At 36.3% G+C, this 72,089-nt stretch overlaps 1 long non-coding RNA gene across 2 annotated transcripts; it reads right to left on the bottom strand.

The window, feature by feature from the left end:
* Window positions 1-16,346: 16,346 nt before the first annotated feature.
* LOC125363401 lies at window positions 16,347-32,975 on the bottom strand. 2 transcript variants are annotated; one of them, XR_007213226.1, is made up of 3 exons: window positions 32,780-32,975; window positions 25,506-25,515; window positions 16,347-16,357 (listed from the first exon to the last, which is right to left on the bottom strand). It is a non-coding gene; the product is annotated as an uncharacterized LOC125363401 (long non-coding RNA). The 2 variants fall into 2 exon arrangements; XR_007213225.1 differs by lacking the exon at window positions 16,347-16,357 and adding an exon at window positions 24,763-24,773.
* Window positions 32,976-72,089: the final 39,114 nt, after the last annotated feature.

Genomic DNA, 72,089 nt, shown 5'->3' with positions numbered 1-72,089 from the left:
GTTATTCAGGAGCCTTCAGAGAGCCTCTCTGTTTTTATCAGCCTGGTGGAGAGTGATCTCTGGGGGATGGCACCTGGGACCCAGCAACAGCAGCTCGTCAGGTCCCTGGTGTGGAGAGGAATGACCCCAGAATGTAGACTAGCTTGTGCAGGGATAAAGGACGAACCCATGGACTGTTGGCTTTATGCCTGCTGAGGTCTCTATGCCCAGGGGCATCAGACGCAGTTGCTGGCTGCTTCCCTCACTAATGAGCCTGCCCCTCCCCCCACCAGTAGGGCAAGCAGGGAATGCTGTTACATATGTAGTGGCTGGGGCCACACTAACAGGGTCTGTACTTCTAGTCCTGTAAGATCTGGAACCTGGAGGGGACAGCCCTCAGGCTGGAGGGCTAAGGAGATACCCGAGACTTTGCCCCCGCTGCCAAAAGGGATTTCATTGGCAAAAAGAGTGTAAGTCCAGATTTGATGCTAAGGGGAGGCCTTTAAACGATTAACGGGGCGCCCTCCAGCCCCGTCACCTAAAGGAGGTAATCAGTCCAGGGACAGGCCTAATAAACAGCCTGAGGCAGAGGCCCTCTGGGCAGTCCCAATAGTCCCAGAAATGAGGTCAAAGGCAGAAATTGTTATAGCTGGAAAAAGGTTCTGAGTCTTAATCAATACCAGAGCAGATCAGACTATATTAAAGAAGGAACTAGTGCCTCCATGGTGGGACCTAATCCCCGGACCCCAGACCTCGGGGGTGGGAGGCATAGTTGAGAGTGAGACAACCAGAGACTGGCTTCCCTAGATGATATGAATGGTGGTAAGGGAGTAGTGCATCCTTTAATAATGACAGGCTCACCAGAAAACCTGTTAGGACGGGATATCTTGGGAAAGGTTAAGGCCGCGATCATCACAGGCCAGGGCCTGTCAGGTGGCCCTAGTGGCTGCCAGAAAGCGCCTCCTTCTGAGGCCTCGGGGCAAGCGGCTCCTGATTCCTGTACAGGGCCTCACCCCCAATCCTAAGGGCCACTGTTCCTACTGTCCCTGCCATTCAATGGCTCCCGGGTCCCCCGGTGTGGGTGGAACAGTGGCCACTTCCCTCAAACAAATTAGAAAGCTTAAAGGAAATAGTATTTTAACAACTGTCTCTAGGGCATATTAGACCTTCACTGAGCCCTTGGAACAGCCCAGTATTTGTTGTACAAAAGGCCTCAGGTAAATGGAGGATGGTACAAGACCTAAGAAAAATTAATGAGCGGATAATCCCTGCTGGCACTCCTTTACATGGACTGCCATGGATCCCCTCCATCCCTCAGAATCATAATTTCATTATAATTGACATCAAGGACTGTTTCTTTTCCATTCCCCTTGACCCCCAGGATTGTGAGAAGTTTGCTTTCTCTGTGCCCTCGGTTAACTATCAGGGGACAGACCAGAGGTACGAGTGGGTAGTCCTACCTCAGGGCATGGCAAATAGTCCAGCCTTCTGCCAACATTATGTGTCACAAGTTCTCAACCTCTTCAGAACCAGTCAGATTTTTTTATATGTTTATATGGATGGCATCATCATTAGAGAAGCAGATGTACAAGTGCTGGACTCTGCCTATAGCAAGCTACAAACCCTCCTGCAAGGAGGAGGACTGCATATAGCCAGAGACAAGATTCAGAAATTATACCCCTTTAAGATCTTGGGGGCAGAACTTAAATTAGATTCTGTGCTCCCCTTTAAACCCCAGTTATCCTTCCAGTCATCTTATACTCTGGTAGAGATGCAACGATTGTTGGGTGAGATTAACTGGCTAAGACCCTGGCTTCACCTGCCTACAGAGGAGCTGCTTCCGCTCCATGACACTTTGAAGGGCAAAGCAGCCACTGATGTCATTACAATAACTTCATTGCTTCAAGCAACATTCCAGAAAGTCCAAATGGCCCTAAATATGGCACAGCTGGCATGCTACAAGCCTGAATGTCCTCTTTGCCTCTGGATCCTCCCTGGGTCCGAGCTCTCCTCAGCCGCTATTACGCAGTCAGGCGAGCCCCTTCAATGGGTGCACACATCAGTGGTAGGAGCTCCCAGAGTTTATTCCCAGCTAGACCAGCTAGCTGACTTGGTAATTAAGGGCAGGGATACTTCCCTGAGACATTATGGGCGAGATCCCGATGTGCTAACCATTCCTTACCGGCTGTCAGATTTTGAATGGGTCAGAAGGAATAATGTACGGGTGTCCAGTGCCCTGGAGGGTTTTATGGGAAAAGTAGATTGCCACTATGGCACCTCGAGGTGGGTGACCTCATTTTCCAGGCTACAATGGACCTCTCACGTACTTTTCTCTACCAGGCCTCTTGTCAAGGCTGCCAATGTTTTTACAGATTGGGGGAGAGCGGGGTCTGCCATGGTGGTACGCTCTTCCTCCCCCCCTGCTGGTGGGAAAGAAAACACCCATTACTTTGAAGTAGTTACTGGATCTGCTTAGTTTAAGGAACTTTACGTGGTCGCCCTGGCACTGACCCATGTCAAACAGCCAATGAACTTGTTTTCTGCTAGTTTGTATGTGGTTAACTTGCTACCAAACCTGGTGTTCTCATATATTAAATTAGATGAAAACCCAATCACCCCTCTGATGATCCAAGTCAGGCCTCTGTTAAAAGAGCGGGCTGAGCCTATATTCTTACAGCACCTTCGCGGACACGAAGGACTGCCTGGGGACCTGGCACAAGGTAATCGTATGGCAGAGCAGCTGGCCACAAATGGAACTATTATAGCTATGGTTATTGTACAACCTCAAAACCTTCCAATGGCCCAAGGACTCCATGAGCATACTCACTTAAACTGGAGAGGGTTACATCAGAGATTTCCTTCAATTCCTATAAAAGACTTTAAAAAGATTATAAGGACTTGCAAGTCATGTATGCCCTTTCTGTAAGTCCCTCCCCTGCAATCTCCTGGGGCCAACCCCAGAGGCCTAAAGCCTAATGTTATCTGGCAAACTGATGTAAACCACTATGCTCCTTTTGGAAGGTTAAAATACATATTTATGTCCATAGATAGCCATTCTCATGCCTGCTGGGCCTCTGCACATGCTGGGGAAAGAGCCCGGCATGCTGAAAGCCACTTCTTACAATGTTTTGCTATCCTAGGGCTTCCCCTACAGATGAAGACAGATAATGGACCTTGCTTCACCAGTAAGCCTTTACAGGCCTTTTTCCAAATGTGGAATATTAAACATACCACTGGAATACCATACAACCCAAAGGGTCAGGCCATAATTGAGAGGTATAATAAGACCCTGAAGGATCAATTATTAAAACAAAATGGGGGGGAAGCCCCCATGACCAGCTGAGGACAGCGATGTTTACATTGAATATTTTAAATTTCTCGAAGGACCAACCTCTGTCGGCTTTCCAGAGACACTGGTCAAGCCAAACACCCTACTTAAAGGTGGAAGTCCATTGGAAGGACCCACGTAGAAGAGCATGGCGAGGCCCAGACCCACTTATCAGTGTAGGAAGGGACTTCGCATGCATTTTCCCAACTGGGGAACCAAATCCAATCTGGATACCAGCTAGGGACTTAAAATATTGTTCATCAGAATGACCACCCAAGGGCACCTGCCCTTGAGGGATGTCTCTCCCTGTTTACTCTTCAGGAAAGCAAAGACCATGGTGGATTTTTCCATGGAGAAATGGGAAAGCCTGCCTGTACCAGCAATGGACCCGTTGTCGGCCCTGTTTCTTCCCTGGACCTTGCCTGGCACCCTTTGGAGTAATGTTTGCTGTGGCAGCGTGGCCCACAGCATTGCACAAGAACCAAAGAGAAATTTTTCACACTGTTGTTCCTTCCTTTGCTCCCCACTTTGCTGCTTATCTTAGGGGCCCCCATTGGAGGGAAATAGGAGCTAAAGGATTTGGACAACTTAATGTTTTATGATAAATGTTTACAATAAGCAAGGGATTGGCACCTTGCTGCAATGTTTACTATAAAGTGTACTAACGTCAATCCTTAAGTTACTAGCACCCTGGCTGCCAAATCGCCAGGACCTGAATCTGCCTCTACCTCACCATCGAGGAAAGGGAGAGCCCTTGCTCTATCTTGAGTGACACCAGAATAGACCAGAACTCCTCTATTTTCTATGGACTAAGCCAGATAAGAGACCCTCCATTGCTTTGTGCCTGTGTTGTAATTGTTCATGTGTTACAGTTGCCCATGTTTGCATTTGCCTTGTGTTATGATTGCTTATGCTCATGTCTGCTTTATGCTCCCATTTGCTTTATGTTTACATTGCCCTGTGCTAGATACATTGGTCTCTTATATTGTAAGTGATAAGCCAGAGCTGTCTAGATAACAAGTGGCCTTTGGCCTTTAGCCATTTAGGAACCCCATGAGGCTCGTCACACGCCCATCAGGACCCACTGCTCACTGAGGTCTGCTGGCATGAGAGAAAAAATTAACAGGGCTTTCTTTCAAGTGCCAATCCCATCTCCCCGAGTCCTCTCATCGGGCTGGCCAGCCCAGCAGGCAGGTTAGCCTGAAGTGCAATTGCATTAGCCCAGGACAGGTAAGACCCCCCCCATGGGGGGGCAACCTAAGACATGGCGCACCCTCAAGTAAGGCGCTTCCTGCTGTTCAAAGAAAAAAAAAATAAAAATAGAAGGGGCAGATGTTGGCGTTCAGCTTTGGCCTTGAGGCGGGAAGGACAAAGGAGAGCTAGCCCGAGACGCTGCCCTTCCCCCAACCCTGGGGCAGTGCGGAAACAGGCCACACCTAACTGGGTACAGAATCAGAAGGGCTGCCTTTGCGACCAGCCCCCCCCACTTCTCGCCAGCTAGCACATGTGCTCCCCATTTCGCGGACTTTGCCCATGGGGTGGTGCTATGCAAGTGACGTTAGCTCATGAGGGGGTCTTAAGACAAGCTCGCCAGCCTATTGCCAGCTCTTGGTAGATCACCCCTTTTCTCATCACCATTACTATATTAGCTGTTGGCCACTCCTTTATTAAATCAGATTTGCTCTTGAATCTGTCTCCGAGACTCTGTGTACACCTGGCTTCCTTCATGGGTAAGGAGGGAGGAAAAGGGATCTCGTTCGGCCACATGAACCTGAGGTCTTCCCTAGCCCCCCACTCCACCCTGGCCTTGCCTGCGGGTCAGGTGACCAGGGGAGAGGGTGAGAAAGGGAGCACAGATAATAGAGTAAGCCTAGCATACCCGCCCCAGGGGAGGCGATCCTAACCCGGCAATAATATATTAATATAATTAATATATTAACTATATTATCAATCTAGATCATTATTTACTTTTATCATCTACATCTATCATCTAGCTGTATCTATTATCTATATTACCAGCTATTTGATATCTATTCTATCATTTAACTAAATCTATCTTAATCCAGTCATCACATATCTATAAATCTATTGTCTATCTCTATCATGTATTTGTCTTTATAGTTTATATTAACTCTTATCTAGCTATATCTACTATCTAGATCTATTTATTATCTATATCTGCCTACCACCTAACAATATCTGTCTGTCTATCTATCTATCTATCTATCTATCTATCTATCTATCTATCTATCTATCTTCCAGTCCTGGGACTTGTACTCAGAGCCTGAGTACTGTCCTTGAGCTTTTCCCTCAAAGCTAGCACTTTACTACCCTAGTCACAGCTCCACTTTGGGCTTTTTAGTGGTTAATTGGCAGTAAGAGTCTCACAGACTTTCCTGTCCAGGTTGGCCTTGAGCCACAAATCTCAGATCTCCTGAGTAGCCAGGATTATAGGCATTATGCATCCTCACCTGGCTTTACTGCGTATTTATGTATTGGTCCATAAAGCAGTGAAGAAAACCAAATGTCCCTTCTCTTACTCCTGGAATTTACATTCTAGATAGAAGTAGTAAGCTAAATCAATGAGTAAATTATACAATGTTTGGATGATGGCAAGTGCTATACAAGTGAGGAAAGGGATGGAAGGTGTGTTGGGAGTGGGCTTCCATATTAAAAAGGTTGCCAGAAATGTGACATTTGACTAAAGGCTAGGAAAGAGAAGAAAGCATCTGCATAGATATTGGGGTAACTGGGAGGGATAAGCATGTTTGGTGTATACAAAGGTCTAGAGGTGAAAACATAATATTAAAGAGTTAGAAGAGGTGTTGACGTGTCGGCAGCTCACACCTGTCATGCTATCTACTTAGCAGGCTGAGATCTGAGGATCACTATTCAAAGCCAGCCAGGACGGAATAGTCCTCGAGATTCTTACCTCCACTGAGTCAGCAAAAAGCCAGAAGTGAAGGTATGACTCAAATGGTAGAGGACTAGCCTTGACTGAAAAAGCTAAGGGATAGTGCTGTGGCTAAGTACAAGCCCTAGTACTGTAAAAAAAAAAAAAAAAAAAAAGAATTAGAAAAGAGACAAGTATGGCTGAAGTGGACACAGCAAGGGAAGGAAGAGAAGAAGAAATGGAACAATGGTGTGGAGACAGGAAAACACTTTCAATGTCCTTGATATGTATTTGGAGATGGGAAGCCTTCGGAAGACTGAGTGGGGTGACATGACCTGATTTATTTGTAGTGTACAATTGCTTATGACTTGGTGAATAGATGTCAAATATTTCTTAAAGTAAACAATAACTAGGTATCAACTGTGACATGAGTAGAAATGTGGCCAGTGTTAGAAGAATGAACAATAGGTGACTGTAACAGCACAGCACAGTAAGCAGAGTGACATTGTAAGAGCAGTTAAGTCATCTTATCCAGTTGGGTTGGTACTTTCTTGGGTAGTACCCCATGGTATAGAGGAGTTGGAGTTTGTAAGAGTTTCACTCTTTATTTCTAGGGGTAAAAGTAACTCTAAGAAATGGAATCTCAGCACTTTATAGCAGAAATTTCCAACATGATCTTGAAAGACCATTATTATTGTCAATTGACAAAAAATAGAGTTCACAGCAGTTGGCACCTTGGTAGTGTGAAACAAGAAAGGAAATGGAGTTTGGAGACAAAATTATTGTTCCTGGAAGAAGAATGATAGTATTAGGTATTTGCCTTGTGACCTTATAAAAACTCTCATTTTTAGACTTGCCTGTTGGGTTAAAAACACACCCTGATATTCTTAGCATAGCCTAAATGTCAGTCCATTCTTCACATACATATGAGATGGGTTCAAGTCTTACCACAGGTTTTGTATAAAATGAATGTATTCTTAATATTAAAAAAACTTATTTGATCATTCTTTTCTACCCACATTAGACTCTATTTGTAACATTTTTTAGAATCCTTCAATTACATCTGCTCTGTGAGTAGTCATTTATTTTATATCTACTCTGGATATATGAAATTCTCCTGTTTCTTCTACCTTGTGTCATAAAAAATGTCATCAAAAACAATTATTGTTTATTATATATTTAATATATTAAATATATATTGTTTATTATATATATACATATATATGTGACAAAGTCTGACACCAGTGGCATATGCCTGTAATCCTACCTATTAAGGAGTCTAAGATCTGAGGATCATGGTTCAAAGTCAGTTGGGGCTTTTATCTCCAAGTAACCACCAAAAAAGGCAGAAATAGTGTTGTGACCCAATTGGTAAACTGTTAACCTTGAGAAAGAAAGACAAACGCTTCATGACAGTGCACTGGCTAAAGTTTGCAGGATTTCTCACAGCAAGAATTAGCCATCAGTACCCATGGTCGTCTCTTTCACCTGGAAATGAAGTATTCAGTTTTCCCTCCTTTTCCTGGAGAGCTGGTGATGCCATTAGAATGCCTCACTACCTTTCCACTCTTGGCTTGAATTCTCTGTGTTTTTTTGGCTTTTCCTACCCCCCTTCATGATTTCTAATTCTCTCACCCTTTTCTGTCTTATGTATTTGTTTTCAAAATACAAAGGCTAACTCCTGAGAAACAAAGGATGGGGCAGGGGAGAGCCATGTACTAGAGGACTTTTATATGTCTTTTTCCAGGTTGTTAGTTAGTGACAGACCTTTGCTGATTTAAAAAACTGGTCTTAGGTGGAGCCAAAGAATGATGAGGGGAATTAAACCACATGACTGCTCAACTCCAGGCTGTGATTAGAGGTCTGAAGAATGAGACCTTTGTCATAGGAACTTCAAGCTTTGGAGGATATTAAAGAAAATTTTCAGACCCTTCCATAGTCCAGTTTCAACTTTATTCTGTCATTTTTATCCCCTCAACAAAGCTGTTATTTTATTGTGGAAAAAAATGCAAGGCCAAGTTTCAACTGCTGTTAAATTTATATTTTACTGATCTTTATCCTAAAGTTATCATTATTCTTATATTGCTTATGGATTGTTTGCCTTAGGAAAACAGACTTGTGAAAAACTATGGAGGAGATTCAATTAAAACATGATTTGTGTCACACAAACAACCTACTTGACTCAAGCAGTCCCTACTGTATCAGTCCCTATTGACACAGAATTTTACTTAATATCACTTAATCCTTTTAATGGATAATAGGACCTAATAGTCTATTAAAAATAGGTCTATTTACTTTTTTATCATCTAACATTAGGGCCTATGTGTGTTGCATCTTGTGTCTGAACTATAGTGGCATGTGAGGTCATATCAATATTCATTTCACAGGGGTGATGAAAACTTCTCTAAAATTACGATAACAGAAGAAAAGAGGGGAAAGTTAATTATGAGACTGGGAATACATGATATGATTTGAAATGAAAATCTGTTCCAATTACCTTGAGTTACATTAAGATTTTAGTCCCTAAGTTATACATTCAGATGCCCAAAACATTACTGAATTCTGTAAACAGATTTTTCTTTATGAAGAACGTTTTGATCAAATGCCCAATTATCATTCACAGACATATTAGCCAAATTACATTCCTTAACCCTCCCTAAACAAAATCATACACATAATGAATCCTGAGTAAAATAAGTAATATTTATGTCTTCATGATTCTAAAATTATTTTAATATTCTTCATCCCTAGTGAATACTCTGCATATGAAAGGTAACCTACCAAATGTGCATATATATTTCAAATTAATAAAATGATATCTCAGTGCTTGCCAGTATATTTGCTAATATTTATTAGTAGCTTATTAGTGATTTTATAGGCACCATCTAAAACTGTAGGCCAGCTATTATTTTTCCAGAAAACTGAACACTAGGCATAAATTGTTAAAAATTAAAATATTAAAAAGTTTTAAAGCCAGAATATATAGCCATAAAAATAATAAAGAAAAAAGAAATATAGAAAACTTTCAAACTGAGATCATTTAATTATTGCATGTAACTATTTAGAACATAATTCTAGACTTTTTTATGCTGTCATTGTCCTTTGCTGTACAATTTGTTAATGAGATGTCAGTTGTCACTCTGTCATTCTCTTGAAAATTCTTTTGGCTTTTGTATTTCTTTTGTTTCTAGTGTCATTCCATTTTAAACCAGCTGTGTGATCATGAATTGTCTTGAGACTGCTCATTACTGTTCATAATTATAAGAGAATTTGCAATCAATCAATTTTTAACTGACAAACTTCATAAAGAACCATTTTTGAAGCACAGTAAAATCAAAGGGAAAGTAGCATATTTCTACATAGAAGTCCTAAGAACACTTGAAATCCTGCCGAGTTTGATATCCTGCACATTATGATCAATAAGCTTACACTGACCTATCCATATCACACCAAGCCCCTGGCTTATGTTAGGTTTCCCTTGCTGGCGTTGTTCATTAGGTGACTTCTAATGAATTTATAATGACAAAGTTCAACATTGCAGTATAAAACAGAATTTTCAGTTCCCTAAGAATTATCTTTGCCTGTCATCTCTTCCATCTACTAACCCATAAAACCAACTGATCCTATTTCTGTATCTATACTTTTCCCTTTTCCAGTAAAGGTCATACAGTTGGACCCACATACAAATGTTGTCCCATTTGCTTCTCTTACACTGTAAGAGGTGTTTAAGTTATACTTATGTATTTCCATCTCTATGAATTTAAATTTTCCAACTAAATAATATTCTATTGTATCATGATTTATTCATTCCCCTATGGGAAGCTATGAAAGACAACATAGATACTTCTATTTTTGAAAATTATAAACAGTACTATCATAAAACCAAGATTTGCATGCAGACATCAGTTTTCAACTAATTTAGATAAATTTTACTATGTGTAACAGGTTGTTGTTAATTTCAACATACTGTGTGTTAATATGCCCTTTTCTTTTGCTTTTATTCCCTACTCTGATGTCACTGTGTCTGATTTTGGTACTGTGAATATTGTATATATGTTTTTCAGAACTAGGGAAGGGAACGGGAACATCAAAATGGTGAGACAAAGGGTAAAAAGAAAACCCATGCAACAGTAATACTTACAAAAAAAATGTGCTGTAAACCAACTGTAAAACCTGGGGAGAGGGAAGTGTGGCGGAGAGAAGGTGGGAGAAAAAGAAGGGTGGAGGTAACGAATTTGATTAGAAATGTGCTTAACGTATGAAACTGTTACCCCTCTAAAAATCACTTTCACAATGAAAAAAAATTGTGGCTAAGTGACTAAATGTGGCTTGCTTTGTGGTAAATTGGATAAATCCCTAGAAATGGGATTGTTGGGTCATAGGGAATCTCTATGTTTAGTCTTTTTTTTTTTTAACCTATAATCAGTTTAATAATCATAGTTCTAACATACATATATGTTGCTAAAATTGTTACAAATTACAAATGAAAATACTTGTATATTGTTTTATTTACAATATAAGTATATTTCAACACAGATAATATGTGTTAGCTATGATTTTTAACTATAATTTCATTGTTATTGTTAATGTGTTATAATGTACCCCTTAGAGTCTTTTTAAAATGTTCCTACCCATGCCTGTAAATTCTAATGTTAATCTTAGTCTATCTTGCAGTAGTTTCAAAGTTGCAGGTTTGATGTTGAGGTCTTTGATTTGCTTTGAGTAGATACTAGTATAGAATAATAAACAAGGAACCAATTTTAGTTTTCCCAACACCAGTTATTGAAGAGGATTTTTTTCCCCATCATATATCTTTGGCTCCCTTGTCAAATATTAGATAATCATTAAGTATATGGCTTTATTTCTCAGTCTCCTAGTCTGTTCCATTGATCTTTGAGGCTATTTTTGTGTCAATTCCCAGTTGTCTTTGTTATTACAGCTCAGTAGAAGAGCTTGTGGTCTAGAATCTTGATACTACTTGGTGTCTTTATTTGATCTCCAAGTGTATTTTATCCATAAGTTTGGAGTTATGGTCTGCACAATGTTCAATACCTTCCTTTTGGGGTTGCATAATGTAGCATGTTACAATGGATTGCTGTTTACACGACACAGTTAAGGAGGTTAATGGTTCCTTTCATTTGAGGAACTAAACAAACCCTTATAAAGTATTAATGGGCTAGAAATGATTTCTTCTGAATGGATGGATAGACCAACCAATTGATCAAGCAAAAGTTCCTGTAGCACTAATAATGTAGGCTCAAGCAAATTACTGTTAAAACTTCTATCCATTGTATGAATTCTTCATAAGATAGAAAATTGAGATTTAAAATAAATTATTTGAGAAAGCAGAAGTATCATTCAGGGCTGGGGATATGGCCTAGTGGCAAGAGGTATCATTCAAATAGCAGAGCATTAGTTTGAGGAGAAAAGCCAAGTAATTTTGCAAGACTCTGAGTTCAAGTCCCAGTACAAGCACAAAACAAATTTAAAAAAATATTTGATCAGATCTATTGTTAACTTCTGTTAACAAGGTATCCTGTTTACATGGTGATGTAAATATGTATTTGCATCTATTATAAATTATTATTAGCCTAATTAATAAACTTGTCCAAGAGTGTCAATTTTATAGTATGTAATCCTTGAAAAGGATTATTTCAATTATGATACTCACTGCAACCAAAGGTGCCAAAGAACTAAACTTAAGCTAGGTTTTGAGTCACTTTATTATAATGTTAAACCACTTTCCAAATTATTCGTATTTGTGGTAAGTGTGATGCCTTATAAATCCACCACTCTGGAAACTGAGACACAGGGATCAAAAGTTTGAAACCAACCTGAGCTACAGAACAAGAGCTTGCCTCAAAACAACTATTCAGATTTGTAATAGAATTCTTTAACTCACACAGAGGCTAGAGAGATTTATGCATAGAAACATTTAATTTTACAAGTTAAATGATAATCTATGTTTAGTCTTTTGAGGAACCTCCATATTGCTTTCCAGAGTGGTTGAGTGAGTTTACATTCCCACTAATACTGTAGTAGCATTCTATTTTGGCCACATTCCCGCTATCATTTGTTATTGTTCAATTTCTTAATGATGGCCAGTCAGACCAGAGACATTGAAAATCTCTCCTCATGTGTCTATTGGCCATTCTTCCTTCTGCATTGTTTACTATAGCAAAGATATAGAATCCATCCAGATGCCTCACAGTGTACAAATTGATCAAGAAAAATGTGATTTCTATACACAAAGGAATTCTATGCTTCCATCACAAAGAATGACATCATCCTGTTCATAAGGAAATGGAAAGACTTAAAAAATTATATTAAGTCAAGCAAGATAAAAACATGGCTTCCCTCATGTGTAATAATTAGAATGTTCAAATAAACCTACAAGTAAACCCAATGGATAGTAAAAGACAAAAAATGACACTTGGACATAATAAATTAAACAGGACTCTAAACATTCACACAGTGATACCAAAGAAGAATATTCTTAGCAGAAAATCACAGGCTAGGTGCATATGATTATATAGAAAGATGGTTATAGAAATGAACTCCTAGAAATGGAAACAAGAGGATTTTTTTTGGGGGGGGGTATTTTTGGAGGAGGGAAGGCAGTTTCTGTTCTTCCTTCTTTGCGTCTGCATTTGATTTCCATATCTGTTATCTTGAATGTAAGTTTATCAGACTTGGGAAGGGGGAAAGGAAACACAGAAATGGTAGGACAGAAGGGGAACAAATGCAGCAGTGACCCTCACTAGACCCTCACTATGTTGAAAACGAACTATACAACTTGTGGAGGAGGGTGTTGGAAAAAAAAAAAAAAACTGGGAGAAAAGGAGGGAAGAGGCGCCACTGTTCCAAAAATAATGTGCTCAAAACCTGGCTTATGTAACTGTAATCCGTCTGTTCATCACCTTGACAATATTTTTTAAGTATGTGTCTTAATTTATATTTTTAATTGGGAAAATTCAGTTAATTTTAGAATGGTTTGTTTCCTTGATTTGTTTTTCTTACTTTATCAACAATCAGTTAAACATTCTGCTGTGACTTTCTGTGGGTCATTCAACTTCCCTTGCATTCTGATGCATTGACCTGATTTTACCATTCTTTGGCAATTACCATACACTTGATTACTAGAAATTCATAGTAAATCTTCAAGTTGGGTAATTCAGACCTTAGGATGTGTTTGCTTTCTGATATTTAATTGGATATTTGTGTCTTTTGAATCTTTCTATCAATTTAAAAATTACATTCTTCCCATCCATAACATAGATTGCTTTGAATCTATACATCAAGTTATCAAAAATTACCTACTGACAGCATTCATATTCATTAATACTGGATAGTTTTCCACTTATTTAGTTTTTTTATTTTTATCAGAGTTGTATCGTTTTCTTCACTCAAAAAATATACATATACACATTCACATACACTAAATGTGCATATACATAAACAAATACATATACAGAAAGAGAGATTTACATCTAAATATTTCATGTTGAAGACTACAAATAATGAATTAAAGCTTCAATTCTACCTGTTGATTTCTGGTATGTATGAAATTGATTTGCTTTAGTATGGTAAGATCATATTCTGTAAAGATATTGTAATTGTTTAAATTATCCTTGACAATTCATACAGCTTTTTGGCATTTACATGTAGATAAGCATATAATCTATTCTAAAGCATTTACATTTCTTCCTTAGTCAATATGATTATATTTGACTTATTTTTCATTTCATTAAATAATATAGTACTTGTATACAATGTATAAAAATAATTGTGAAAGATCAACTTTTCAATTTTTAGTCATAGTAGAAATACTTTTGAGTGTTATAATACTAATGTTAAGAATTATATATATTGTAAGGGTTTTGTAGAAGTTCAGCTTCATGAAACACACTCTATTCCTAATATGCTGAGAATAATTTTTAACCTCACCAGGTATATATTTTCTCATAGGCACTGCTATATAAGTTAAGAGCATCAAGACATTCCATGTTGTACTTGGAAAAAAAGGAATATGTCATTCAACATTTGAATTAATTGGTAGAAGAATACGAAATGCAATACATTTAAAAGAAAGTTTATTATTTATACAGTAGTTTATTTTCTGTCTAATTTGACTTTGCTTACCTTGTATTTATGTGTGAAGAACACCATTCTCTGTATGGCTCATACTACATTCCTTTTCAAATATTTGTTTAAAATGTACATGCTTGGGGAAAATTTTTATTTGATAGATTGTACAAATGAAAATGTTGAGCTACTTTATTTTCTTATTTCAATGAATATTTTTAAATCCCTGTCTTAAATTACCTGTGCTTAAAAAGTATATCGTTACCAGAAGTATTTACACAGCCTATACAGTTGGCAATAGCAATGTTACATAATAAATAGTATAGGGGCTTCAGAAGGAAACATTCACCTTTAAAACCTGAATCTGTCATTTAAAATTGGGCCATGCTAAATTAAATATGTAGATTTTGTATACTTCAGATATATTTTTGAAATATGTAAAATCAATCTATCTCGTGGATTTGCCTGAATACAATGAATAGAATATTTAAAAGATCTTATTAGTTTCTCTGAAACCACTGAAGACAAAGTTCATTCTTTACTTGAACTTTTAATTATATATTCCACCCTTTCTTTTCATATAGAAATGCTCAAGAGTGAAAGTTTAACATGACTAGATTATTCCCCTTATGTATAATTGATGGCCTCTCTGTCTTGGACTGCTACATTGTCTTGTAGACAATAGATAAAAAAAGAATGGCTACTCCTCTTTTAAGGATCAGATCAGAAGTGCTGATGAAGCAATCATCCACCATCCTTCAGCCATGTCAAATGTATTATCTTTCCTGTGCCATCTATAACAATCCCAGCATTTGTAATATTCTTGTTTGTATTAAAATTATAGGTTATATGTCTATACCTTTCAGCATATCGAATTACTAAAAGATTGGGCATCATGGAGAATAATTGAGTAAGGTGTAATCTTAAACATGAAAATTAATTATAATTTTCTTTCTTTGACCTCCCATGAAATCATCAAATAAAAGGTTTGATATTTATTTCTATTCTATATAGGTAATGATAGATGATAAAGTTTTTGGAACTATACTTCACACAAAAAGAATTTTAAATATCATAAGTTATTACTCCTTAGTGTTCAATAGTCTCACAGGAGAAAAAAATAACCTAGTGGTTAAGAAGTAAGACTTCAGAGTTATCAGGATTTTATTCCTAGCACATTCACTTTTTGAGTGTAAAGTCTCCTTATTTTTAAACAATAATAATAATCAGTTTGCACCCTACCAATGCTATGGAAATTTAATGAGATTAATTAAAAAACTATGATAGAATTAAAAAATAAGGTAAATAATTATTTGAATATTAACTAACATATGCTAATATTCCATACTTTCATATTTTAATGCATGAACCAGTTCAGCGAGTCATGTTACAATGCAAAATTGAAAGGAAGAAAGGAAGGAAGGAAGTAAATATGTTTTTTAAAAAGTATACCTAAAATCTTATTTCTAAAATGAAGTGTGGAAGAAAATGCACATATTTACAATAGAATGTTTTAATCATCTAAGGTATATCTTTCCCATTATGCAAGAGTTTTTTTTTTTTTAACCTATTTCTGGTAAGTCCTAAATTATATATGATGATGTAATGCTTACTAAGAGGGAAGCATTATTATTACTATCATTACTACTTATTACGATTATATTATTACAATATTATTACTTTCATTGCTAATAAGTGAAAGAAAACACATCAGTGTCTCTATTGTATTAGTCAATGTTAATGCATAATCTGACGATTATGAATAGAAAGCATGGTTGTATAGAATAAAAATATGGGAATTTATAATGACTTGATTTATTTTGTTGGTGCATTCCAAAGCTTTTGTTGTAATGATAATAGAGAAATAAACAACAAAGAGAAAATTGGCTCAATATAAAACATTCTGTGAAATCTATACTACTTGCCAAATTTGCCCTTGAAAAAGGCCTTGGGTTGTTATTTTTGTTTTAATGTAAATAGAATATGTGTGTTGTTTAAAGGATGAAACAGCTCAGTGAATAACAACAAATTAGAATTTGTAAAGGATACCTGGGGTTTTAGACAGAATAACACTAATTGTTATCTATTTTCAACAGCCTCCCACAGATTAGTACTGCACCTACTACTCTTTCTATGTTGTGTTCTTGTGCTGTTGTCGCTTTGAATATAACAACTTTACCACATGAACTTTTTTTGGTTGTGAACTCCAATCATTCTTCTTTTCTTTATAATATTATCCATGTTTATTTTACTGCTTGGAATAGGCATTCATCTATCACTAAGACTAATGAGTGTCAATCCAAGTTTGGAGGAGCCAATTCCCAACTTTCCTTATTTTGTGTGATCTTGCATATAGGCTTGCCATATGTACCAGTTTTAACACTGAGGTACACTATTCTTCTCCTAGATTCTTCCAAGATATTTTAAATTTAAATTTTATTTTATTGTAACAGTAGTACATAAAGACGTTACAGTTACATAAGTAAGGTAATGAGTACATTTCTTGTCACACATTGTTAGTCCCTTCCTCATTTTTTGCCACTTTACCTCCCTCTCATCCAAGTTTTTTAATATGAATCTGTGTTGAATTTTGTCAGTTTTTTCCTGCATCTTCAAAGGTTTATATGATTTTCATTTTTATTCTTTTCACATTCCATGTTATGTTTATTGGTTTGCATATGTTGAACCATTCTTGCATTGCTGCAATGAATCCAACACGATTGTGTGATATCATCATTTGGGTACTTTTTTTTTTTAATTCCTTGTGTCCAATTGGAAATGTCTTCTGGAGATAGATCCATTTCTAGTGTTAGGGGAGTTCCATGAGGACTGGCTGTCCACCAGGTGAAGAATTTGGCCTTTATAGTGCTAGTATTTGTTCTAACTTCCAGCAAGAGCAATGTTACCCCTTTTAGCTAGACCTCCTGACCTCCTGAGTAGCTAAGATTGTAAGTGTGTGAACCACTGGACACCTAGATTAACCCTGCTTTGAGCCTCTAGGGTTTATGAGATTGTATTTTCCCCCAATTTGTTCCTGGAGGCCTCATCCATCCCTCTATCCAGCTCCTCTAGCCTGCTTCATTAGCCTGTCCCTCAGCAGAGATAGCAAATTGAGCAGAGAATCTTCTTGTCTGAGGTCCATCATTCTTTTAGGAAGAACTACCAGAGGCCAAAGAGGGAGATTTTGGGGTGCAATCAGCTTCTGTGAGCTCAGAAATAGTGAAGATTAGTGAAATACAGCCCTAGTGCTTTGGGAGAAGGTCTTTGGTAAAGAAACAAAGCCAGAGATCCATTTTGGTACAATTTTAAAAAATCAGTTTGCCAGTGTTTTCTGGTAGTTGATAATGCTATGTAACAAATGAGGGTGTTCACACAATTTCAAATAGATATTTTACATTTTTCTATGTTCTGTTATTTGTTCCAATCATAAAATATTAGGAATTTGTAATGGCTACCATTGAGATTCCTCACATGGGAAAGAATACAATGATAATAGATAGTGCAATTGAAAAGTAAAGCGATTTGGATCTCCAATCATTCTATCACATGGCTTTCTAAGCTTATTTTACCCACATGAAAATAAGAAATATTACTATCATATGTGTTTTATAGGTGATGTACAATTTGTTTTTAGTTATGTCAGTATTGACAAGAATTTCCTCCTATCTTCAATCTCTTTGCAATTATAGATCGGTAATTTGGAAGGTTAGCTTAGAAATTGAGCATCTCTGGTTAGAAAATGAAGAAGGGATATTAATGGGACATTGAAAAGCAGTGATAGGGGACTTCCAGGAAGACGGCAGGGGCGCAGCAGAGCCCTAGCTGAGCTCCCTCCAACATCGCAATTTTCCCACCCCAGAGAAACTTTTACCCCTAGAAAAACAGCCCAAATAAGTTATAACAGTACAGGGATACCAGCCAGGAAGGAAAAGTCGACTTTGCTGGTCTGAAAACACAGATCTGAGCTCCAGGAGGCATGCTGCAACTCCAGGAGGCATCCAACCGCCACGCCAGTGTGGGCACTGGCACAGCGCCCCACACTCCGTGCAGATCAACGGAGACCAGGGAGAAATCCTCCAGATGGCAGCATATAGACATGGATCGCAGGCTGAGCATGGATGGGCTGAAATTGCAGAGAAAGCGTGATTACCCCACGAAAGACATTCTCATTCACGCCCACAGAGTGGCTCCTTTCCCTATCCCCAGAGCAAACCACCATCTTTGACACTGGCATAAGGTCAGACCAGACTGGAGCTAAAGCCCATGTGGGGCAAACGAGGACAAAGCGGCCATCTTTGAGAAGGGCAAGAGGGACCAATCAATGAGAGCCAGCTCCGCCCAGGAGAATGACCCTTGCCCTGGCGAGGGGCTTGTCCTGGGCCTCAGCTCAGCTAGAGGTGCCTGCCCTGCCCACCAGAATTCCTAAATTAAAAGCGAAAGCAATGAGCAGCTATTGGCTGCACAGAACAGCCACATGGGAGAACAAATTTCCTGAGATAGCTAAACAGTCCCATTTAGAAGCCCAATTCCCAGCCCAAAACGGAGCTGAATTTCATACCCAGCTCTGCCCAGAAGGCTTCTCTGCCCAGGAGGGAGGAACCTCTCCCAGGCAAGCAACCCTGAGCTGAGTAAACCAGGCCAGGGGCGCCCCACCCTGCTGAGTCCACAGCCTATTCTGAGCCAGGCATTAAAGGCAGCAGCCACACAGCAGATGGAGGAGCCACAGTTCCCAAGACTGTTCATGTCCGCCACCTACAGAGGACGCCCAAGGCCTACCTGTAAGCTGTGCGAACCACAGAGACCCAGGACTTCACAAAAAGGGACAAAGGGTCAGAGCAGATCCACCCCCTGCAAACTGAAAGAAAGTCAAACCAGCCAAGCAGCAGAACAGACTGCAGACCATCGCAAGGAAACCAGAGACTGTAGAAAGCCCACCCAAACAAGAAAGCCTTTTTTTGTCTCAAAAGTTTTTTTAAGCTTTCATTTTTATTTTTCTATTTTTCTTATATTTTCATTTCTGAAACATCATTGGTTTGTTTTTGTTTTCCATTTTCATCTGGGTTCTATCAAGATTTTGTTGTTGTTGTTGTTTTTCATTTGTTTTTCTTTTTCTGTTTTTATTTTCTTTTTATTTTTTAAATAACTTTTTTCTCTTAATTGCATCTGTGTTCTAGTATTCTTTCTTTATTTCTCTCTTTGCATTCTCTTTCTTTAAAAATTACTTTCCTATGAATAACACCTCCACTCTTTACTGCTAATTCTCCATTGTCTATCATTGTCTATCATTTTAAACTCGTTGTTTCTACTGAGTCTACTCTCCTCCACATTTTCAAGTCACTGAAACAAAAGCAAATCATCACTCCCCCCATATATTTTACTCTAGTTTCTTTACTAAATCTAACACCCTTCTGACTTACTTCTAGGTCCTCCAGATCCCATTGACTCCTGGTTATTGGATAGAGGGTATCCCTGCTTAATCCGAGTGAAACAAATGTGTTCATAGAGAAAGCTAGTCCAAAAAGAATTTAATATAAGAAATAGAATTAGTCATAGGTAAAAATAAGTAACTACTGAATACAAGGCTAAGGATTGGGTGTTATATTGAAATTGTATTCTTTAGGAACACCAAATCTAATTGTATACACAAGTATAAAAGATACCTGTATATAATTTTGAACTCCTAAGATTTATACCACAGTCCTTGGTAAGGTTTGTTTTGGGTCTTAAATGGTGCTCACAGGAGCTTGTAGATTGGCATTCCCAATCCAAATGGGCAGAAGAAACACAAGAAAGATGGCAAACAATGGAGTCTTACCTCCCACTCAAAATAAGCAGGAAGCGGAACAGTCAATCAAAGACATAGAAGAGAATCCCAAAAATGCTCTACAAAGTCTACTAATAAACATAATAAATGAAAAGTTTGAATCTCTTCAGTCAACTATTCTAGAGTGTGAGGAGGCAAAGCAAAAATTAATGGAGAATTTCATGGCCTCCACAAATAGAAAGATAAATGAACTTCAAGAGTCAAATGAAAAGATAGCTACCCAGCTAAAGATTTGTAAGACAACACTCAAAGCCAAACAACTGAAGTTAATGAAGTAAAGAAGTCAATACAGGACCTAAGATATGACATGGAAATCATCAGGAAAGACCAGGCAGAAGGAAAAGAGATTTGAAATCAAGAAGCTAGCCTACAGTCTCGACTAACTGAAGCAGAGGATTGAATCTCAGGAGCTGAAGATTCCCTACAATCTGTGGAGAAAAATCAAAAATTAATACAAACCCAATCCAATCGACAAAACAGATCGTTCCAGGAGATTCAAGATACAATCAGAAAGCACAATTTAAGGATAATACGTATTGAGAAAAACCTGGAGAAGGAAGTTAATGGAATCTATTTAACAGAATATTAGCTGAAAACTTCCCAAATATCCAGAAGGAAAGGCCTATACAGATACAAGAAGCATTTAGAACCCCAAACCAACCAGACTAGAATAGGACACCCCACCGACACATTGTGATCAAAACAGGATCAATAGAGTCCAAGGAAAGAATCCATAAAGCTGTTAGGGAGAGGAAAATAATCACATATAAAGTAAAAGCAATCAGAATTACCCCAGACTTCACAGCAGAGACCATGAAAGCAATGAGAGCCTGGAATGAGGTATGCCAAACCCTAAATAAAATTAACTACCAACCAAGAATTGTGTACCCAGCAAAACTCTCATTCATAGCCGAAGGTCAAATAAAAGTCTTCCACAGTAAAGAAAAACTGAATCAATATATCTCCACCAAACCAGCTTTACAAAAAATCCTCAAAGATGTTCTATACAGAGAAAATAATCAAGATTCCAATGCAGACAGAGAAATGAACCCTAAATAGTAAACCAGAATAACAGATCAACAAATGGAAAGACTCAGCCTTTAACAAGACAGGGATAATGAAAGGAAGAAATGATCCTCTCTCCATCCTAACTCCAAACATTAATGGACTTAATTCGCAAATCAAACCACATAGGCTCATAAGTTGGATCAAAAATCGAGACCCATCTTTCTGCTGCCTGCAAGAGACTCATCTATCCAGCAAAAGTAAACATCTTCCAAAAGTGAAAGGCTAGAATCAAATCTATCAAGCAAATGGCCCCCATAAGCAGGACAGAGTTGCAATCCTAGTAGTAGACAAAATTGACTTCAAATAAAAAGGTAAGAAGAGACAAAGAGAGTTACTACATACTAATAAAAGGATCTGTCCTACAGGAAGATATATCCATCCTAAATATCTACACACCAATTACAAGAGCACCCAACTTCATCAAACAAACACTACTGTCTCTAAAAACACACATAGACCCCAATACATTGATAGTTGGGGACTTTAATACTCCACTATCACCTCTGGACAGATCAACATGCCAAAAACTGAACAAAGAAACCACAAAACTAAATAATTTCATAGACCAACTAGACTTAATCTACATCTACAGAATATACCACATTCTTCCTAGCGGCACATGAAACATTCTCCAAAATAGATCACATCTTAGGGTACAAAGAAAACCTGTACAAATTCAGAAGCATCAAAACCATTCTGTGCATTCTCTCAGGCCACAATGGAATAAAATTAGAGCGCAACTGAAACAGCCACCGCAGAAAATCCTACAGTTCATGGAGACTAATCAACACACTGCTGAACCATGAGAAGGTCATTGAAGAAATTAAATCGGAAACTCAAATGTTTATGTAATTCAACCAAGATGAGGACACAAAGTACCAGCTCCTTTGGGACACAGCAAAGGCAGTACTCAGAGGAAAATTTATATCTCTGAATGCATATACCAACAAAATGGAGAAACAGCAACTCAATAATTTAAGGAAGCACCTTAATTTCCTTGAAAAAGAACAACAAGCCAAACCCCAAGTCAATAGAGGAAAGCAAATAATTAAAATCAAATCAGAACTAAATCAATTAGAGACGAAAAAAGCCATCGCAAGAATCAACAAAACAAAGAGTTGGTTCTTTGAAAAAATCATCAAGATAGACAGACCCCTGACAAATCGGACCAAAAAATGAAGGCAGCACATGCAAATAAACAAGATAAGAGATGAAACAGGCAACATCACCACAGAAACAACCAAAATTCAGACCATAATGAGACTATTTTGCAAACCTTTATGCCAACAAATTCGAGAACTTGGAAGAAATGGATGATTTCCTAGAAAAAATTCATATCCCCAAACTCAACCATGAAGACTTAAACCTTCTAAACAGACCCATATCCAGTAATGAAATAGAAAAGGCAATAAGTGATCTGCAAGCCAAGAAAAGCCCAGGTCCAGATGGATTCACAGCAGAATTCTACAAGGCCTTCAAAACAGAACTCACACAAATATTTCTCAAACTCTTCAATGAAATTGAAAGAGAACGTTCACTACCAGACACATTCTTGAAGCCACTATAACCCTTATCCCCAAACCAGGCAGGGACTCATAACGGAAAGAGGACTATAGACTGATTTCCCTCATGAATATAGACTCAAAAATTCTCAGCAAAATTCTGGCCAATTGACTTCAACAGGTAATCAAAAAAATCATTCATAATGTTCAAAGTGGATTAATCCCTGGAATGCAAACTTGGTTCAATATATGCAATTCAACTAATGTAATCCACCACATCACCGGAGCAAGGTAAAGAACCACATGGTTATATCACTCGATGCGGAGAAAGCATTTGATAAACTGCAGCACCCATTTATGCTAAAAGCCCTGGAAAAAACTGGGATTCCAGGGATCATTCCTGAATATAATCAAGGCAGTTTATGACAAAACCAACAGCAAGCATAACTCCAAATGGTGAAAAACTAAAGCCATTCCCCTTTAAATCAGGAACAAGACAGGGATGTACACTCTCTCCCCTTCTCTTCAACAAAGTACTAGAATTCCTAGCCAAAGCAATTAGTCAAGAAGAAAATATAAAGGGGATCCAAATAGGAAAAGATGAAGTGAAACTCTCTCTCTTTGCAGATGACATGATCCTATACCTAAAGAACCCCATAGACTCTACCCCAAGCTATTAAAGCTGATCCAAAACTATGGCAAAGTTGCAGGATATAAAATAAACCCTCAAAAATCAACGGCCTTTCTCTATGCTAACGACCCGAAGAACGAAGCTGAAATCAGGAAAGCAACTTCTTTTTCAATAGCCTCAAAACACATAAAATACCTAGGAATAGCCTTAACCAAAGAAATGAAAGACCTCTACGATGAGAACTTTAAAAACATGAAAAATGAAATTAAGGCAGAACTAAGGAAATGGAAAAACCTCCCATGCTTCTGGATTGGGAGGATTAATATAATCAAAATGGCAATATTGGCAAAGGCTGTCTACAAATTCAATGCAATACCCATTAATATCCCAACACCATTTTTTAATGAAATAGAGGAAGCAATCCAGAAATTCATATGGAACAATAAAAGACCTAAATAGCAAAAACAATCCAAACAGAAAGAACAGTGCTGGAGGAATTACAATACCCAAGTTCAAGCTGTATTACAAAGCTATAGTAATAAAAACAGCTTGGTATTGGCACCGCAACAGGCCTGAAGACCAATGGAACAGAATTGAAGACCCAGAAATGAACCCACAGAACTACACCTACTTAATCATTGAAAAAGGAGCTAACACAATAGTCTGGAAGAAAGACAGCCTCTTTAGCAAATGGTGCTGGCAAAACTGGTTCAACACCTGCAACAAACTAAAACTAGATCCTTATATATCACCCTGCACCAAAATCAATTCTAAATGGATTAAAGACTTCAAAATCAAAACAGGAACCCTGAAAACACTAAAGGAGGAGTAGGAGAAACACTTGGGCTCCTTGGCACAGGACGGAACTTCCTTACCAAAGACCCAGAAAGGCTACAAATCAAAGAAAGGTTGGCCAAATGGGACTGCATCAAACTGCAGACCTTCTGCAGGCAAAGGACATAGCTCGCCAGATAAACAGAAAGCCCACAGATTGGGAGAATCTTTACCGGCCATTCAACAGACAAAGGCCTCATATCTAAAATATATTCAGAACTAAAAAATTTATCTTCCTCCAAAACAAAATCGCAACGAACCAATAGCCCCCTCATCAAGTGGGCTAGAGACTTAAAAAGAGACTTCTCTGATGAGGAAATGAGAATGGCCAAGAGACATATGAAAAAGTGCTCTACATCACTGGCCATAAAAGAAATGCAAATCAAAACAAATTGAGATTTCACCTCACCCCAGTAAGAATGTCCTATATCAAGAAAACTAACAATAACAAATGTTGGAGGGAATGTGGCCAAAAGGGGACCGTACTTCTCTGTTTGTGGGAATGTAAACTGGTTCAGTCACTCTGGCAAGCAGTATGGAGATTCCTCAGAAGGCTAAACATAGAACTCCCCTATGACCCAGCAGCCCCTATTTGGGTATCTATCCAAAAGACCACAAACATAATCACACTAAAGCCACCAGCACAACAATGTTCACAGCAGCACAATTTGTCATAGCGAGAATTTGGAACCAACCCAGATGCCCCTCAGTAGACGAATGAATCAGGAAAATGTGGTGCATATACACAATGGTATTTTATGCCTCTATCAGAAAGAATGACATTGTCCCATTTGTAAGGAAATGGAAGGACTTGGGAAAAGTTATACTAAGTGAAGTGAGCCAGACCCAAAGAAACATGGACTCTATGGTCTCCCTTATAGGGAATAATTAGCACAGGTTTAGTCAAGTCACAGCAGAGGATCACAGGAGCCCAATAGCTATACCCTTATGAACACATAAGATAATGCTAAGGGAAATAAACTCCATGTTATGGAAACCATTGTTATATCACAGTTGTAACTACTTTCAACGTGCCGTATGTAACTGTAGCCTCTATTATTGATGATATTCCTGTATCACCTTCCTGTTGTCGTATCTACACTATCTCTGTATCTTATCTGAGTATTATGGAAACCTGGTATACTGGTGTTAGAACTGGGAAATTGGAAGGGAATACCAAAATCGAGAGACACAGGGTAAAAATAGACAAATAAGTACAAAAGCAATACTTACAAACTCTTTGGTGAAAATGAACTGAACAACTCATGGGGGGGGAAGGGAAAAGGGGAAGGGGTGGGGGGGAATGAGGAACGAGGTAACAAACAGTACTAGAAATGTATCCAATGCCTAATGTATGAAACTATATCCTGTCTGTAATTCAGTTTGATAGTAAAAGTATATATATTAAAAATATTCCTACAAAAAAGCAGTGATAGTTCTAAGTGCTGAATATACACATTAATTACCTCACCCACAGAGTCCAGCAGTATTTTTCCAATATCTCTACCACTTACAAATGCCAATATTCCATTGTATATGCTAAAACTAAAATATTATAAAGATAAAAATATTATAAAACACAAAAAATATTCCCTGACAGATTACATATATACTATATTTTAAATGCATTTATGTGTGCACATATCTGTATGTAATAAGTATGTACACACACACACACACACATATATTGTAGGTATGTATTTACAAAGCTTGGTTTTCCTTTGCAGATTTGTGGAGTCTGTCTATAACAATTTCAGTAGAAAACGAATTTGTCTTTTCTTCATCTTGCTTTTGTGATTTTCTTTTACACATAGAATATATTTTGATGTGATATTTACCTGTCAAAGAGCTAAAGTGTGAAGGACCAAGTCTAATTACTCTTAAACTGAGTGAAATACTCCTTGCAAAATAAATATGCTTGTTGAAAATATGATTTCAACTCTATACCTTCATTTTGATTATGTAAAACTGAAATGTTCCTGGAAACACCCTGTGCTGTTATATCTTACTCTTTTTCAAGAATAACATCTCAAGGTACTTCCTAGAATGATACAATACTAATAAAAGTAAGAAAAGAGACACAAGAGACCTCTGCAGCTCTTTTGTCCTTTGAAATACATTACTTGCCTGAAAGCTATTAGCTTAAGACTCTCTTCCAGTAAAAACTGTAATTTATCCTCTGGAAGCAAAGATTTTCCACTGGATCTGTAAAACTTCATTTTCAATCAACATCTTAGACCTGATAGGTTATAAAGTACTGTCTTTACATACACAGGGTGATAATGTGGAGGACATGATATTATAATAATGGCATTTTCCCCATCAACCAACAATCAACAAATCTTCAGTGCTAAAAGGACAGCACTAACTTGCTCAATTACCTCCTGATTCTGTGCATTGATGTGAAGAAATTTGAGACGAGCACACCACTGACCTTATGAAGCTACTCTCCCATGAATTGTTAATGATTATCTCTATGGAGTGATAGAAACCCCGGGTCATCCATTTCATTTTACTTAAATGGGAGCTAAAGTTCACGCAGTAGCCAAACTCTGTCACTATAGAGGACTCTCCAGGATGAATGGTCACACTGCCAAAGTCACACTTGAGAGCAGCACTTAATTTCTCTTATAAGATTCTCTATTTTCCCAGATCAAAAATAAAATAAAATTAAAAGACTAATCATGAAGCCACTTCTTTGACAATGTGTACAAAAGCAAAATATGAAAAAAATAACAAGAAAATCATCCTAAGAATTTACTCTGTAGATTTACTCTGCTCCAAAAGATAAATTGTACTTTCATATGGAATTTTAAAATGTACTTGCACTTAAAAAATACATGTTTTGATTTAAACTCAATCAGCAGTTATTTTTAAAGGTATAATAAGGTGACTTTAGATCACTATTTTGAAACTGTGTGATCAGATTTATAAATGTAACAATAAACATGAACTAAGAATATATGTTAAATCAGTAAATAGGTTAAATAGTAAATTATATGTGGCCTTATCCTAAAAATAACTAGAGGACTTCCTTTAATCTACCCAATTACCCACACCAATTTATATGATATAGGCAAATCCTTTCATGGTGACTATATATTTGGAAAAATGTTTTTTGTTTTTTGGGTTTTTTTTTTTTTGTTTCTTTTTTTTTTGCTTTGTTTTTGTTCTGGTACTAAGTTTGAACTCTGCCTCGAGCTCTTGGCTTTTTCTCTGGCACTCCAGCACTTAAACATACCTTCACTTCTGGATTTTATTTTTCTCATTAATTGGAGATGAGTCTTAGTGAATTTTCTTCCTACACTGGCTTTCAACTGCAACTCTCGCCTGCTAAGTATCTCGGATTACAGACATGAGCCACCAATGCCCAGCAGTGACTCTTTCCAATAACAAACCCAAGGTTATTTTTGCCATGTAGGTAATCCCGAAATACAAATGACTAAAAGACACTGAAAAGAACAACTATCACCAGGGTAGCAGCCAAAAAGCCAGGGATGCTAAGATCAATATTGCAATGTAACCAAAGAGGTGGGCATAATGGAATCTAGCAGCATTCCTGAGAGGTGACTCATAGCAATTTTAAGTGGGAGCTCAGTGTGAGGTAAGAATAAGGAGAGACTGAAAGGATTTAAGTATGGAAACAGGCTGGAATCCTAGGATTTGATCGGGATTCAGGGACAAATAAAAGCCACAGTTCCTCCTAAAATTTCAATTTGAAGTTATAGAACAATGAATACAAAATTCAAGTTTACCATTACTACTGTGAACGTCAATAAATGACTTCATCACACTGGATTAGATTCTGTTGGAAAACACAATGAAAATTACTAACCTCACTCTATGGTTACTGAAGGTTAAACATGATCATGTTTAGACCCGGCCTTGTTTACAAAGATGGCCACAAAGAGAAGTCTCAATATGTATAGACTGAATTCAATGTTAATAAAATGGATTTTGAAGACAGATAATTTAGCTTTTATTATTAATTCTGCTAAACACCAGCTATAACTTTGGATATGGATAGCCCTGTTGTCTCAATTTCCTAAACAGTAGTACTGGATTGTAGATGTACCAGTCACTTAAAACATTGTTCCAGGTGGTAAGAAAATGAACATAAATCCAACACTAGGTAGGTCTTTTTGTCCATGTTAACTGTTGTGTCATCATTATCCTTTTGTTGTTGTTGTTGTTTTTAATTTGCCAGTCCTGGGGCTCAAACTCCAGGTCCGAGCACTGTCCCTGGCTTATTTTTGCTCAAGGCTAGCACTCTGCCTCTTGAGCCATAAGACCACTTCTGGTTCTTCCTGTTTATGTGGTGATGAGGAGACAAACCCAGGGCTGAATGGCGTGCTAAGCAAGAACTCTTCCTCTAAGCCACATTCCCAGCCCTCATTATCCTTATTGTTACCAGGTCTGGGGAAAGTACCCCAAGTGGGACTCAAACTCACGTCCTTCCAGAGTTGACCACGCAGAGACAGTCTCAGGCAAAGATGGACTTATTGGGGAAATAAAAAGCCAACTGACTGGCCAGGGACACAGCACAGACTCGGGAGGTGAAATTGAGCCTAACAGTCCTGAGAGCTGGGGTTTATAAGGTAAAGGCATAGCACAGATACAGGGGGTTGGCGCAGGGGGTAGAGAAAGCAGCAAATGAGTTAAGCCATTTATAGAAGCAGAATTTTGCAGTCAGGTTGACCTAATAGTTAACTTATTTTTAACAATTGCTACCATGTTTCCCTAATCAAGATGGAGTCATCTCTATTCCCTACAATACTTATTTCCATTATTTCTTATTAATATATTGTTATAATGGTCTCTTAGTATTTTGAGTTTCAAAAAGAAAAAAAATTAACAAAAACTGGAACGGGAATTGTCATAAGTAAATGCAAGATGTTTAATTGATCCTATTTCTCCTTAAGTTAAATATTCAATAAAGCTAGAAAATAATCTCTTTTAATGTTCTAGAAAGGAAATATTTTTAAATCCATACACCTTTTATTTTTAATATTTCCTCATAAATTTCAATCATAATATACATGGAGTTATTTCAAACCAGGAAAGTATGTGGGAAGCCAGGAGGACATTTGAGCACCAAAGATCACTTAATTCTTTTAAGTCTGATTTTGATTCTGCTTTTGACAACCTGACTTAATATGCAGAAATCAATTCACTTTATATGCAGTGACCTGTTTCTAGTGAGCATTTTTTACATTATCTCACACTGTATTGAAATTCTTGAGTTAGGATCCCCCGAAAGACCTCTAGAGACCAAAACCAATGCAAGCAGCAAAAAGGGTGTTTATTTTGAGCTAGCTCGGTCCTCCGCACACTCAGCATGCCGATGATGCTAAGAGGCCCTGAGCCTAGGGCTCCCAGCTGTTTTATACATTTTTGGGGGAAGGCAGGGATTTAGCATACATCATAGCATCTTTTAACAAATCAACACATGCAGGAAAATTAAAAAAAATAATCCTAAAGCATGTTTGGTACATTTGGTGGTGGGAAGGAATCCGGAAAGAGTCATTGGTCAGATCAAGGGACCGACACATTTAAAATTGATTAGTTAGCCATAGGGGTGTAGCAAGGGGGGAATGTGTGCACAGCTGCAGGGTTTTGATTAAATATTGGAAATTGCACTGACAATTGGATACTGGAAATACCTCTCACAAATACGGGAAATCACACTCATGATTAGATACTGAAAATTCCACTCATAACTCATGGTTGGATATGGTCTTTACCGGGAAGCAAGGGGTTGGGGGAAGTAGGACTTACGGTAAGGTCAGTCAGGTACAAAATGGGGTCTTAGTACAATATGGAGTTACTCTGGTCCTTCTGGCTCCACAGTATTGTTTTTCAAACCTTAGATTAAAACTAATATTGCTAACAGGAGCAAGCATAATGCCCACTTTAAACACATATTTTAATTATTAAATCATCTGAAATTAAAATCAAACATGAAAATCATCTTATGAAAACTGGCATATAAAGACACTTTAAAAAGATATTCCAGGCTGGGGATATGGCCTAGTGGCAAGAGTGCTTGCCTTGTAAAAAGATATTTCACTTACTACATGTGAATGAACATATGACAACAATCTGATCAGATTTTTACCTGGGCCATAAGTTTGGCTTTTCTTGGTTTTCAATTATATTTCCTGCATGTAAAAGTCTACCTGTATAATAAGTTCTTGCCTAAATCCATGGTTTCAACTTGTCAGATCTGGCCACCTGCCAGGATCTGCCAAATATTGTAGTACTTGATGGACAGTAAAGGAAGTGAATTACACAGCTCAACCTTGCTCTGAGAAGAGGTTTGGAGAAAGTACAGAAGGTTTGGAATTAAATACAGCAAGAATTGTTGTGTTGGGAAAGGTAAACATAAATTAACAGTCCTTGGCAAAGTATGGACTGATCAATCATATCTCAGATCTGATTCTACAAGGGTTCCTACACAAGTGGTTAGACTTATCACTACTTAACTGAAACAATCTGGTTTCTGCTTGAGATGCTTACTTCTGCTCCTGCTTTGCTCTAAAGAGAAACCTTGCCATCATGGTTAATTGTCATCATTCAGGAAATGATTGCTCAGTGAGGCCTTGCTGTTCTTCAGAGTGGCTTTAATTTCTTGTCATAAAGTTGTAATCCATCACACTAAGGTGTGTGTGTGTGTGTATGTGTGTGTGTGAGAGAGAGAGAGATCAGATAGGCAGACAGACAGACAGAGACAGAGACAGAGACAGAGGGAGACAGAGATGGAGACGGAGACAGAGACAGAGAATAGAGACAGATTACAGACAGGCAGGCAGGCAGGCAGGCAGGCAGAGACAGAGAACAGAGACAGAATACAGATAGAGAGGCGGGCAGGCAGGCAGGCAGAAACAGAAACAGACTACAGACAGGCAGAAAGACAGGCAGGCAGGCAGGGAGGCAGACAGAAACAGACAGAGACAGACTACAGACAGGCAGGCAGGCAAGCAGGCATAGATAGGGACAGAGAGACAGAGACAGAGGCAGAAGCAGGAGACAATTGTAAAGTGGACTCAGGGAAGCCAAGTTTTATATTGCTTTTAGTTAATTCTTGTGGGCCCTAGTATAAAGTAGTATTTTGTGTTAAGAACAGTTTCTAAGTATTTATTACACCTGGAATATTTGTGTAATATATAAATAAGTACTAGTAGCTAGTGAATAAATCACTAGCCAACAGATAGGGATAAACTTAAATGATATAAAATCACCTGATGTAAAATCACATAACTCATAGGAGTACAAATTAATGTTCTACAAACCTTAATATTTTTTAAACTTGCAAAACTTAAATTTGTTAAATGTATGTTTTCTGTGGAAAAAGTACACTTATTCACTATCACATGGAACAAATTATTTCAATAACAATATTTGGTGAGTGAGTTGTATATTAAATGCAAAGTAGCAGTGACAATTATGATTTAAAAATGGAACATGCTTTTGCAGTTTCAAATTGCCTTGAAATAACATTAAGGAATGTAAGAGAAGGGAAGTAAATTTTTTTAAAGTTTATTTTGTTACAGAATACATTGCAGCTTTGTACACTTATGACTCATTTATGAGCATGGAAAGCTGCTTTGTTCAGAATTCAACTTTTAATAGAAAAAATAATATAGAAGTTATTCCCAAATACCTTCTCTTTAAAGTAAGCCTGATCAACAGACCATATTCTCAAATTATAACCTGAATTCTCAAAAAAATGTTCAAGGAAACTTTTTAAAATCTTTTGTAGCAGTGGTACCTAATTTGAGCTAAAAAGCTTGACATTTAGATTTTCCTGAGAATATACTCCCTTGCCATAGAAACCATTACACCATGGGAAGTGGTTTTGCTAATGATACTCTGTAAATACCTTGCACTTGTACTTACTACTTTACAAAATGAAATGGACTGTGTTATTTCAGTCTGTCTCCAGTTTGGCTTTTCAAGTGGAAGTTATCAGTAAGAGCACAGACTTGGAAAATTTGTCCCTAATTTGAAACTACAAAATGCTCCTAAGCTGTACAAATAAAAAAGTTGAGTTTCTCATTCTTTGTTCATTTAACTTGTTCTGGGAAACTAAGACAGAAACTTAGCAAAGATGAAGGTTATATTCCATGTAAGTCAATGAGCCCATGAATTCAGGAATGCACAAGGTAAAAGTATTATTTCAGGTTGTTGGAAAAGTGATTCAAATGTCATTCAAGTTATCAAATGCTACTTAGTGGAATCAGAAATATTAAATAATGTAGGTGATTTTCCTTCAAGTCACCTAGTTTCCCTATTAAAAATAAAACTAGTGAGGCTCTGAAGGGGAAAAGAAAGAGTATTATTAGTTGTTTTGCAATAAAAACAAATGTGAAACTATAAGTATAATTTCTTGTAGATCTGAGCAACGTTTATGCCAGTAGTTTCTAACTTTAAATTGTTATGCTCCAAATTCGGGGTCCCAAAGACCACCAAGGAGCCGAATCCAATGGAAGCACACGAGAGTCTTTATTGCGAGCTCCAGCATGGGCTCACAACCTTCACTGACACAGTTGGTCTGAATCAAGAGCCCCGACCCTTCAGCTAACAGGGTTTCTACAGGGTTTTTGGGAACATTACAAGTGTCACATCATTACACAGCAAATCATATCACACCACGGGAAAATAATAAAACAGCAAAGCAAGTCGCAGCAAATCATTTCGTATCGCGGCACAGTTATAAAATAATTCTTAAGAATGATTGGCATAATCAATGGCAGGAACTGGCCTGGTGAAGGTGATTGACTATCTTATGGGTTCAAAATGATTGGTTAAGACAAATGATCTGGGTTTCAAGGGTGTCGCCTGAATCATCCTTAACTTGAAGGGACAACTTCAGGTATTTCCTGCCATCTGTTGATTAGGTTGCTAGAGGAATTTCACTGCCCAGGGGTAGTTGACACATTATGCAGTTATTCCAGAAAGCTTAGGGTTCAGGGCCTGGTCAGGCCCAAGCTACAATGCAATGGCTGCTCAGGCTTTTCAAAATCATTTCATGTATTGAAATTAAAATATTTGTACCAAAGATAAAAATAAGTATCACTTCACACTACATTGCATGTTTATGTCCTATAAAAATGCCTCTGACTTTCAAGATTAAATAAAACTGCATATCTAAAACAATAAATATGCAAAATTAATTTGTGATTTATTTTTCTCTACTACCAATATTTAAAGCAATTAATACATACTTCTGCTCTTCTGTTTTAGATGTACAAATGTAAATGAATGACTGTAGAAAGCTCACTAAAATTATTCCATTTGTAAGTTTGAAGTAATATGCCCATCTTTAAAGAATCTTGTATTCATTTACTTAAAAACAATATGGTAGCAGTAGCAATGGAGCTCACTGGACACTGATGAAAAGGAACTGTAAAACTTGTGGACAGAGATGGGAGGGAGGAACTGGGAGAGAACAGGCAACAGAAGACACTATAGGAAAGGAAATGTACTCATTATTTGACTTATATAATTGTAATCCCTCTATATATCACCTGTATAATAACAATATATTAAATAATACTAAAATCAACATGAAAATTACAACAAAGAAAACTGACTTGTTGAAATATATAGATAGATCATAGATTAGATAGGTATGTATATAGGTAAGTAGGTAGATAGATGATAGATGGATAAATAGATAAATAAATATATGGATGGAACAAATACATGTTTATTGTAGTCATAGATTTATCATATTGCAAGGCAAATTATTAGTGAGGAAATGGAAATATAATGAGAGCTCTTCTAGCCCCGTTAAAAGTAAATCACAAACATAACCTTTATGGACTTCATTTTCAAATATGATTATATTTTAGGAGATATCCCCTTAATTGAGTTTAGTTATACTATATGGTAGGTCACAATCAAATATGTATTACTTTCCCCAATTCGGTGTCCTTCATATTTCCTGAGTTTCAGGCATCACATCTGAGATCTAGTGTGATGAAAGTGCATTATTGATAATTCCCATTGGTAGTGATAATCTCTGAATTTGTCCGGAAAGCTGGGAGTTGAGAATGGAATGAATCAGGACAGTATTTTGAGGAATGGAAGTAAAATATTGAATATATGCATGAATCATTTCCTATAATTTTCAGGCCTTGTTTTTTGATGAAAGATTGAAACAGATGCCACTAAATTTTCTATACACTCTAAAATTCTATGAACTAAGGAAATGTTAAAAAATGACATGATGAGTAACAATTTTCAGAAATGTTTGGAAATATGAAAAAAAGTGAACGGATGAAGATTTTTATATTTAAGAAAATATAATGTCAAGTAGTATTCATTGATATGAAGGTGATCATTTAACTATTAAACTAATGATGGCAATTAATAATTTTGAGGGGTTTTTAAATTTTATCTAATAGTAATCCCCAAATGTTTATAAAGTTAGGGATATCTCAATAAATCAATGTTACTCAAACTTATAAATTCATAAAAAATCTTGTAAAAGACTGGCAAAAGAAAATATATTTTTCATTGTTAGGAAAATTTTGTACCTATGAGGATAGTGAGGAAAAGACAAATTTTTCTGCTCTGATGACAATGGTGAAGTTGACAAAATGAAATCCCTAAATTCTATCAGGATGACTGAGAAAATACACTATAGGATCTTTCTGAGAATTAAATCCCAAAAATGAAATGAATTGATCCCAGGATATGAGAGCTCTAGAGTTTAGTAGATCCTAGGTGAGAGGCCTACCATGTGAAGTCTTCTGTTGTCACTCTGTAGAGTTGAAAGGGATCAGGCAGGACTTAAAGTTTTTCTGTGGGCTTGAGAAAATGAATAGAAATCCCCTAAATAAAGTGTAGATTTCTAGCCCAACAATCCTTATTCCCACCATGATATCTTTCAAGAAAATATAATCAAAGCACAAAGCTGCTAAAGTAAAACAACAACAACAACAAGGTATCTTCTTCAAGCCTTAGTTGCTAACACACTTCTAGGCTGCCTCTCTGTGATTGGGAGTTGGTGGAATTACAATGGAATTCTTTAGAATTAAAATTGGCACCCCAAATTAGCTGAAGGCATGTGATTTCTGGAGTAGAAAGGATTGGTGACCCTGTCCCCATCCCCACTCACACCATATTGACTCCTGAAGTTTCAAGTTCTTAATCTGTGTGGAAATAAAATGTAAAAACAGAAGTTCATAGATGCTGTTAAGTGAATTTTTATATACGGACTCTATAGTTAATCATAAAATTATTAGAAGAAGGGATATTGGAGATGTGTGAAAATTCAAGAAATACATAAGTAAATGTGATATAAAATGTGTAGGCTTGGCCTAATGGTGCACTGGGTGTTTAGAGCATTCAATAAACTTCTGGATTAAAAATTATGTGGAAAATAATTTTCTAAAAGGAGAAAGTGAGAGATAGAAAAAGACACCTTTAATTAACTTGAAGCAGCTGAAAAAATGGCATGTTATAAAAGAGAAGACTGTATTTGTCTTGTAGTTCTGTAACACCAAAATACCCTAAGTTGGGTTTGTTTTGGTTTGGTTTTTGACAGCTGCATGGTTAGGATTCACGAGCAAGGCAGCAATAATCAAGATGTATGGTGATGTTCTTACAATCTGCTTTATAGTTGGCCTCCATACATTGTAGAAGAGAAGGGAGCGATGCTGGCCCCTTTCACGGGAGAAGAAATGGAAGATTTCTCCAAAGCCATCACTATGTTCCCAGAGAAACATCCCAAAGGGGATTCTACAACCGATTGTCTCAAGTCTGTTACACTTGCAAATATCTCTTAATTTATTATTATTTTCTCAACACAATACTGATCTGAATCCATAACCTGTGTGTAAGTATCACATGTTCTATGCTCCAAGTATAATTATATGAAATTTTAAGTAAATTTATTCGTATAATTTATAAGCATATTCTTAGATCATAACTGGACATACTTGGATGCTTTCCAATTATATTCACTGAGCAAATAAAATGTCCATATATTGTTTGAGTTTAGGAGAAATGTAATTTTCGTTCTGCCATGCTTCCTTCCTTCCCTCCTTCCCTTCTTTCTTTCCCTTACTTCCCTTCCTCCTTCGCTTCCTCTTCCCTCCCCCTTCCTTTTTTCCTTCCTTCCTGTTTCTTGTTTTTTCCTCTTCCTTCCTTCCTTTCCTTCCCTTCCTTCCTTCCTTCCTTCCTTCCTTCCTTTCCTTCCTTCCTTCCTTCCTTCCTTCCTTCCTTTCCTTCCTTTCCTTCCCTTCCCTTCCTTCCTTCCTTCCTTCCTTTCTTCTTTCTTTCTTTCTTTCTTTCTTTCTTTCTTTCTTTCTTTCTTTCTTTCTTTCCTTCCTTCCTTCCTTCCTTCCTTCCTTCCTTCCTTTCTTTCTCCTTTGCTTGCTTGCTTGCTTTTCCTATTACTGTCTTCTTCCCTCCCTCTCTCCCTCCTCTCCTTTCTCTTTCTCCATGTGCGTGTGTGAGTGTGTGTGTGTCTTTCTGTTTTTCTAAGTATGCCTTCAGCTATTTGGATGTTGCTTGCCTCATGTAGAGAAGGTATATCTTGCTATTTGAGCAAATTGATTTAAAGACTAATCATGTCTAGTGTTATGGGGTAAGAAATGTTACGGGGTTCGAGGAAGGAGAGATTCCATCCTTTCAAGAGTCCACCATTCAGAGACAGTCTGAAGCATAAAAGATGGATTTATTGGGGAAGTAAAAAGTGAACTGACCAGCCAGGGATACAGCACAGACTTGGGAGCTGAAAGTATGTCCCTGAAAAACAGGCTGACAAGCCAGGGAAATATTATAGCCTTGGGAGCTACCACCGTGACCTCAAGCAGTCCTCAAATTGGAGTTTATAAAGGTAAAAGTATAGCACAGATGTAGGGGCTTGACTACGGGGTAGAGCACGTAAGAAAGCAAGCATCTCTGCAAGTATGGCACAGATGTAGGAAGTTGACACAGGGGTAAGAGCAAGCAACAAACAAGTTAAGCAAGCTATTCACAGAAGCAGTAATTTGGGGTCAGGTTGACCTAATAATCAAGATGGAGTCAGCTCTATTCCCTACAACATCTAGAAACACTAATGTAGACAATCCCCTCCAAGTTTTTATTTTGTACCAGCTTTCTGTAATTCTTTATTCAAATTAACACACCAAATTAACCATGTCAGAGAGAAAAAAAAGACTAAAGAACTGAAACAGGAGAACATAGATTCTCAGAAAAGCATCAGTTGGTTAATTTACTTAATATGCTCCAGCCTATAGTACAGAATTCCCTGAAATTATTGACCATTTGTCACTTGTGTGAACTTCTAATGGATTTCTACCCATTTCATACAACACATTCTTGTGTCTGTTATGTCATTTGCTTTCTATTTTTCTGTGTAAGTTATTTTTTGGAAGGATGTAACAACTCTGTTAATTGTCAGAAAATTGTTATGACAGGCAGCCTCTGAGATGATGCCTCCTGCTCTTTAACTCCAGTTATTCATGCCCTAAATAATCTCTTCCCTTACAATACTGGCTGTGCCTAAAAACATGCTTCTAGCAAAATAGGGAATAGCTGTTGCAATGTCACTTCCAATATTACAAAGACTGTCACTTCTGTAATGTTTAGGCTTTACATTTTTCTATTTATAAATTATTGTCAAAGAAACCTCCTACATCTTATGAGTTGCCAAATAGAGAGGCATAACTAATAAGTAGTTTCAAAATATTCAAGAGACTCACCAGCCATATGAATGATCTTTGAAGAGGCTCCTGTCAGTAGCATGTGAAAATAATTTCAGGCCCAGAGAGGACTGGGACTACAGCCCTGAGATGGTCTTATTATCACTAGGCTATGCAAAGCCAAGCCAAGATTCCTAACCAGGAGACTAAAAGATACTACTTCTTTTAAGCTGCATGTTTGGGGGCTATTGATTATGTGGCATTTGTAGCTGTTTCACAGATACCTAGAATCTAGATGAAGGAGAGAGGGTTTTCAGAAGAGCATATGTGGAAACCTGCGTTTCCTTGATGTGAGAAAGACTATAGAAGTCTGTTTTTGAAGTTGTTTCCTACATTTGGAATTTTTTTTTTAAAATGGCTCAAGTAGGAAATTTGTCACCCAGCATTCCCTAGGGAAATATTAGTTTATTTACAGGAATTAATTTTTTGTGTGATAATATGGGCCCAGAAAACAAGATAATCAGGAAAGCCAGCAGTGTACTTTAACATAGGAAGGAAAAGTATGCTCTCAGGGGAGAAGTGGAAAAATATTTAAAGTTTTGGTTAAAGTTGGGAAGTTCAAGAACCTAGAGAACCAGGTGTTTAAAGACAGAAGGAGATAGAGTACCTGATTTTCCTTTGAGTGTTTGCTCTGGTAGGTTCTGTTAGATAATATTAATTCTCTGTATTCAAATATTAATCACTTAAATTGTCACCATTGACATATCCGGAAATGACCTTTCACCAGTTATCTGGGCATCTTTTTACATAGTAAGTTAGCACATTAAATAAACCATCATAATTAATAAGAATCTTCCCACTGGAAGACAAAGTTGCCTTCATCATGGGATGGTAAAAAGTTTGACGTATCATCTTGCATGTAGTGATATGAAAGTTTTAATATACTTGACTATGTTGATGAACCCTCTAATGGGACCAGGAAATTATTCTGTATGCTATATGAAGGTTTTTTCTTGGTAGATAATATGAACTATCCTTGAATGCTTATGTTAGGATTGAAGAACTTTAACTCTGTGCACATAAAAGAATAATTCTTGCATAATCTGCTCAAATACTGTAGACGTCTGTAAATACACAATCAGCCACTTTCTTCATATGTCACATGTCTATAATATCATAGCATATTTTCATAAATTACTACAAAGTGGACTATCAATGAATCTTTAAGTAAATTACTTATTTTTATATAAATGAAGAAATGAAATTCATGCAAAAATATCCATCATGAGACAAGGCACTTAAGGGATAAGGGAACTATACTCAACACACAAAAAAATAAAAAGAAAAAAACATTCTTTGGAATGTGTTAATTTTCCAATTTATATTTTGTAGTAACCAAAATAAAAGCAATTAACAACCCAATTAAGGAAACATCTGTAAAATCAACTTGTTAAATGGCCGCTATCTTTACAGTAGTGTCCTTATTTTCACTGCCTGAGATCAACTTCTAGTGTCATCCTAAGCAATTCCCTTCAGCTCTTTGAACTTCAATATGATCTCAACAAGAACTGCTTCACAGGTTTGTTATTTAATTAACATGTTGTTCATGGTCATTTCTTGCACAAGAACTTGGCAAATAGTAAAAATAGAGTACAGGTTAATTAACTCTGTTACTGTATAATTGCCATGATATTGAATTGTAGGTCTTTTCTGACAAAGAGATCATCAATTTGTACAGCTTTCCCACTGATTCACTGATCTGATTTTCTTTTACCAGAAAAGAAAATGATTAAATGTAACTAACTTGATGCAAATACCCAAATCCATTGCTTCCCATTTCCTGCCTCATCCAGGCTTTGGAACATATATTATATTTATCTGGAGCTTCTAATTTAAATTTATTTACACATTGTTATTGTTACTGTCTCCAATTTTTCTGGAAAGTAAATTCATATTCCTGAGGAAAGAATCAATTCTATTTTACTCAGTGATGAAGTCAAAGTACCTAGAAACAAATGCTACACTGAATATATTTAAGTATATATTCAATACATAATTGCCAAAAGCAGAAATAAGTATTTTTCCATGTTCAGCAGTTCCTAAGTATGTTTCATGGTTTTTTTAAGCATGTATGGCTTAAAGGAATTCAATGTCTCTTCACCCAATTGAATCTCACCAATTATTTATTATGTCCAGAACCTGCTGTCACAATGTACCTGTTGCTAAGAGAAAATATTGACAATAAAAAGCATTGTGACTGCACTGACACAATAATTGGACACAAACACTTATTGGTGCTGAAGCTATACAGAACCAATTAACCATTTTCAATCTGATACAGAATAATTAAACCAAAATACATTAAGCAGTTCCTCTAGTTCTAGTTCACAGATTTTTTCAGTGAAAGCAAATATTAGCTTCTTTGGAAAGCCATCATCTTCTACTAACAAAAATGTTAATTACATTAATGGCTTAAATTATCAATGTGAGTAACTTTCATATTTTCTTCCATTTTTTTTGTTTTTTTTTTGCCAGTCCTGGGCCTTGGACTCAGGGCCTGAGCACTGTCCCTGGCTTCTTCCCGCTCAAGGCTAGCACTCCGCCACTTAAGCCACAGCGGCGCCGCTTCTGGCCGTTTTTCTGTATATGTGGTTCTGGGGAATCGAACCTAGGGCCTCGTGTATCCGAGGCAGGCACTCTTGCCACTAGGCTATATCCCCAGCCCCATTTTCTTCCATTTTTAAAAATAGGAAATAATTTGTTCAAATGGTGCAGTTGCATTCCCATCCTAGCTACAGGCTTGCAAAAGGAGAGAACCTGTTATTTCTAGCCAATGGAGCTTGATGGGGCTATGTTGATTTCTGAGACAACACCAGAACTTCTGCAACTTATCACCCATTTATTCTTTAACCATCTCACTCACTCAAACACACAGAAACTTAATTCTTTATCTGCTGCTCACTTTTTCTAGTCACAGTGAATGAATAGATATATGTTCAGCATGGAAGGTAAACCACTGTGGTATTGCACATGCAGTTTTTTGTTTATTACAAAAACATTTCTGTTGTTGCTGTTTAGAAAATACATCAATCAATTTCAGTCCATTGTTTGTTAATTGCATGGCATAACCATTCCCTTATATTGACTGAATTATATTGTCTTTTTACTTAGATTGAATTCTATTCTCCTTTTTCCTGTTAGTGAAGTTGTTAGTATGAATGAAGTACCTATCAAATATTTGTTAGTATTTTAAACATCAAAGTCATGGACATTATATTCAAGCATTTAAATGATATTAAACTATTTGATGGGTACTAGACTTGATGGATCATGCCTATAATCTCAGCTCTCTGGATGCATAGGTAGGAGGATTATGATTTGAGGTAAGCCCTTATGAAACCTTATGCAAAAAATAAATAAAAGGGAAAGAAAGAATAAGGATGTAACTCAAGTGGTCCAATGTTTGACTATTAAGCCCAGAGTCCTGAGTTAAAATCCTAGTAGCATCAAAAGAAAATAGAAAAAAATGTGTAATTGGCCCAAAAGTTGAGTAACATTCATTGGACTCTCCAATTCCAGTTTAGCAGTTTAGTAATTCAGTGTTTGTTAAGCACCATATAATAAATTCTGCATTCAGTTCTCTGCATTGATAATGACATTAATGGTGACAATAATAATTCTAAGGGAGTAGTGTTTTGCATTTTTATTCATATATTATTCATTCATATGGTCTGTTTTCACCATGTAATTGCAAGTTCTTTTAGGTCACTGTGCATAATTTCTCCCCATGCAATAAATTATAGTAGTATCAAACCAAGGAAAATCATTCTATGTAAATAATTTTCTAATTCATGTAGTTATTAAGTATGGGTCAAATTTTCCTAATACCTAGAATCACAACTCAAAGAAAGACTAGTTAAGTAGGATTGCATCAAACTGAATCATTTCTGCATGGTAAAGCACATATCAAACAAGATAAATAGAAGCCCACACAATGGGAAAATATTTTTTACCAGTTATCATTGGATAAGGACATTATAGCTAACATATACTTATGGCCCAAAAATTCAGTCCTCCATAAGTAAGTCTACAAAGAAAAAACAGCCCAATTAATAAATGGACTAAAGACTTAAAAACACTTCTAAGGAGAAGTAAGACTGGCCAATAGACACAAAAAGAAATATTTAACATCTCTTGCCAAAAAAGAAATGTAAAATCCAACAACATAAAGATTCTATCTCACCACAGTTAGAATGGTCATTATAAAATATAAAAACAAAAAAATAACATAAGAGATGATGTAAGGGATGTGCCCAAAGGGAATGTTGTTACCCTACTGGTGGGGATGTAAAGTTGTTTAAGCATTCTGTAAAGCAGAATGTATTTCAAAAGATTAAATATAGAGCTTGCCTATGACCCAACAAATCCACAACTGTGCATTTATCCAGTAGACCACAAACAAGGTCACACTAAATCTGCCAGCTCAATCATGTTCATTGCAGCATTGTTTACCAAAGCCAAGATATGCCATCAGCCCCAATGCCCCTCAGTGGAGGAATGGATCAAGAAAATGTCATATACATACACAATGGAATTCTATCCTTTCAACAGAAAGAATGATACTGCACCATTCTGAAGACATGGAAAGAGTTGGGAAAAATTATATTACCTGAAGTAATCCATACCCAAGGAAACATAGGTTGTATGGTTTCTCTCATTTGTGATAAATAGAATGTGCCTATAAATCTAAAAGTAAACACGTCAGGTGGTTAATATATATATATATATATATGTTTTAATGTAATAAATTACACAGGACTCTAAATATTCACACAGTGAGACCAAAGGAAGACATTCTTAGGAGAGGATCGCAGATGCTCAATATTTTTGTGCATGTGATCATATAAAATGTTTACTGAAATGAACTCCAAGAAGTGGAAACAAGAGATTTTTTTTTTGTTCCTTCCTTTATTCTTCCTTTTCTTCTTTGTCACTGTTTTCCTTTTTTGTAAATTTCAGTACCTGGATGTTTTTTAGAATTGTTTTATGATTTTCCCGTGGTGAGTGTTGATTTGTTAAATATTGCTATGATGTATGCTAAGTCCCTGCCTTCCCCAAAGAAGGTATAAAACAGCTGGAAGACCTAGGCTCAGGGCTTCTTAGCGTCAACCGCGTGCTGCATGAATGGAGGACCAAGCTGCCCTCAATGCCCTTTTTGCTGCTTGAAAAAAAAATTCAGTACCTGTTGTCTTCTGTGTAAGTTTATCTGTTTGGGGGAGTGGAAAGGGGAGCACAGAAATTATGGAAACAAGGCTGAATAAATGCTGCAGTGACACCTACTAGACATTATGTTGAAAATGAACTATACAACTTGTGAGGGCAAGGGATCAGGACATAAAAAACTTGGAGAAAATGAGGGAAGAGGTGACACTGTTAAGAAATGCACTTACTACCTGACTTATGTAACTATAAGATCTTTGTACATAACATTTACAATAACAATAAAATATATTTTAAAAATAAAATAAACTAGAGCTGTCCCAGTTACCTGGAATTTTTCCTTACTGGTGAATCATTTTTAGACTATATTTTTTAAAATTGTTATTAAATAGTTGTATAGAAGTTCTATAGTTGTATAGAATTCAACATGGCAGTTGAGCATGCATCTTGTTGGAGAACATATTGTGAGGTTTCATTGTTTTATCATTTGCTAATAAACCAACTCAAGACTCAATACAAAGATTTCTTCAAAATGCATCATGTGTCATTGTTCAGAAAATTTTATAGACCATTAATCCCATTCCAGAGACAATTCCTAGAAGTTTGTTAGTGGGGTTGAAAATTTCCAATCTATGATATCATGATACTTAAATTGATCAACACCATCATGAAGCTGTAAGGGCAAATTATAGCACATGACCTAATAAATACAAATCCAACTGTGATCAAAAGCATTTTGTGGGGCTGGGGATATAGCCTAGTGGCAAGAGTGCCTGCCTCGGTATACCCGAGGCCCTAGGTTCGATTCCCCAGCACCACATATACAGAAAACGGCCAGAAGCGGCGCTGTGGCTCAAGTGGCAGAGTGCTAGCCTTGAGCGGGAAGAAGCCAGGGACAGTGCTTAGGCCCTGAGTCCAAGGCCCAGGACTGGCCAAAAAAAAAAAAAAAAAGCATTTTGTGTGGATAACAGTGGTATTTTTACTTTTTATTTGGAAAGTTCCAAAGATTTTTTTGGAATTTTTTTTCTATCAATTCCAAATATTATAACAAAAGTATATACTATCACCCTGGTTATTCAGAAAAAAATTTAAAGGCTTTAGGAGCTTTCCGTTATGAACTAAGAATGGAGAACTAACAAAAATTACTTGTGGCACAGTTTCTATGAGATATGGGGATTATCAGGCTACTACTGAAAGAATGGAAGTTGAAATCAAAACTTCACTATGAGGTCTGAAGTTGTAACCTCTTTTTATTCTCCACTTGTATTGTTGTTTCAAATGAAATTCCTCTGTGAGTCTGGAATAGTTTTTTTTCATTTAGAGTTTGGAATATTTTACAAAATTTCACATGGCATATTTATTTGGTCATGTCTGAAGAAGTAGAACATGCCTTTTGCTCTACAGTGTTAGAAAATGGAAGTGTTCTCAAGTAACATAAAAGAAACAACTTCATAATATGTATTAGTCTGTGAAATGCCACCACTCCACTTCAACTGTATCCTAAAGTTTGACGTTTTAAATCTGAAATTAAATTTTATGCTCTAAAATATTTATTGTGCTTCATGAAAAAATTTAAGTACAAAAGTGTGTTGTAGTCCAACTACAAGTCAGGGACATAATAATAAACAAAACATAAATCCCTCAAGTTTCTTTATCAACCCCTGTCTATTTTACTCCCGTTCCTTTTTTTTTTTTTGCCAGTCCTGGGCTTGGACCCAGGGCCTGAGCAGTGTCCCTGGCTTCTTTTTGCTCAAGGCTAGCACTCTGCCACCTGAGCCACAGCGCCACTTCTGGCCATTTTCTGTATATGTGGTGCTGGGGAATCGAACCCAGGGGTTCATGTATATGAGGCAAGCACTCTTGCCACTAGGCCATATTCCCAGCCCCATTTTACTCCCATTCTTTCATCAATTATCATCTAATTGTATTTGCTAGACTTTTGTTCTGACAATTGAAGTTCAAGTTTTTCATTATCCTTTTGCCTTCATACTAAAAGAATTGACTTACATGGAGTCTTTGAATGTCCGTGTGTAGGAGGGTTTTTCTGTCAATCTACTCAACAACAACAGCTTTCCACTCTTTGTGTTAATCTGGTTAAAGTATCCTATGTTTATACAGATTTTTTTTGTCACTTGTGGGGTTTGAACTCTGGGCCTGGGAACGGTCCCTGAGCTCTTCAGGTGAAGGCCAGCTTTCTACCACTATGCCCAAGTTGCAAGAAGACCACCAAGAGCCAGACGTTCTGAAATGCAAAAGCAAGGCTTTTATTCAGGCGCGCTGCAGATTGGGCCTCGTCCTACCCACCAACACAGCAGAGGTTAGGAGGAAGGACCTGAGCTGTTATTTCACAGGGCTTATAAAGGCAAAAAACCAAAGTTACAGCAATCAGGTGTTCTCAGGGCTAGAGACATTCCGTGGTGATTAGAGTTAAGCATTCCCAGGAGGTTAGAATTAAGCAGGTAGTTTCCTGACTAGCTGGGCCCTAATAAGCTCGTTCTGCTAGCCAGGATAATTGGTGGCCTGGGTTTGCTCACAGGGCCTGCTTATCTCAGGTTCGTGTAGTAAAGTGGGGCCTGACTACAAAATGGCTTTAGTCTGGCTCTTCATTTTCCCCTTTTTCTCTTTGGTACCTTGGGAGCCAATCATGGCTCCCTTCTGTCCATTTCAATGGCTTGCACATCTAGGGGATGATATAGAGATAAGGCATGGACCAATAGGGCCCAAAGTAGTGGGCCCAAAGTAGTAGAACCAAAGGGCCTGTCACCATGTCTCACAAGTTCAGTCTCTGTACCTCTGTTTTGCATGCCTTTAGTTTATCCTGCCTCATCTTCCTAAAAACAACTCTGGTCTCTTGGTTTTAAACGGGGGCTGATGGGTGAAGATCATCCATCTTCTGTAACTTTTTCAGGCTGACCAGGGGCATTGACCTTACCTAGCCAGGAACCTATAACCTTGGTCTACTTTACCAAGGGACTGCAGGATCAGATGTTAATTAGGAGCTTTAGTTCAAACTGGAAATTACATCCAACATTTCAGTTATATAGACTTCTTTTTGGGCTATAGCAGTGTAGTCTTTTAACATTCTAGTTTGTAAAAGCTTTTTCCTGACTGGCTGGAGAACTGATCTCTGAAGACCTAAGAAATGCCTACATCACCTTTGCAGGCCTTTAACAGATCACAATAAGGACACAATCTCAGGTCTACAAGCTTTCTTTCCTGAACAGATGTACCAGCTCAAAATTCACTTTTACCACCAGGTTTCCAATGTTCACCTGAAAACAAAAGAGACAAAAGAAAGGCCTCCATTGGCCTGTCCTACAAAACGGCCTATCTCCATCCTACTCCTCAGAGCTTGATGAACTGTCCTGGTGCCAGCTTGTCCTCTTCCACCATGAATGGACACCCCCATATGGCTGTCCCACCACGTGGATTGGTCAAGCTGCACCTTTGCCAGATCACCCCTCACTCCTGTGGATAGACACACAGGCCCATCCTAGGTTTGCTGGCACATCCTGTGGCCAAGTCACATAAGTCTACTACTAAGTCTGGCCACCAGGTTCCTAAGGGGGATTCCTTAGTTGCTAAAATAAGGGAGTCACCCCCACTTTGGAGTGAGCTGCCAAGATAATTGGAAAGGCTGGTGAGGGTTAGCATCAACATTAGCCAGGGTAGCAGGTGGGTAATTGGAGATAAGTGTCTCAAGAACTTTCCTTTCCTGGCTGACTTTGAACCATGATTTTCAGATCTCAGCGTCTTCTCTAGCTAGGATTACAGGCATGAGCTACCATCACCCAGCATGTATACAGTTCTTTACAAAAACCTATCTTGCTAGGATGAGTCTCTCTACTTACATTTATATTTCCATATTTTCTTGTGAATCACTCTAATTTTATCAGTATAGTTAAAGCTCACAAATGAATCCTGAAGTAACAATGTGACTTGATTTTGCAGTAATAAGGTTACTTCAACAGCACATGAAATATAGCCTTCATAGTCTCAGCATTGATCATAGCCTGAGTAAGGAGTGTATTAGCCGGATGAAACTCCTAGTTATCGGAAAGTTTAACAACATGGCCACTACACAATATATTTACCCATTCTCCCAAAGAGCTCCTATTCTGAGGACAAATACATTTCACAGTACATTTCCTTAACAATCAGTGTGTCTTCCCAGAAATGAACAGCTCTGTTTGGATAATGTACATTCACCTGTAAGTATTTAATAATAATTTTCCTAATTCATATCAAATATACTTTTACATTTTTGATATTGTAAATAAAGTAAAAGCAATCAAATGTAACCAGTCTCACAGTCTATTTTAACAAATCATAAATCCAAGCTGAGAATGTGAATTTATATAATAGATAAAATATTTTTGTTGCAAAATGAAAGCTCATTAGTTTAATAGAGTATATAAATAGTAGTGCCTAGGGAAAAATAGTACATTCCTTTGTAATGTATTTTATATGATACCTCATATAAAATCTGAATTATACATTTTTTCTTCCCCACTATTAAGAAATGTATATATTTTACAGATATAAATTATATTAACATATATACACATAGGTGTATATATGAGACATTCATGTGTGTATGCAAATACGAAGCCTATATCAATGTCAAAAGTAGAAACAAAAGCTCAATGAAGAAATTAGAACTTGAATTTATTGGGGTTTCTCGTAGTTTTCATCTTGAGAGTACTCCAATGGCCAGTGTGCTGAAGTCTTCATCTCCAGAAAGTCAGTATTGGAAAATGGGAGTCACAGCCGAAGGGGGAAGTTGTTAGATAAATATTATGGTCATTGTAGCATCTTGGAAACCCAGCAATTTCCTCTCTTCTGTCTTTTCTCATACCAGGTAAACAGTTCTTTGTTCAATTATGTAATTTTGCCATGATGGGCTGCTTCTCTAAAGCTTCAGATAGTTCATACAATCAATCATGGACTACAGCTTGCAACCTTGAGCCAAACGTAAACATTTCCACCTTTGTGTTTGTATTTTAATTTACTGTAACTTATATCTTTTGTCATTATCTTTATTATCATTAAGTTTATGAATACAATATATATTAGTCAATGACACCTCCTTTCAAGATTCTCATCCATCCTTCTCCTACCCACCCCTCCCTCACTCTTTGTAGAACATACTTTGGATTCTTGACTTCATTCTTTCCCTTTTCTTCATTCATCTTTAAGTTTTCCTTTGGCCTCACCCCATATCTTTCAAGTATTCACTTCCTGGTGTTCTATTTTGCTGACCTTTTTGCCTTTCTAAAGAATTTCACTAGTTGGGTTCTCCCATGGAACTACCGTACTTTTGTAAATATATTTATACACACTTTCACATCACCTAACATATTTACTTCTAAGTTTATAAGCTAAATCTAGCTTTCAGATATAATGAAAAGCATGTCTCTTTGGGCTTCATTTCTTATATTTTGTATTTGATAGAGTGAAAGAAAATTGATTAGGAAGGAGTAATTGAAATTAAGACTAACAGTTGTTTGTCCTTTATTCCATTTATTTCAATTCTTTTACTACAAATTTATTAAGTAATCTCAAAACTTAACTAAGATTTACCTTTACATAATGTTAAGAATTGACTTCCCAAAAACAGAATGTCAAAATGAAGGGAAACACTTGTTTGTGGAATTAAACTTCAATTAAATAAAACAATGCTTGTTTGGATATCAAAAATAGGTCATCTTATAGATAACCAGGCTGATAAGGAGCTATAAAATATTTACATGTATATACTCACACCTGGTCTCCAACTGTCTCAAATCATTCACTGCTAGATAGTAACATATGTTGGCTGAATAATTCTATAAACTAGAATTTTCTGTATGGTTTCATGTACTATACTTACAGATTAAATATGAATTCATTAGTGTTTGATAAGTAAAATATATCCAAACATGTTAGACAATTTCTGGCTAATGTAAAAATGTTTAAGACAGATATGAATCTTACTATTAACTGGAAATACATGCAGAAGATTAAGTTGTCATGACATTAATAAAATTTAAATCGGACAGAGACTCAAAATGAATATAATGGCTTTGCAAAATAAATAAGTCTAATTTATTCATTTTAAACACTCATTTAATACTTTGATTTCCATCCTTGCAATGCACTCACTTCTATGCTTCAGTTGACATTGATCTAACCTACTGCTTATTCTGAAGTAAAGGCTAATCTGACTTTCTAAGGAAGGAGGTCGTTATTGTCCCATGGCAATGAAAAATAGATTTGGCAATAATTTTCCATTCTGTTATTTTTACCAAGTGGGCTCACAAGTGCACATAGATAACAGCAGTGACATTTCCACTAAGTATGTACTGATATAAATTTCTAACAAAAGAGAATATTAGGAATGTAAATGACCAGCTCTAAAGTAACATTGCTTACTTCCAATGAATTAACACTACTTAAATAGTTTTAACTATACGTAAGAATAGTTGAATTCTTGGATCTGCAATTGGAGAAACACTCTCAAAATCTCTTAAAGATTTTCCAAAAGCCTCCCCATGCATAGATAACTATTCCTCTAGATATTGTCTTCTTCATACTTTGATGTCCAGATTTGACATAAATACCATTTCTGAATAAGAAAATATCATGTTGTCAACAAACTTCAAAATCTTTTTCCAGCTTTCCTCTCCTTTGATATCATTTTAGAAGTGAATTTTCTTGGATATGATAATTACAGGTTAAAGATTGCTGTAGACGAATGTAGTTAATGATCATGGAAATAAGAACATATTATGAAAACTGAGGACAAACTAGAAAAAAAAAGACTTTTAATTTGTAAATAATGTGTGCTGTGATCACATTGAAAAGTCATCAGAACATAGTGATACCCAAATGTTATTGCAGTTGTACAAGAATCCATCATTCTATATCCATATGAACATGATCTGAATAAATATACAATACACATGCTCTTAGATATAAGATGGAGATATATGTCAGCAAACCCACTGTAAGTGAGCTAAAACTCCAGATACTACCCTATTCTAAACATGTTAAGAATACTTAGATTAGTTCAGGAAATCATTTAGAACAAAGCTTAATTTACATTACAGAGTTGACCATCTCAAATTATTTATTATTAGTATATTTAGAAGAAAAAATTAGAATGAGGATGTGGCTATGTTTTTTGCATAACTGTGGAATGAAAATTAATTTGTAATAATATGTTACTAATAGAAAACATCCACAGAACCATATTATGTAATCTTAAGTATTAATAAGGAGGCTAAATTATTATTTGCCAGGATTTTTCATAGTTAATATTTAAACTTAATAAATAAATATATTATTTGAAATAAATCATTGATAATGTCAAACAACTATTTTTTTCTATTATGGTTTGTTTTATAAGAAGAAACAGAAAGTTGGGTATGGATAGTCATTTCAAAAGCGTTAAAGATTTTTTGATGTTGTTCATGCTGATGCCAGAGACTTAGACTCACAGCTTCATACTTGTTAAGTACGTACTTTCTATATGAGCTGTATTCCAGTGTACAAATTTAATTTTACTTGATGTGGTAACGTGATTTTGGTTTGGTTTAGTCTCTGCGTGAATATGTAGCCCAATTTAGAACAAATAGACTAGTTATCTCAAGGAAGATAAAAGTTAAATAAAATAATTTTCTTTTTTTTTTTTTTGGCCAGTCCTGGGGCTTGGACTCTGCCTGAGCACTGTCCCTGGCTTCTTTTTGCTCAAGGCTAGCACTCTGCCACTTGAGCCACAGCGCCACTTCTGGCCATTTTCTGTATATGTGGTGCTGGGGAATCGAACCAAGGCCTCATGTATATGAGGCAGGCACTCTTGCCACTAGGCCATATCCCCAGCCCCAAATAAAATACTTTAAAGGCAGTGACAATAAATAAGAGTTAATGTTTGAGAATATAAACAATTGAATGCAATTATATTTTGGAAATATAATATATGTTACGTGAATATATGTTTATTTTCAAAATTAAGAGACTAAAATAATTTAAGAGAATGACAATAGCTCAAGTCAAACTATGTTTGAGAAAAATAAGCTTAAAGATAAAATATAATTCTAATATAACTTTATATATCTGTCTTCTAAAACCTGAGGATTTTTATCAAAATATGCAAATATTGAACTTAAAACTAAAACATGATTAAAATATTCTCTGTGTTTTGTTTATGTTATTAGTAATATATTTTCTTGTTGATTTAAACTTTTAAGATAAAATATTAGTGTTTTCACAAACATATTCAAATGTGCATGTACATAATTGAAAGCCATTTAAATTGAGCTCCAAAGTATACACTATTTTTGGAACATGAAGTAATGTACATGAATAGTTTTGGAATTGCTCAGGATTCTATACAAGAGCAAACCACAGGTACATACAATTATAAAAGGGAATTTCTCTGGTTGGCTCATGTGATGAGAAGCTGGATGCTCCTGTAGTAGCCATTAACAGGTGGAGAAACCAGGAGGTGTGCAGTGAAAACATCTGCAGGCCTCAGAAAAAGTGGCACCAGGGCTACTACAGTCCCAGTCTGACGCTGAAACCTAAAACTCTCTGCAGAATTGGTGGTGTAAATCTCCACTGAAAGCTAAAGAAGGTAGTCGCGTGTCTATGAGCTCTGATGCCAGGAAGAAACAACACAGCAATGAAATCTGAGCTCTTGAATGCTGGTGGGGCCGTTCTCCCTTTTATTCTCTCTGGCTTTCCCACCTATTGGATGGGACACAAATTCAGCATGTTTTCTGCTAACAGACCACAAGCCAGCTGTACCTAGGTTTAGCCTTATAGAGAAATATGCACAAATATGTGTTACAAATTTTCTAGGCATCTTTCTTTCCAGTCAAGTGAATAATCAAGATCATAATCACATTTATAATTTATCCTTTTGTAAGATTACATCCATTTCTTTGAGAAGCCTATAGACAAGTATGCACATAATTTGGGGTTTATCTAAAAATATTGCATGAGTATTTGTATTGATAAAGAGTTTAATGTTTTAAAAATGTTTAAAGTTTGTTACATCTTTTGTGAATGTTAAAATAATGAATGTAAAATATTTTTTATTTTTGGCAAATACAACACATAAAATTTTAAATGTAAAAATGATAATATAAAGTATTTCATGCTTTAATAACAACACCAAGGAAACTGAGGCATTAAGAACACAGGCATGGGACTTCCGGGAAGATGGTGGAGGAGCAGCAGAGCCCTCGCTAAGCTCCCTCGGACAGCACAGTTTTACCATTCCAGAGAAACTTTTACTCCTAGAAAGACAAGGAAGTTATAACAGTATGGGGATTCTGGCCAGGAAGGAAAAATCCACCTTGCTGGCCTGAAAACCCAGATTTGAGCTCCAGGCGGTGTCCTGTCGCCACGCCAGTGCCAGCACCGGCACAGCGCCTCACACTCCGCACACAACAGTGACCAGGGAGAAATCCTCCAGACAGTGGCAGACAGTGGGAGACAAACGGGGATCACAGGCTGAGCATGGACGGGCCAAAATCGCAGAGAAAGTGTGAATACCCCACAAAAGACATTCTCCCCAGCGCCCACAGAGCAGCTTCTGGGAGGTAGCCCTTCTCCCACTGCCAGAGCAAAGCGCCATCTTTGACACTGGCATAGGGTCAGACAAGATTGGAACTACACTGGGCCTTGGAAAGCGAGGACAAGGGGGCCATCTTTGAAAAGGGCAAAAGGTACTGACCAGTGAGAGCCAGCTGTGCCCAGGAGAATGACCCTGACCAAGCCGGAGGCTTGTTCTGGGCCAAGGCTCACACACTCAAGTGAACTCAACCAGAGGTTCCCCACCCAGCCCGCTGGAATTTTGAAATTAAAACACAAAGCAGCTAGCAGCTACCAGGAGCACAGAACAACCAGACAGGAGAACAAATAGTTCTCGAGACAGATAAATGGTCCCATCACAGAAGCAGCCCAATTCCCAGCCCGAAAGGGAGCTGAATTCCACACCAAGTTCCGCCCAGGAGGCCACCCCGCCCAGGAGGGAGGAACCTCCCTCAGGCAAGCGACTCTTGGCCAGGGAAACCAGGCAAGAGGCGCACTGCCCTGTTGAGTCCACAGCCAATTCAAAGCCAGGCAGTAAAGTCAGCGAGACCCATAGCGGACAGGAGGAGCCAAGGTTCCCAAGATTGTTCACGTGCCCCATCTACAGAGGACAACCAAGTCCTACCTGCAAGCTGTGGGAACCACAGAGCCCCAGGATTTCACTAATGGTGGGGAGGCTCAAAGCAGATCCACCCCCTGCAAACTGAAAGCAAGTCAAACCAGCCAAGCAGCAAAATAGACAGCAGACCATCTCAAGGAAACCAGAGACTGTAGAAAGCCCACCCAAACAAGAAAGACTCCATTTTTTCAAACATTTTTTAAGCTTTTTTTTTTTCATTTCTGAGACGCCTTTGGTTTTTTGTTTTCCATTTTTATTTGTTTGCTTTATCAAGTTTTTTTTTTTTTTGGTAGTTTGTTTTTTGTTTTTTGTTTTTTTTTTTGGTTTTGTAAAATATTTTTTCTCTTTTTTGTGTAATTGTCTTCCATTATTTTTCTTTATTTCTCTCTTCAGATTCTCGTTCTTTAAAAATTCCTTCCCTACAAATAACACCTCCACTCTTTACTGCTAACTCTCCATTGTTTATCATTTTAACCTTGTTCTTTCTACTGATTCTACTCTCCTCCACATATCCATGTCACTGAAACTAAACCAAAATCATCACCCACCCATACATTTTACTCTTTTCTCTTTACTACCTCTAACTTACCCTCCTGACTTACTTCTAGGACCTCCAGATTCCATTGATTTCTGGTTACTGGATAGAAGGTATTCCTGCTTATTCCGAGTGAATCAAAGGGGTTCATAGAGAAAGCCAGTCCTAAAAGAACTTAATATAAGAACAAGAATTGCTAATAGGGTTGTAACAGTAAATAAGTAAGTACTGAATACAGGGCTCAGGATTGGTTGTTATATCAAAATTGTATTCTTTAGGAACACCAAATCTAATTTTAAATACAGGTATACAAGGTATCTGTATATAATTGTGAACTACTAGGATTTACACAACAGTGCTTGGTAAGGTCTGCTTTGCGTCTTAAACAGTGCTCACAGGTGCTTATAGATTGGCATTCCCAATCCAAATGGGCAGAAGAAACACAAGAAGGATGGCAAACAATGGAGTCTCATCTCCCACTTAAAACAAGCAAGAAGAAGAGCAGTCAATCAAAGACATAGAAGAGAACCTTCAAAATGCACTACAAAATCTATTGATAAAACTGATAAATGAAAAGTTTGAATTTCTTCAGTCAACTATTTTAGAACGTGAGGAGGCAAAGCAAAAATTAATGGAGAATTTCATGGCCTCCACAAATAGAAAGATAATTGAACTTCAAGAGTCAAATGAAAAGATAGCTACCCAGTTAAAAGATTTGAGAGACAGCACTCAAAACCAAATTAGTAAAGTTAATGAAGTAAAGAAGACTGTGCAGGACCTAAGAGATAATTATAGCAAGGATACAGAAATCATCAGGAAAGACCAGTCAGAAGGAAAATAGATTCAAAACCAAGTAGCTAGCCTACAGTCCTGACTAGCTAAAGCAGAGGATCGAATCTCAGGAGCTGAAGATTCCCTACGATCTATGGAGAAAAATCAAAAATCAATACAAACCCAATCCAATCAACAAAACAGATCACTCCAGGCACTCCAAGACACAATCAGGAAGCCCAATTTAAGGCTAATAGGTATTGAGGAAAATCTAGAGAAAGAAGTTAATGGAATAGGCAATCTATTTAACAGAATATTAGCCGAGAACTTCTCAAATATCCAGAAGGATAGGCCTATACAGATCCAAGAAGAATTTAGAACCCCAAACCGACCAGAACAGAATAGGACATCCTACCGACACATTGTGATCAAAACAGGATCAATAGAGTCCAAGAAAAGAATCCGTAAAGCTGTTAGAGAGAGGAAAATAATCAAATATAAAGGAAAAGCAATCAGAATTACCCCAGACTTCTCAGCAGAGACCATGAAAGCAAGGAGAGCCTGGAATGAGGTATGCCAAACCCTAAATAAAAATAACTACCCACCAAGAATAGTGTACCCAGGAAAACTCTCATTCATAGCCAAAGGTCAAATGAAAGTCTTCCACAGTAAGGAAAAACTGAATATATCTCCACCAAACCAGTATTACAGAAAATCCTCAAAGATGTACTATACAGGGAAAATAATCAAGATTGCAATACAGACAGAGAAATGAACCCTAAATAGAAAACCAAAATATTAGATCAAGAAATGGGAAGACACAGATTTTAACAAGATAGCTAAAATGAAAGGAACAAATAATCATCTTTCAATCCTAACTCTCAACATTAATGGACTTAATTCGCCAATCAAACCATACAGGCTCATATGTTGGATCAAAAATCAAGATCATACTTTCTGCTGCCTCCAAGAGACACATCTATCCAGAAAAAGTAAACATCTTCTAAAAGTGAAAGGCTGGAATAAACTCTACCAAGCAAATGGCCCCCATAGGCAGGCTGGGGTTGCCATTCTAGTATCAGATAAAATTGACTTCAAATTAAAAATGGTAAGAAGAGACAAAGAAGATTACTACATTCTAATAAGGGGATCTCTCCTGCAGGAAGATATGACAATCCTAAATATCTACACACCAAATATAGGAGCACTCAACTTCATTAAACACTACTGACTCTAAGAACACTCATAGACCCAAACACACTGATAGTTGGAAACATTAACACTCGACTGTCACCTCTGGACAGATCAACACACCAAAAACTGAACAAAGAAACCACAGAATTAAACAACTGCATAGACCAACTAGACTTAAAAAACATCTACAGAATATTCTGTCCAGCAACAACAGAATACACAATCTTTTCATTAGCACATGGAACATTCTCCAAAATAGATCACATCTTAAGGCACAAGGAAAATCTGTACAAATTCAGAAGTATCAAAACCATTCCTTGCATTCCCTCAGACCACAATTGAATAAAATTAGGGCTCAACTTAAACAGCCACCGCAGAAAATCCTACTATTCATGGAGACTAAACAACACACTGCCGAACCATGACTGGGTCATTGAAGAAATTAGAACAGAAAGTCAAATGTTTATGGAATTCAACCTAGATAAGGACACAAAGTACCAGCTCCTTTGGGACACAACAAAGACACTACTCAGAGAGAAATTTATATCTCTAAGGGCCTTCACCAAAAAACTGGAGATACAGCAACTCAACAACTTAAGGAAGCACCTTAATCTCCTTGAAAGAGAACAACAAGCCAAACCCCAAGTCAATAGACAGAAGCAAATAATTAAAATCAAATCAGAATTAAATGAATTAGAGACAAATAAAAAAATCAAAAGAATCAACAAAACAAAGAGTTGGTTCTTTGAAAAAATCAACAATATAGACAGACCCCTGGCAAACCTGACTAAAAAATGAAGGCAGCACACCTAAATAAACAAGATCATAGATGAAACAGGTGACATCACCACAGAAACAAACAAACAAAACTCAGAACACAATAAGTGACTATTTTGCAAACCTTTATGCCAACAAATTAGAGAACTTGGAAGAAATGGATGATTTCCTAGAAAAAATGATGTCCCCAAACTCAACCATGAAGATTTAAACCTTCTAAACAGACCCTTATCCAGCATTGAAATAGAAACGGCAACAAATGATCTCCCAACAAGGAAAAGCCCAGGTGGAGACAGATTCACAGCAGAATTCTACAAGGCCTTCAAAACAGAACTCACACCAATATTTCTCAAACTCTGCAATGAAATTGAAAGAGAAAGTTCACTACCAGACACATTGTATGAAGCCAATATAACTTTGATCCCATACCAGGCATCATTTCATCATGAAAAGAGAATATAAACCGATTTCCTGATGAACATAGACGCAAAAATTCTCAACAAATTCTGGCCAATTGACTTCAACAGGTCATCAAAAAAATGATACACCATGATCAAACTAGATTAATCCCAGGGATGCAAAGTTGGTTCAATATATGCAAGTCAATTAATGTAACCCACCACACAAACCTGAGCAATATAAAGAACCACATGGTTATATCTCTGGATGCAGAAAAGACGTTTGATAAAATCCAGCACCCATTTATGTTAAAAGCCCTGGAAAAGCTGGGATTCCAGAGAACACTCTTGATTATAATAAAGGCAGTTTATGACAAACCAACAGCAAGTATGACTCCAAATGGTGAAAAACTAAAGCCATTCCCTTTAAAATCAGGAGCAAATCAGGGATATCCGCTTTTTCCCCCTTCTCTTCAACATAGTACTAGAATTCCTAGCCAGAGCAATTAGTCAAGAAGAAAATATAAAGGGGATCCAAATAAGAAAAGATGAAGTGAAACTTTCTCTCTTCACAGACGACATGATCCTCTACCTAAAGAACCCCATAGACTCTACTCTCAAGCTACTAGAGCTGATCCAAAACTTTTGCAAAGTTGCAGGATATAAAATAATCCCTCAAAAATCAATGGCCTTTTTCAATACTAATGACCCAAAGACAAAGGCTGAAATCAGGAAAGCAACTCCTTTTGCAATAGCTCCCCAAAACATAAAATACCTAGGAATAACCTTAACCAAAGAAGTGAAAGACCTCTATGATGAGAATTTTAAAAACATGAAAAACGAAATTAAGGCAGAACTAAGGAAATGGAAAAACCTCCCATGTTCCTGGATTGGGAGGATTCATATAATCAAAATCTCAATATTGCCAAAGGCTATCTACAAATTCAATGCAAAACCCAATAATATCCCAACAGCATTTTTTAATGAAATAGAGGAAGCAATCCAGAAATTTATTTGGAACAATACCTAGAATAGAAAAAACAATCCTAAGCAGAAAGACAGTGCTGGAGGAATTACAATACCCAACTTCAAGCTCTATTATTAAGCTATAGTAATAAAAACAGCTTGGTATTGGCACTGGAACAGGCCTAAAGACTAATGGAACAGAATTAAAGACCCAGAAATGTACCCACAGAACTATGCCTACTTAATTTTTGATAAAGGAGCTAAAAAGTAGCCTGGAACAAAGATAGCCTCTTTAACAAGTGGTGCTGGCAAAACTGGTTCAACACATGCAACCAACTAAAACTAGATCCTTATATATCACCCCTGAACCAAAATCAATTCCAAATGGATCAAAGACCTCGAAATCAAAACAGGAATCCTGAAAACACTAAAGGAAGGAGTTGGAGAAACACTTGGGCTCCTTGGAACAGAACAGAACTTCCTTAACAAAGACCCAGAAAGCCTACAAATCAAAGAAAGGTTGGACAAATGGGACTGCATCAAACTGCAGAGCTTCTGCACAGCAAAGGACATAGCTCGCCAGATAAACAGAAAGCCCACAGATTGGGAGAATCTTTACCGGCCATTCAACAGACAAAGTTCTCATAACTAAAATACATGCAGAACTAAAAAAATTACATTCCTCCAAAACAAAACCGCAAAGAGCCAATAGCCCCCTCAACAAGTGGGCTAAAGACTTAAAAATAGACTTCTCTGATGAGGAAATGAGAATGGCCAAGAGACATATGAAAAAGTGCTCTACATCACTGGCCATAAAAGAAATGCAATTCAAAACAAAACTGCGATTCCATCTCACTCCAGTAAGATTGTCCTATATTAAGAAAACTAACATTAACAAATGTTGGAGGGGATGTGGACAAAAGAGAACCATACTTCATTGTTGGTGGGAATGTAAACTGGTTCAGCCACTCTGGAAAGCAGTATGGAGATTCCTCAGTAGGCTAAATATAGAGCTACCCTATGACCCAGCAACCCCACTTTTTGGCATCTACCCTGAAGACCACAAACAAGAGCACACTAAAGCCACCAGCACAACAATGTTCACAGCAGCACAATTTGTCATAGCTAGAATATGGAACCATCCCAGATGCCCCTCAGTAGATGAATGGATCAGGAAAGTGTGGTACATATACACAGTGGAATTTATACGTCTATCAGAAAGAATGTCATTGCCCCATTCGCAAGGAAATGGAATGAGTTGGAAAAAATTATACTAATTGAAGTGAGTCAGACCCAAAGCACCATTGACTCTATGGTCTCCCTCATAGGGTATAATTAGCAAAGGTTTAGGCTAGCCACAGCAGAGGATCACAAGAGCCCAATAGCTATACCCTTATGAACATATAAGATGACTCCAAGTGAAATGAACTCTATGTTATGGAAACAACTGTTATATCACTGTTGTAATTACTTTCAACATGTGATGTGAAACTGTATCTTCTATTGTTGATGACCCTGTTGTATCCCCTTCTTGTGGTTGTACCTGGACTATCTCTGTATCTTATCTGAGTGCATTGGAAACAGTGTATACTGGTATTAGAACTGGGAAACTGAAAGGGAGTACCCAAATCGAGAGACACAGGGTAAAAAGACAAACGACTACAAAATCAATACTTGCAAAACTGTTTGGTGTAAATCAACTGAACAACTCATGGGGAGAAAGAAAAAGGGGGTGGGGGATGGGGGAATGAGGGAGGAGGTAACAAACTACAAGAAATGTATCCAATGCCTAACGTATGAAACGGTAACTTCTCTGTACATCAGTTTGACAATAAAAATTTAAAAAATAACACAGGTTTGTTGGGATACTTGCACACACCCACAGAGACAGACTCACACACACACAATAATCCAAAAGCAACTAATTTGAAAATCAATAGTTAGGGACATATAAAAGCTTTTTATTTAATAAAATACCCATTTGGGGTTGCTGCTTATAGATTTGTGTAATATACTCTGATATATTCTTTCTTGGTATAATGAATTATAGCTTTCTTAATTTAAAATTTATTTTTACTAATGTCTTAGTATTCATTTAACTATTACATACATATATAAATAATGTATATTTTAGGCATTATAAAAATCTATGTTCTATTTATGTATGTTACATTGACATAATCATTTTTAAATATTAAGAATTTTAATTATCTACTTGAATCAAGGTAATCAATTTAGAGATTAAATTTTTAGAGAAATATATATATTTAAGAGTTTCCATATTGTTTGGCCAACTTTAAAATAACAGATCTATAAAATATATTACTTAAGACATTTGCACACTCATACTATTGCCTGTTTTATGCAAATATATACACACATATGCATATAGAGAAAGGCATATATATGTATATATATATACATCTCTGTATACACACATATAGAGTTATAGTAGGTAACTAATTTAGTAATAGATGCTTTATCTGGAAATCATTTACTATAAAATATTATGTAACAGTTAATGACTTATATTAAGTATATGCCAGTATATAATTATATATTAATAGTATGTATACAAGTATATAGACAATTACATATCTTAGTTAACTTCTCTAGTCAGGGTATAAAGTATACTGAAATCTGGATGTTACTATATAATATGATCAATCTTTCTTTATAATTGTAGCAACAAAAGAATTCCTTCCTTGAAACATTTTAAACGATCTTGCAGATAAGTTTATCTAGCTGAACATAATAAATTTTATAATACAGTCATATTTAGAAAGGGAAACATCAAAATGACAGAAAAAGAGAAAGGGAGAGCATAAGCAACAGTGATGCTCACTAGACAATATGTTGGAAATGAACTTTATAACTTGGTGGGGGGAGGTGGTTGGGGAAGGAGGAAAAGTGGGAGAAAAATGAGGAAGGGAGAAATAATGTTTGACCAAAAATCTACCCATTACTTTACATATGTACTTTTAAACCCTCTATATTCCTTGACAACTAAATTAAATTAAAAATAATGTAAGAATTATGTTATGAATAATAAAACTAAAATCTTACATAATATAAAACTGTGGTATATTTATCTTTTGCCAATTGAGCAAAATACATTTTCTAAGTTACGATTTTGAAATATATGTATACATATATACATTTATGTAATATAAAAAATATTTAATTCTTAAGTGCATAGTAACAATATTGGACAAAGAATATTGTTTGTGACAAAATGGCAGAATTTCACTAGTCATAGGGTTTCTAAATAGACTTTTAAATTAGAATTTCTAAGAGGGGATCTTCATTCCTTTGATCAAAATAAACAGAATTGAGGAAATAATGTAGAGAAACCCAGATCAGGTTTTTTTTTTACTTGGGCATGTATAATGTTTGTAGTTTGAAAGACAGGTGAGCAGATGGCTCAAGGAATGTCAGAAAATCATTCCATTCTACCCCAAAGGCCTTCATTTATTTGGGCTTGTTCACTAGCTCTTCATTTTACATTTATAATACTTCAGGTAAAGCTATCAAAAGCTAGCAAAAGAAACATTATTAGATTTACTACAATGTGGGAGACATTTTTTAACAAAAGGAGGAAAATGGGATGCATGGGCTTTTAGAGTCTTATTTTTAAAATGCACATTACAAGGAGCAGGGAATACTTAGATACTTTGAGAACAATAGTTTAGTTTTGTGAGCATATTGGACAGTGTTTGAGAAAGTTTGGGTAAGAAAACTAATAGTTTTGAAAATATTGTATTTGGTTCACAGTTTTTTGGAGTGAGTTTTAGAAGTACCCTATTACCTCTGGGAAAGGGCATAGCAATTTTACTTGTCCTTAGTTTTGTTTAAATCAAGTTATGGCTCTTAGAAGAGGAACACAAAGGCCATATTCCTATGTACATCTGATTATATAAAATAATATTTATAAAATATACTTTGGGAAATGGATATGAGTTTTTTTCTTTAAAAAATATCAGTACGGGGGCTGGGGATATGGCCTAGTGGCAAGAGTGCCTGCCTCATATACATGAGGCCCTGGGTTCGATTCCCCAGCTCCACATATACAGAAAATGGCCAGAAGTGGCTCTGTGGCTAAAGTGGCAGAGTGCTAGCCTTGAGCAAAAAGAAGTCAGGGACAGTGCTCAGCCCTGAGTCCAAGCCCCAGGACTGGCCAAAAAAAAAAAAAATATATATATATATATATATATATATCAGTATGGGAAGGTGTGTCTATTATTTTACATGAGGATAGATAAAAATATTTATTCTTCCCCAATGTTGGGATGGAGATTATAAATTTTTACTTTTTATGATCTTTTTGGTGCTGGTACTAGAGATTTGAACTCAGAACCTTGAAGTTGCAGGGTAGGAACTCTACTGAAAACCACATTTCCAGCTGTTTCTTGTGCAAATAGGATCTCATTTCTGCAGATAAGATCTCATTTCTTTTTTGGGACACATATGCACACTGTGATGTATGTGTTTTAAATGTTCTGTTGGAGCTAGGTTGTTTTAAAAAGTGGTCTTGTAAACTTACTGGGCTCACCTCAAATGGCATTCCTTTCAACCTCAGCCTCCCAAGTATCTAGAATTATAGTTGTGAGCCATCAGTGCCCAGTTTATAAAGTTAGGTTAGCATATTATTTTCATGTTTCTTGGTATATGGGTCTCCATTATCTGTTTTTATCTCTTCCATAGTGATAAGGAATTTTGTTAGTATAAGACTTTAACTTTATTTTTTTGCATGTTCAATAGTCAGGTGTAGAAATTTGTTGACAGAAGTAAGAAACCACCCACCTGAAAACAAATTCAAGGCAGGTCTGTGGGAAATCTTTGCATTAAAGCATTAACACAGTGAGCTCCGTAGCAATTCTATCTTAGAGATACTGGCATGAAGAATCTGGGCTAACTTGATGTGTAGGATCCTTCATGACTGAGCCAGGAGATCAGTTTTACTGCCTCATTCCTAGTTGAAATAATGACTGAAATGGAGCAAAGCGGAGAGTCATCTACCAAACTGTAGTACTTTTCTGTGATTTCTGTTCAGTTTAACATTGGCTTCCAGATCTGATTGTTGCAGAGTATGGCTCACAATTCTGTTGTCACATATCTTCTGACTCTTACTTGCTTGGTATATAGTCTTTCAGAATGAAGGAGATATATCCTGTGGCACTATTTTCTGTACCTTTTCTTTAAGAGTTCCCTCACATATGCATATATTTGTGCTCAGGCACACACACACACACACACACACACACACACACGCACACACACTTCACCATTTCTTCATTCCACCTCAGGTTTCATTTCTTTAAAGAATCTGTGCATATAAGTCACAAAGCCTTTCCCCACCGGGAATGGAGTAGCACGAAGCCCAGGGAACCATCATCCCTGAGGACCCTGGGAGTAAATGTACAATCACAGTACATGGATGCTTGTATCCAGACTGTTTCAAGTGAGAAATGGAACCTGATCTTGATTGACAGTTTTATTCTTGACTGTTTCACTGTTTGTACTCAGGCTCTTAATACCCGTGAAATAACGATTGTGACAATAATGAAATAGTTAAGAGAACAAAAAGTCTTGTTTCTACTAATGCTGTAGGCTTAAGTAGGACAAATGGAATATCTCCCTAGCAACATGTATGTTGCTTGTTTTTCATCACATAGTGTAAGCCCCCATACCTATGTTGAACTCAATAATTATCAGGTTAATTTTGAAACGATTTCAGATACCCAGGTAGTATAATGTAGATCAGGTTTTGTTTATGTATAAATGTATCTATAGATCAAACATGCTCATGAATACTGATGAGCAGACAGCCCACTGAGAAAGCTACAGACGGAGATAACATAAGGGCTGGCAAGCATTTAATATGTGCACAGTGTAAGTCCGACTTTTCTCTCCTATTTAAAAATGTTCAGAATTTAAATCCCTAGATACTAACAAATTGCTCCACAGGAAAAAAATAAAAATGAACATATTTTTCTCTGGCATAGAATTCATCTTTGAAACATTTTGTGAAAATATTTAAACTGCTAGATTTTATATTCCTATACTATTCTCTTAAACTAGAGGTCTGAGAACAAATGATTCTTTATTTCAACACACAGTTTACAACTTTTCAAGAGAATTTTTATCTAGTATTAGTAGATGTTTTGATGTGTTTCTCAATAGTTCAGTCATTTGTTTTATGTATGTTATTCTGCAAAACTTTAAAGGTTTTTTTTAAATTAAATTCTAGCATAGCTAGTGTCAAATTCTTAGGAAATGAGAATGCAGTCAATGCTATTCTAAAATGCTAAATGATACTCTACAAAGGGGGGGTTATGAATGTTATAGTTTCAAATCCTAAGAAGGTGAGCAGGTAATCATTATATTCAATGCATATTCTATGAAATTAGGAAAAGTGAGGACATGGGTTTAGTTGGGAGAGATGAGGGAGAATGATAAAAAGGTGACAATGATCAACATGTATTGTACTTATGAACTTATTAAGTTGTACCATCATTGCACAGCTACTTAAGGTTAATAAAATACACATGAAATAAAGAAAGTTAAATTTTTGGAAAATTAACAAGCACAAAGAAAAAAGTTTAAGGCTTTTTTTACATATCGAAATAAACAATTTGAAGGTCAATGGCTTCCTTTTTTAAGTATTTATCCTAAGCTTTTGTATTCTTTCTTCAGAAAATAGCTGTTGTGGCCAAACAGCAGCTAATCTTTAAGTGTATAATAAATGTTGTTGGCACCCATAATTGGAAGGCTTAATTTCTTGCCTATTTATATTTGGTGCTCAATACAGATTGGTAAGGAAAAGGAAATTCTTTGTTATGTGATCCACATAATAGAACACAAAATGGAATGGAATACACCACCACTATAAATAATTAACAACTTTTTTGTGTTTTTTTTTTTTTTTTTTACCAGTCCTGGGCCTTGGACTCAGGGTCTGAGCACTGTCCCTGGCTTCCTTTTGCTCAAGGCTAGCACTCTGCCACTTGAGCCACAGCGCCACTTCTGGCCGTTTTCCATATATGTGGTAATGGGGAATCGAACCCAGGGCTTCATGTATAGGAGGCAAGCTCTCTTGCCACTAGGCCATATTCCTAGCCCCATGATTAACAATTTTTAAGTATCCTTAAATAATAAATATATGTGATATAAATAGATGAACCTAATACATAGATAGAAACAGAATTGAAATAATATATTTGTTATAAAACTATACCCATGTAATTATACAGATGTGTACTGATGTAAATTGTAAGTATATATAGGTAATCTGAGAATTGATACCAGGCTTCCTTAGAGTAGGCAAGATTTATTTGGTCTTAATCTTCATGTGACTAATTTTTGAATTAACTCAAATTCAATCAAATGTATAAGTAATATTTGATGCCACAGGTTATATCTTTCTGATTCTATACTTATCATTTAATTTGAAATCTGAATAGCTAAGTCATTGACAGTACTTGCTGGCATTTTTAATTTTATGTGTAAATTCTAAGCAAAGGATCTTCCTGAGGATGTCATGATATGCTCTATTTCTCTATGTTTAGAAACAAGATGCTATTTCTTAGAAGATATATCAGAACCACAAGGCTATTTTCATATAATAACAACAAGAATGTATGTGTGTAAATGATAATGGAAATTATTTTATTTTAAATTCAGACCCAGTCAAATTTTAATGTCATTGTAAAGTAGAATTATTTTCTGATACTTTTAAAGAGAAAATTGTTTTGTCACTTTAATAAATTAAATCTGAACTGATTTTTTTCAAATATTGTCCTATTATTTTCAGATGATTTGTAAATCTAACATTAATATGATAGTCACACAAAGAATTGATATACTATCTAAATATGGAATCTAAGACTTAAAAATGAAGCAATTTACTCAATATTACAAAGCAGATTACTTGAAAGTGTAAGCCTTTTTTGTGTGTGCTAGTTGAGTATCCTAATTCTATCAAGTAAATTGCTGTTTGATAAGCACAATTATATAATGTTTTTATTCTTATGTATCTGGATTTATGTTTTGCCAAATCACAAATCACACAGAGAATAGTGAACCCAGACAATTACAGGATATAATGTAAGTTAAAACCTCTAACTAAAAAGAGAAGAAGATGAATAAAATATTCTGCTTATCCAACCAAGTGAAATGACACTGACTCTATAATAAATTTTATATAATTCATAAAATGAATCAATTAGACAGTTAATTTTTTATTTAACCACAGATACCAAAACTAAAACATACTTCCTAACAGGCTAGTGTAAGTAATAAGAATAGCATCATTGAATTTAGCATGGGTTCAGTATGCCCAGAATTACAGATTTGTAATGCAAATATTTGAATTTGTTATAAATTCCTGTGTAATTAGAGTTGTGTATTGTGAAGGTGCCATATGCTTTAGGCCAGAATTCAAGTATAATTGTCATCTTTATATGTTACAAATTACAGCGAATTGGGGATAAATCATATGTATTAGAGCATATGAGATATATGACTTCAGTTTCCAAAGCATGTCTCCTATTTCATGTTAATTACAAATTATTATACAGATGTCTTTAGTTTATATAGTAAAATCTTGGAGGAAAATCCAGCTTTTCTATACAACTCTCTATAACATATGCACATGACTTACAGCTATTACCATCTAGAAACAGACTGTTATATATCTCACAGCTCATGATTTAACACTAACACATAATTACCATCAAATACAACAGCATTCATTGTCTGAGATCTAGTGGGATTTGCATATACAGACAGATAGATACAGATACATATGAATACATATTATATAAATACACATTATCTCAATAATTATATATGGCATTTTACAAATTTTTTTGATTCCTGTGTTTAAATTATCTTTCTCTCTAGAAACCCATTGATATTTTCTATCATTCCCACAAATATTATTTCTAGGATATGGTATGATTAGAATCATGCAGCATTATTTTTTTTCAGATTTTCTTTTTTTCAGATTTAATTTTCCAACATGCATTCCCCCATGTCTCTTCATCCATTGTTCCCTCAATTTCAGTGCAGAATAATGTACCTTTGTTTGGATGTAGCACAATTTAACTATGTGAGGGGATGGATATAGGTATCACTTTTGTAATACTTTAGTTCTTTTACAGTGTGGAACTTTATCTCTTTCTTATTAAATGCAACACTAAATAAAACTTAAAAAAATAACATCTGCCTAGGATCATGAGAAATCGACAATTATATATGAACTAAAGTGCCAGAAATTATAAGATTATATGACAATCTTTGTGATTGTTTTTTCAGAGTCCCTAAGCGCTACACACATCAAAAAGAAGAAAACACGGTTTACTTCCCTACAAATTTCCATCTAGGGTTCGTAGGTCTCACTGTGACCTCTTTTTTTTTTTTTTTTTTGCCAGTCCTGGGCCTTGGACTCAGGGCCTGAGCACTGTCCCTGGCTTCTTCCCGCTCAAGGCTAGCACTCTGCCACTTGAGCCACGGAGCCGCTTCTGGCCGTTTTCTGTATGTGTGGTGCTGGGGAATCGAACCTAGGGCCTCGTGTATCCGAGGCAGGCACTCTTGCCACTAGGCTATATGCCCAGCCCTCACTGTGACCTCTTATGATCACTCCTGAATTTTCTTTTGCAAAACAGCAAAATCTCATATTAAAACACCTTATAAACTACCTCATAAATCGATGTTTCCACCAAAGAAGTATTATATCAATTATTCAAAAAAGAACATAAACTTTAGTTTATTACTATTAAAGAGTAATAAATTTGCTATGTTACACAAGATTGCAAGCTGAGAATGCCATTATTATTGTGGGGGAAAATTACAATATTATTTTAATGCGCCTTATTTTCTTGCTGACTAAGCCTTGGGCATGTTTACTAGTTGTATTCCAAATACATTAGATGAATAAATGAGTAAAAATGAAATAGAAAATATAAAGTAGAAACAAACATATGGGCTTTAAATAAACTTTTTCATGGTGTTTTAGTTTCTTTTTATTTAATTCATACACACACACACCATGGCTATCAAAATACTCTTCTATTAATTATTAAGGTAAATGTTTCTGAAGGAGAGAGGTGAGTATTCTTTCAGTACTGCCATATGTAAAAATATGGTTTTATTCAAAATGAATGTATACATTTATTACATTTCACTTTTTGGTTTAAGAAAAGGGTTACAAATGCTGTGTCTGTGATATCAAGGTATTTATTATGAAAGAGAAACACAGTTCCTTCCATAGTGCAAATACTGTATAGTTTTACCTGAAACATGGCCTTTCTCCTTGATGAATCACTCAGGGAACTCATTGAATTGATAACCTTGTACCATTTTATCATCAGGATATTGTGCTCAGACATCTGTACTTAAACGATAAATTCTACAGACGTTCACTTCTGTGTGCTGTTATCATTGTAATTTGCCTTAGGAGAAAGATAAAGAAATGAGCTACATACTTGTAGTGCTACCAAATTCTCATGCTGAATCCTGCTCCACAAATTAATTGATGGTGTTAAGGGATGGAGTCATTATGGAGTGATTAAATAGTATCTGTATAAAAGAGCCCCAAGGGAGCTCTCTCCCCTGCCCCTCTCTACCCTATGAGGTTACAGTAAGAAAATCTTCATGCCTGGGGCACACACCAAACATTAAATGTGATGGCAAGTTGGTCTTGACCCTTCTAGACTCTGGATATTTGAGAAATAAATATCTGTTGTTTGTATACTACTCAGTTTATAGTACTTGTATTTAACCTTCAAGACTAAGGCAAACAATATTCTCAACAATTTGGGCTTATATATGTGATGATTTCACTGGCTTCATCCTCTTAATTCCGTTGTGTTTATCTTTCTAAAAACAGCAGCAAAACTTCAAAGGCCAAACTCCTTAGCACAAATGCACTTTCTGCTCTGTTCTTCATGTGTACAACTCATAATTTGAGGAAATGGGAATTTCCCACTCCCAATTCATTTTAGGCCTCCTGAGATCAGCCTTGTCTTTGTGATTGCAGTTCAAATGAATTATTTTAATAGGAAGGATGCTCCAATTTCTGCGGTTCAAGATAATTGGACTTTCTTTTTTCTTTACTTCTTTTTCCACTGTAGAAAACCTATATTTTTTACTTTTTCCTTTAATGTACTGAATCGTTTTTACATCTACCCTCTCCCACCAAGTGAAAAGTAAGAAATTATGTGTCATTCTGGTTTTACTGAATGCATTTGCTTATTCCTGTATAAAGGTAAAGGTAAAAGCTTCAAAAGTGATTTTATTGAATGATATTATCATCAAAATTTCATTAGGAAAATGTGGTAGGAAAGGAGATGTGACAATCTTCCTGTTTCAATCATAAATTAAATCATCTGTTAAAGTTTTCTTATTACTGACTCAATTTCTCATTAAAACATTAATGTTTTAAGATGTTCATTTTCATATATATCTGCATTCACAAAATAAACTGTAATTTTGACTAAATGAGGAAAACACTGCCTAAGTTGCTGGTAGTATAGTGGATATTAATCTATGAATCTTGAAGTTCTAAGTAAAGATAATATGCAAAAGACTTTTCAAATATCAAATATGTGTGAGATTCAACACAGGATTTTACACATTGGTCACAACAACTGTATGTCTATTCTTAACTTGAGTCTGAAAAAGCTCCCCTTGATTTTTTGATATAGAAATGGAGGAAGGAAAATTCGAATTCTGAATTTTTTTGGAACAAAGTAAAAATGGCCTTATCCTCATAGAACCTACAAATGAATTGTCTTTTCCCTCGAGGAGACCTGAGTGAGAAGCTATTGCTAAATAAGGGACAACTCAAGTCTGGTAAGGTTTCTCAGATGCAAGGGTGAGATAATTTTAATCATAGAATCAGATCTCTTAATCAAATATTTATTTGTCCTAAGTATCTACATGAGTGTTGAATTTTGAGGAAAATGTGCTGCAAGCAAATATTGAAATATCTATTCTATAAGCTATAAAATTTATCAGAGCTTGCTTTCAAGCTTGTATAACAAGTAGAAGGGTGAGGACTTCCTTACATAGTAGTCTGTGCTCTTGAAGGCAAACATGATCAAAGAGTCAGTGGTGCACTTCATGGTGTGACAGCAGGCACCAGAGAAATGCTGACTCTGGGCAATATTTTCTCATATTGCAAGAAACCAAGAAGTAGCTTCTGCTGAGATGATTTCAGAAACAGTAGTACATTAGTTATATATATATATATATATATATATATATGTAATATGTATATATATATATACATATATATATATGAAAGTGTTCTGAGTAGTTATTATCCAATGACAGAGATTGGAAATCCTCTGTATTAGGTTCTAAATTTGATGATTCAAGAATATTATCAAATTTCAATAGTTTACTTAGAGTTGAATGAATTAAAGGTTAACCATGTGGCAGAATTGAACTTGAATATATTTCCTTTGATTTTTTTAAACAACGAAAGAATTCAGATATACACAAACAAAATATGCAAATTTTAGTGAAAAGTGTGTTTACTGACATGAAAATTGTTCTTTGCGAGGATTTGGGGTGTGGCTAGTATTTGTGCTAGTATTTATAAAGCCCTGTTTACTATTATCAGCAACTGCAAAAATTAAAGAAAAAAAAAGAGTAAGGCAAAGAAAATGAGAGAAAATAAAGTGAGAAGAAAAAGAAAAGGAAAGGAAAAAGAAGGAAGGAAAACCAATATAAATTAAAATTGCCTTAAAGAACCAGGGTCTGGATGTACAACACGAATATATAAGATAAGTAGTAAAGGTCAAGGTCTAACTACACATAGGTAGTTTCAGTACCTTCAGTCATTTCACACTACCTTTAATCACTACACATTTACTTTGCCAGCCAACCATCATCAGGCTACATCTGGAATATGCAACTGATTTGACTCATGGTGGATCCCTACATAGTTTTGAAATGTGAGCTGCATGGTCAAGGGTAAATATTTTGTTGATATACTTTTATTTCTAGAAATGAGAAAGGGGCTAAAGACTGAATTCATTCATGACTCAAGCAGTTTATATTGCAAATGCAAAGTTTTTATTGGTAATCAAGGTGTCCTGCACATGTCTGAGATCCTTACGGAGTGCATTCTTTGTGTCTCTCCCTTTATCTGGTATTGATTAGTATACTTAGCAATAAAAATTTATTACAAGTATAATAATTCCCTAGTTTTGAATTCATCTAGAAAGTTTTCAACTTACAGAAGTATATTCATAAAATGTATAGACAGTTAATCAGTGTGACCATGGAATCCTGGAGTTTACAATGGGGGTTTTGTGAGGACTGTGTCTGTAATTTATGATGTCTGACTTACCTAAGTTATTTTGGCTAGAATTGCCTTGACTACAAATGGCTAGTAAAGTCCTTTGCCATCTAATGCTTATATCTAGTGTAGTTTCTATACACAAAATATTGCTCTATTATGATGGACCCATAGGATATGGTGGATATGTTGTGTTCTCTCTCTCTCTCTCTCTCTCTCTCTCTATATATATATATATATACATATATATCTTTTCAAAGGACATGGATTCAATACAGTGACTTCTGAAACAAGGAAAAAAATATTTGTTCATTATATCAAGTATAGCTGTCTCATTAGTAGCCATGAAGAAAGATAGCACATTGACTGTTATTTTCCGAGGGCTAATAAAATCACCATCATTTCATAGATACAATAATTTGTTTCAAGTAAGCACTTTCCCAAACATACTGGAGCAATGGATAAATTGTTCTAAAATACCTTGTAAACACAAATTTTCATAAAGACTGTCATCTTTTAAGAGACAAATCAATATTATATGTTGTGATTAACCTGAAATTGTTGTAGGAGATTTTATTTTGATGTGTTCTTACATGCCTACAATGTACTTGGACAGTCTATTTATAAACATTACACAATATTGAGATAAAAATACAAGAAGCACTAAATTGGAGTCTTAGTGTATAGTTGAGGTAGACACAATTATGAACAAAATTATGGAAATTATTACCTGCATACTTAAATAGTGTGTTATGAGACCATAGCAGACAAAGTGATAGGTGTCTCAAAGGAACATCTGGAACTGCCACATCCTTAAAACAAAAGACATTCATTTTACCTCATTACTTCAAGTAAATGCAGATTGCATATAAACACACACAGGTACATATAGAATCATTATTCTTAAGAC

Source organism: Perognathus longimembris, chromosome 14 (genome assembly GCF_023159225.1).
Source record: "Perognathus longimembris pacificus isolate PPM17 chromosome 14, ASM2315922v1, whole genome shotgun sequence".
Classification (NCBI taxonomy): Eukaryota; Metazoa; Chordata; class Mammalia; order Rodentia; family Heteromyidae; genus Perognathus; species Perognathus longimembris.
This window is presented reverse-complemented; position numbering and strand designations above follow the sequence as displayed.